The 72,089-nt window shown below is 45.1% G+C and overlaps 2 protein-coding genes across 3 annotated transcripts; one reads left to right on the top strand and one right to left on the bottom strand.

Moving 5' to 3' along the window:
• Nucleotides 1-28,111: 28,111 nt before the first annotated feature.
• FANCE (FA complementation group E) lies at nt 28,112-51,404 on the top strand. Of its 2 annotated transcripts, XM_069971457.1 has the most exons (12): nt 28,113-28,425; nt 32,987-33,188; nt 34,084-34,564; nt 36,051-36,101; nt 37,434-37,496; nt 37,666-37,809; nt 39,767-39,890; nt 43,841-43,916; nt 45,189-45,255; nt 45,733-45,858; nt 47,984-48,138; nt 50,731-51,404. In XM_069971457.1, the coding sequence occupies exons 1-11, from the start codon at nt 28,161-28,163 to the stop codon at nt 48,092-48,094; spliced, it is 1,710 nt and encodes a 569-aa protein (XP_069827558.1). In that variant the 5' UTR covers nt 28,113-28,160; the 3' UTR covers nt 48,095-48,138; nt 50,731-51,404. The 2 variants fall into 2 exon arrangements, with proteins under 2 accessions (XP_069827559.1, XP_069827558.1); XM_069971458.1 differs by lacking the exons at nt 43,841-43,916; nt 47,984-48,138; nt 50,731-51,404 and having other exon boundaries at nt 28,112-28,425; nt 45,733-45,825.
• A 4,140-nt stretch (nt 51,405-55,544) lies between these two features.
• LOC138793120 (E3 ubiquitin-protein ligase makorin-1-like) lies at nt 55,545-62,751 on the bottom strand. The gene is made up of 8 exons (XM_069971456.1): nt 62,570-62,751; nt 60,549-60,668; nt 59,549-59,772; nt 58,652-58,761; nt 57,597-57,784; nt 57,350-57,460; nt 56,700-56,838; nt 55,545-55,973 (listed from the first exon to the last, which is right to left on the bottom strand). Exons 1-8 carry the CDS (start codon nt 62,614-62,616, stop codon nt 55,803-55,805), a joined length of 1,110 nt encoding a protein of 369 aa, XP_069827557.1. The 5' UTR covers nt 62,617-62,751; the 3' UTR covers nt 55,545-55,802.
• Between the last annotated feature and the right edge of the window lie 9,338 nt (nt 62,752-72,089).

Below are 72,089 nucleotides of genomic sequence, written 5' to 3'. Positions count from 1 at the left end.
CAGCTCAGTGCTCACTTCTCCCTCATTTCCCGATTGCTGTCTGTGCCATTACATGTTGGCTGATCATAGCCTTTTAACATGTTCTATTACACAATGATTATTGGCCTGAACGGAATCAGCTTTAACCCCTTAAGGACAGAGCCTGAAATGGCCTTAATGACAGAGACAAATTTTATGAATATGACCAGTGTCACTTTATTCATTAATAACTTCGGGATGCTTTTACCTATCCGGCTGATTCTGAGATTGTTTTCTCGTGACATATTGTACTTTACATTTCTGGTAAATTGGAGTCGATAATCATAACAAATCTTTATGAAAAAAACCCAAATAATGTGAAAAAATGTGAAAAACTGCATTTTTCCAACTTTGAAACTTTTTTGCGTATACAGAAAGTGGTTATACCACATAAATTATATATTAAATAGCATTAGCAACATGTCTACTTTATGTTGGCGGCATTTATTAAACGATCTTTAATTTTTTTTAGACAATAGAAAGCTTAAAACATTAGCAGCAAATTTCCAAATTTTCAGTAAAATTTCAAAATCAGATATTTTTAGGGACCTGTTCAGGTTCAAAGTGTATTTGAGGGGCCTGTATGTTAGAAAGCCCCACAAAGCACCCCATTTCAGAAACTGCACCCCCCACACTCTGCAAAAGCATATCCAGAAAGTGTTTTAACCCTTTAGGGGAGTCACAGAAATAAAAGCTAAGTGTGTAAGAAATTTGAAAATTTTAATTTTCTGTGCAGAGATTTTATTGTAATCCAATATTTTTCATAATTATAAACCTATTACCAGAGAAATGCACCCTAATAATTATTGCCCCGTTTCTGCAGTTTACAGAAATACCCCATATGTGGCCCTATTGCGCTATTTGACGCAACCACAAGCCTCAGATACAAAGGAGCGCCTAGTGAATTTCAACGCCTCCGTTATATTTGGTCATTTCTGACTGTACCACTTCAGGTTGGCAGAGGCTCTGGGGTGCCAAAACCTAAAAAACACCCCTAAAGGGACACCATTTAGAAAACTAGACCCCTCAAGGAATGTAACAAGGGGTGCGGTGAGCATTTGGACCCCACAGGTGCTTCACAGATTTTCCGAACAATATGGCGTGAAAAAAGAAAAATTTATTTTTTACACTAAACCGTTGTTCTAGCCTTCAATTTTTCATTTTCTTAAAGGGATAAGAGGAAAAAAAAGACACAAAATGTGTAGCGCAGTTTCTCCCGAGTACGGAAATACCCCACATGTGGCGATAAAGTGCCAAGGGGGCGCAGGACGAGCCTCCAAAGGGAAGGAGCGCCAATTGGCTTTTGGAAGCCGAATTTTACTGAAAAGGATTTCAAGGGCCATGTCGCATTTACAGAGCCCTCGTGCTGCCAAGACACTGGAAACCCCCCACAAGTGATTCCATTCTGGAAACTACACCCCTCAAGGAATCTAACAAGGGGTTCAGTGAGCATATGGACCCCACTGGTGACGGGCACAAATGTGGAACAATGTGACGTGAAAGGGAAAAATTTCATTTTTTCACTTTCATGGCACAAATGTGCCCGTCATCAAGGGGTTCATATCCTCACTGCACCCCTTGTTAGATTCCCTGAGGGGTGTAGTTTCCAGAATGGGGTCACTTGTGGGGGGTTTCCAGTGTTTTGGCAGCACGAGGGCTCTGTAAATGCGACATGGCGTTCATCATCCATTCTAGCCAAATCCAACCTCCAAAATCCAAATGGCGCTCCTTCCCTTCGGAGGCTTGCCCTGCGCCCACATGGCGCTTTATGTCCACATGTGGGGTATTTACGGACTCGGGGGAAATTGCTCTACACATATTGTGTGTTTTTTTCTCTTTTAACCCCTTGTGAAAATGATAAATTCAAGGCTAAACCAACATTATAGTGTAAAAAATGTAATATTTCATTTTCACGCCACATTGTTCCACATTTGTGTCCGTCACCAGTGGGGTCCATATGCTCACTACACCCCTTGTTACATTCCTTGAGGGGTGCAGTTTCCATAATGGGGTCACTTGTGGGGGGTTTCAACTGTCTTGGCAACACAGAGGCCTTTTGAATGCAACATGGCCCCTCAAAATCCATTCCATCCAAATCCAGCCTTCAAAAACGAAATGGCGCTCCTTCCCTTCGGAGGCTTGCCCTGCGCCCACATGGCGCTTTATGTCCACATGTGGGGTATTTACGGACTCGGGGGAAATTGCTCTACACATATTGTGTGTTTTTTTCTCTTTTAACCCCTTGTGAAAATGATAAATTCAAGGCTAAACCAACATTATAGTGTAAAAAATGTAATATTTCATTTTCACGCCACATTGTTCCACATTTGTGCCCGTCACCAGTGGGGTCCATATGCTCACTACACCCCTTGTTACATTCCTTGAGGGGTGTAGTTTCCATAATGGGGTCACTTGTGGGGGGGTTCAACTGTCTTGGCAACACAGAGGCCTTTTGAATGCAACATGGCCCCTTAAAATCCATTCCATCCAAATCCAGCCTTCAAAAACCAAATGGCGCTCCTTCCCTTCGGAGGCTTACCCTGCGCCCACATGGCGCTTTATGTCCACATGTGGGGTATTTCCGTACTCAGGGGAAATTGCTCTACACATTTAGTGTTTTTTTTTATCTTTTAGCCCCTTGTGAAAATGAAAAAATCATGACAAGATTAATGATTTAGAGTAAAAATTTTACAAAAATTACACTAAATGTTGGTCTAGCCTTGATTTTTTCCATTTCCACAAGGGGTTAAAAAAGAAAATTAACACAAAACGTGTAGGGTAGTTTCCCCTGAGTACGAAAATACCCCACATGTGGACATAATGTGCCATATGGGCACAGGGCAAGCCACCAAAGGGACAGAGCGCCATTTAGAGGCTGGAATGGAGGATGGAGGCCATGTCGCAATTACAAAGCTCCTGTGCTGCCAGGTCAGTAGAAACCCCCGACAAGTGACCCCATTCTGGAAACTACACCCCATAAGGAATCTAACAAGGGGTGCAGTGAGCATATGGACCCCACTGGTGACAGGCACTTACGTAAAACATGTGCCGAGAAAATAAAAAATACAATTTTTTTCATTTTCACGTCCCAAATGTGGCCGTCACCAGGGGGCCATATCCCCGCTGCCCCCCTTGTTAGATTCCTTATGGGGTGTAGTTTCCAGAATGGGGTCACTTGTGGGGGGTTTCTACTGTCCTGGCAGCACAGAGGCTTTGTAATTGCATCATGGCATCCTCTAATGGGAATGGCGGCCATACCTATTTAGCTGGGGAAAAGGGACAATTCTAATTTATTTGGGGGTATTAGGCCAATTATTAGTTTATAAGGTTGGAAATGACAGGTGTCCATCAAACTCAACCTGTGTTGATCCAGAGGAAGGCAAAAACCCTCGTAAGGCAGACGACAGTAGCCTCATCACAGGGGAAAAATTCCTCCCCGACTCCATAATGGCGATCAGAATAATCCCCGGACCAACGTGACCCCTGAAATAGGAATAAGGGACAGAATTTAGATAATGTAGAACTCCAGTGACGTGTGGTACGCCTTGGAGCGATCCAGTATGCAGAGGCCGGGGTGATCAGGACAGGTGTCACACTGGAAAATGGCGTCCTTCCTGATCCCCCTGTTACCCCACACTCTGCACTTCTTCTGGGGTCTCCCGTTCTCCTGTGTGGGGGACGTCACCTGGAAAATGTTGTCCTGGTGCGATACGGGGTCCTTCATATCCAGAAGCGCTGGGTCCGCTCCATGGCTGCTAAATATTAGGGCCCTATTACTACTTCTGATATTTACGGATCATGCCGCAAGCTACAGTAGCTCGGGCTGCGAGGGACCAGAAGAGGGGGTGCTGGTATAAAAGTTATCCCCGTACAGGTGGTGACCTTTATCCAGCAGTGGGAAGATCAGTTCCCGGACGATCTTTCCACTTGTTCCGAGGATGGGGGGGGGGGGGGGGGGGGGGGGAGGGGGGCATCTGGGGGCATCTGGGGCTGGATTCGGGTGTCCCTTCATACACTCTAAGGGTATGTGCACACTGCGGAATCGCGACAGATAACCCTTCGTGCATTCCACAGTTGGCACCTGCCGGCGGAGTGATGCAGGCGCGCGTCTCCGTCCGTGTCATAGACTCCATTCTATGCACGGGCGGATTCCGCTCTCCGTCCAACGTGTTCATTCTTTGGACGGACGACGGAATCCGCCCATGCATAACATGGAGTCTTTGACACGGGTGGAGACGCGCGCCCGCATCAGTCCGCCGGCGGGTGCCAGCTGCGGAATGCACAAAGGGTTATCCTTCGCCATTCCGCAGTGTGCACGTACCCCAAATCTGTAAGTGTACCCTGAGGTACTCTCACAGAGTTAGTAGAATTTCACTCCATACCGCCATCTCTTATTGGGACGGTACTGGCGGAAAAGACGTGTCTGGGGGGCAGCGTACGCTACGCTACTCCCAGACACGTCACTGGATGATGAGGATGAATGGAGGAAAGAAGGATCCCCCCATTCATCCTCACTGGCTGTTTCGGTGTCGGAGGCAACAATAGCGTATGCGTCCGATACCGAAAACACCCTGGGGGCCATCTTTATATGGGGACTAGTATATGGGGTATGTAGTGGTGTAGTGTCAAACTTTATTCAATGTAATGTAGTGTTTTTTACGTGTTTTTTTTACAGTAAGTATAAAAAAAAACCTACGCCAACAAAGGCGTTGCTGATAAATGCCGCACTTATGCGCGACACTTATAAGCAGACCGTGGCAGTAGAATACAGAAAAAAAAACACCCTACGCCAAAAAGGAGGAGTTGCTGATTAGCAGCGCACTTTCGTGCGATGCTGATCAACACTCAGCGGCGATAGGGTGCGGAAAATAGAAAAAAAATAATTTGGAAAAAAAAAAAAAAAACTTTTTCTATATTCTGAATATCCCTGTAGCTGCTGATAAGTGTATTACACATATCAGCCGCTAGGGGGCAGCAGAGCGCAAAATCCGGAAATTGACGAGGCTGGAGCCGAAAATAGCCGAGAGAAGACGACGGGGACCGCCGGAAAGACCCGAAGACCGAACGGAATGACGGAGGACGCCGCGAACCCGGAAGACGCCGATCAGGAGCCCGGGACAGGTGAGTAATGTACAAATACCTGCTCAGGACCCCTCCGCTACCTAGCTGAGGGGTCCAGGGCAGGTATTTATTATTTTGTGGGACTCTGATCGCCGTGCCACCGGCCCGATCGCCGTGAACGGCCGGCCGGCCGTTCACGGCGATCGGGCCGGTGGCACGGCGATCAACATTACTTTTTACAGTAATGGCGGTCGGCGCCGTCCTCGGACAGCACCAACCGCCATTTTTTTCCGGGTCATCGGGTCACCGATGACCCGGAAAGGTTCCGATCGCCACTATTGGCTGATCTGAATTGATTAGCCAATAGCGGCGATCGTAAGCACGGGGGGTGTTAACCACCCCCCGTGCCGTGAAGCTATGATGGCCTGCTATGATTTATAGCAGGCCATCTTCCCCGACCGCTGTGTGTGAACACGCAGCGATCGGGGAAACATCGGGCGTAAATTTACGCCCTGATGCGCTAAGTACCAGGGCGCGAGGGCGTAAGTTTACGCCCGATGTCGTTAAGGGGTTAAAGGGCTATTCCATTAAAACATAACTTTTGATATGTTGCTGCCAATGGTGAGACTAACAATTCCTTTCATACTTGTTATTATCTATTTAGTCTCCTTCCCCCAGCTCTGAGCTGCTGCTTTCTGCTTGAAGAGGATGTACTATCAGGTACATCCTCTCTTTAATCTGACCCAGGGATAGAATGGCGCCATCACGGGGAAGCTGGTGCCGCGGTCCGTTTTTTTCCCCGTGTACGGCGCTGTTCTATCCACGGGTCCCGGGCCGCAGCTGAAGCACAGGAGGTGGGCCGGCCCGCCCCCAGTGGGGGGAAATTCCCTCCCCTCTATGACGCCAATTAATGGAGCCGCATCATACAGGGCCGGGGGATTCCTCCCACTGGGGGCGGGGAAATATCCCATTTAAGTCTTTAAATAAAATCAACTAAACATCTAGGAAGCAAACAATGGCTAAAAAATGGACCGATGGCTTTTGGGGCCATTTTTGGGGCTCAATAAATGGCTGAAAAACTATGTGGGAATTGTATATTTCACAGGGCTTCTTTACCTCAAATACTCCAAGAAGACGACCTAATATTCCTTTAACACCAGCCTAATGGAGGAGAAAAGAAGTTAGAAGGCCAAAGAATAAATAACTTCACATGACAATTATAAATACTTTTTTGTTAGTAGGTGTAAAAAGTCATAAACATATTTTACATGCTTAATTTTAATAGTGAATATGTGTACAGGACACACATTTCCACTGGGATTAACCCAGTTTAATAAGTGGATTAAAGGGGGTTATCCAGCGCTACAAAAACATGGCCACTTTCTTCCAGAGACAGTACTCTTGCCTTCAGTTTGGGTGCAGGTTTTATAACTCAGTTCCACTGAAGTGAATGGAGCTTAATTGCAAATTCCACCTGACCTATAGACAACAGTGGTGCTGTCCCTGGAAGAAAGTGGCCATGTTTCTGTAGAGCTGATAACCTCTTTAAAGGTAAGCTTGCACACACTGGAGTTTCACTGCTTTAACGCAATGGACGTGCAGTCATGTGATTGAGGCAGTCATATGACTGATAGAAATATTGAGCGGTGACACACTGTACTGCCTGGACTTCATGTATTTAGTCTCTTTTTCCACCAGCACAAAACTAAAAAGTTTCAGGAGACTGGATCTGGATACAGTAAGTATAGCTGTTATATATCTGTCTTCAGGAGACTGGACCTGGATACAGTAAGTATAGCTGTTATATAGCTGCCTTCAGGAGACTGGACCTGGATACAGTAAGTATAGCTGTTATATATCTGTCTTCAGGAGACTGGATCTGGATACAGTAAGTATAGCTGTTATATAGCTGCCTTCAGGAGACTGGACTTGGATACAGTAAGTATAGCTGTTATATAGCTGCCTTCAGGAGACTGGACCTGGATACAGTAAGTATAGCTGTTATATAGCTGCCTTCAGGAGACTGGACTTGGATACAGTAAGTATAGCTGTTATATAGCTGCCTTCAGGAGACTGGACCTGGATACAGTAAGTATAGCTGTTATATAGCTGCCTTCAGGAGACTGGACCTGGATACAGTAAGTATAGCTGTTATATAGCTGCCTTCAGGAGACTGGACCTGGATACAGTAAGTATAGCTGTTATATAGCATGTCTTCAGGAGACTGGACCTGGATACAGTAAGTATAGCTGTTATATAGCTGCCTTCAGGAGACTGGACCTGGATACAGTAAGTATAGCTGTTATATAGCATGTCTTCAGGAGACTGGACCTGGATACAGTAAGTATAGCTGTTATATAGCAGCCTTAAGGAGACTGGACCTGGATACAGTAAGTATAGCTGTTATATAGCAGCCTTTGCAGGGCTCCAGATGGCGACCAAAATGGTCGCCAATGCGACTGACATCTTGCAAATGGCGGCCAGATTTATTAATCTGGGCGCCATTTGCGACTGGCCCCGGCGGCGGCGCGCTGTCTCTTTAAGGACAATGACTGCCTTCCGCACGCTGCATCGAAGCGTGTCCCCGCACACTGGGGACCCGCTTCTCCAGTGACGTCATCCAGCACGGCCGCAGAGGCGCCACACTCCTCCAGCGCCTCTCTCTCGCCTCTCCTCACCCGGCGGTTCTTCAAGATCACCCCAGCGGCACCAAGCTTAGATTGTGGGTGAGTACAACCGGAGGGACGGCAGGGGTGGCGGCCGGCCAGTAATGTGTGTGGGGGGACCGCGGCCTGGGCGGGGGATTGGTAGTGTGTCTGTTGTGATGGCGGCCAGGTGCGGTAGTCAGTGCGTGTGGGGTGCGAGGGGGGGGGGGTATGTATAGACTGCACAGTACCACTTCCCTCAGTGTCTGTATATATAGACTGCACAGTACCACTTCCCTCAGTCTGTATATATAGACTGCACAGTACCACTTCCCTCAGTGTCTGTATATATAGACTGCACAGTACCACTTCCCTCAGTGTGTATGTATAGACTGCACAGTACCACTTCCCTCAGTGTGTATGTATAGACTGCACAGTACCACTTCCCTCAGTGTCTGTATGTATAGACTGCACAGTACCACTTCCCTCAGTGTCTGTATGTATATACACTGCACAGTACCACTTCCCTCAGTGTCTGTATGTATATACACTGCACAGTACCACTTCCCTCAGTGTCTGTATGTATATACACTGCACAGTACCACTTCCCTCAGTGTCTGTATGTATATACACTGCACAGTACCACTTCCCTCAGTGTCTGTATGTATATACACTGCACAGTACCACTTCCCTCAGTGTCTGTATGTATATACACTGCACAGTACCACTTCCCTCAGTGTCTGTATGTATATACACTGCACAGTACCACTTCCCTCAGTGTGTCTGTATGTATATACACTGCACAGTACCACTTCCCTCAGTGTGTCTGTATGTATATACACTGCACAGTACCACTTCCCTCAGTGTGTGTGTGTATGTATACACTGCACAGTACCACTTCCCATATACATTGCCACAGGGGCTATATGTCATCGGCTGCCGGGGGCCATATATATATATATATATATATATATATATATATATATATATATAGTAGATCATTGCCGGTAAGATGGCAGCTGGCTGAGGGAACACACCGGCAGCAGGGGGGTATATGGTTGTCAAGTTGCAAGTTTCCATGTTGAACGTTTTCAAACTAAGAAAAGAAAGGATCTAAAGGAGGAGGAGGCTGCCGTGGCCTCTGAACACTGTAAGTCCCATTTAACATAACATTCATTTTACATGTTTTAAAATGTTGGCGACCAAATATTCTATTTGGTGCCTACATTTTTCAGGTTAGGAGCCAATGGCTCCTAGGTAAATTTTTTAGTCTGGAGCCCTGCTTTGGGAGACTGGAACTGGATACAGTAAGTATAGCTGTTATATGGCAGCCTTTAGGGGACTGGACCTGGATACAGTAAGTATAGCTGTTATATAGCAGCCTTCAGGAGACTGAACCTGGATTTCTGGTAAGTATAGGCTTGCAATTAAGCTCCTTTAACTTCAAAGGAACGGAGTTGCAAAACCTGCACTCAAACTGGTATTGTCTTTGAAAGAAAGTGGCCATCTTTTTTAAAAAAAAAAACAAAAAAAAAAAACAAAGCAGTTAATACCTCTTCACAAACTTCTCTAGTGGCAGCTGCACTGGGTTCTTCATCTGGTTCCAATCCGCCACCAGGGACAATCCAGCGGTCTGGATAGCGGCTGCTACTTACTAACAGCACCTGAAATAAAAAGGTTTGAAATATATTTTTTACATTTATACATATTTTATTTTATTTGTTTCACATTGTAGAATTACACCTCTTAATTTATACTTGTTTCCATCAGCTGTCTCAGAAGGGAGGATGGAGAAGGGAGAGAGAGAAAAGCTCACATACAGATTTTTGTGTCTTCAGCAGAAAGCAGCAGCTCAGAACTGGGGGAAGGAGACTGAATAGATAATAACAAGTATGGAAGGAATTATTAGTCTCATCATGAGTGGAAACATATAAAATGTTATGTTTGAGTGGAAAACCCCTTTAACCCTTTGAGGACCAGGCCCAAAATGACCCAGTGGACCGCGCAAATTTTGATCTTAGTGTTTCCGTTTTTCCCTCCTTCCCTTCTAAGAGCTCTAGCACTTTCATTTTTTTATCTACAAGGCCATGTAATGGCTTATTTGTTACAGGAATAGTTGTACTGTGTAATGGCGTCATTCATTTTACCATAACATGTATGATGGAATTCCAAATATATTATTTATGAAGATATAAATTGGTGAAATCGCAAAAAAGAATGCAATATGGTAACGTTTGGGGGGTTCCTGTGTCTACGTAATGCACTATATGGTAACAGCGACATGATACAATTATTCTATAGGTCAGTCTGAACACAACCATATGCAGGTTACACAGATTCTCTAATGTTATATATTTTTTTTAAATGAAATCCTTTTTTTTGGCAATTAATTATAAATAAAATGGGCCTATTGTGACGCTTATAACGTTTTTATTTTTTCACCTACGGGGCTGTATGGGGTGTCATTTTTTCCGCCATGATCTCTAGTTTTTATTAATACCATATTTGTGAAGATCGGACGTTTTGATCACTTTTTATAAATTTTTTTTAATATATAATGTAACATAAAATCGGTAATCCGCGCACTTTTTTCCCTCTTTTCGTGTACGCCGTTTACCGTTCGCAATGACGCTTGTTATATTTTCATAGATCGGACAATTACGCACGCTACGGTATATTATATGTTTATTTGTTTATTTATTTTTATATGTTTTATTTATATAATGGGAAAGGGGGGTGATTTCAACTTTTATTGGGGGAGGGGTTTTGGGGTAGTGTGTTAGTGTTTATAACTTTTTTTTTTACACATTTGAAGTCCCTTTGGGGGACTTGTACATAGATTAGTTTGATTTCTACACTGATGAATGCTATGCCATAGGCATAGCATTGATCAGTGTTATCGGCGATCTGCTCATTGAGCCTGCCTGTGCAGGCTTAGTGTAGCAGATCGCCGATCGGACCGCACGGAGGCAGGTGAGAGACCTCCGGCGGCCCGTTTTACAGATCGGGACCCCCGCAGTCACACTGCGGGGGTCCCGATCGGTAAGTGACAGGGGACTCCCTCTGTCACTTACACTTAAACGCCGCGGCGTTTAAGGAGTTAATGACACGCGGCAGCGCGATCGCTGCAGCGTGTCATTACCGGTGAGGTCCCGGCTGCTGATTGCAGCCGGCCCCCACCTGCTATGAAGCGCGCTCCGCTCCGGAGCACGCTTCATAGCGGGAGAAACACCCAGGGCGTACAGTTACGCCCTAGGTCGTCTGGGGACAGACTTCCATGGCGTAACTATACGCCCTGGGTCGTCTAGGGGTTAAAGTGTCACTGTCGTGAATTTTTTTTTTGCAGAAATCAATAGTCCAGGCGATTTTAAGAAACTTTGTAATTAGGTTTATTAGCCAAAAAATGCATTTTTATCATGAAAAAGCAGTTTGAAGCTCTCCCCCCTGTCTTCATTGTTCTCCTATGGAGAGAGCTAAAGAAAAGACCAAAACAGGACAACAAAGAGTTAATCTACAAATCCCTCACCCGTTATCTGTTCTGACCATCACCAGTGACCTGTCTGAGCTCAGATTACAGCTGTCACCCAGCTCCGTGCCTGTAATCCTCTGTAATCTGCTTTCTGCTGCCGGCTAACTCCCTCCTTCCTCCTCCCCCCTCCCCTCTCCCTAGAGCAGACAGGGTACGACTCCTGCAACAAGTCACAATTTCCAGATTTTTTGCAGTGGATGAAAAAGAGGAAGGAGGGGGGGACCTGGGAAAAGGCTTTTTACATGCAGATAATGGCAGATTTGGCTAATAAACCCAATTACAAAGTTTCTTAAAATCGCCTGGACTATTGATTTCTGCAAAAAAAAAAAATACGACAGTGACTCTTTAAAATCAATCTTTTAAATATCTTTTATATATATATATTAGCAGGTTCACATACAATAACAACTGTACATACTGTTTAGGTGAATATGAATGAAGGTAAGTAGTCACTAAAGACCATGATATAACACATTACAATAATATGCATATGTACAAACACTACACACAAAAACTTAGGGATATTTGGCTTGCAGGTGAAATTTATGGAAAACGTAAAAAAAAATTAATGGTACAGCGATATTATATAATGAAAGTAGAAGCATATAATGGTGATTTCCTAATCTCAATGAGCTGAGCTGCTGTGTAGATGCTTGTAACCCCATAGAAGAGCGGGGTGTCGTGCCTCAGCAGACAATTCATTGACTAGTGACCAGCATGAGACGTCGTTGTCAGGTGATGATAATTTGGATAATTATAATTTAGCCCTTCACGTCAGCAATCTGTATATATACGTTCCTATTGCACATGCCCCGTGCAGTAGGAATGTACATATACGTTCCTGACTTGAGGGGGCTTTGTGATGAGAGCGGGATCGCTGCAGGGACAGCGATCCCGCTCTCATCTGTGTACAGCCCCGGGGGTAATGAGAGTCAGCTGCGATCCCGCAGCTGACCCCCATTAACCCCTTAGTGACCGCTGAAACGGCGATCACTAATGGGCCGTTGCCGCCGCTATATTTCATGAAATAAGTAAAATCAGACCGAAGACCAGCCCCCCTAGTGCCCCGGTATCTAACACCCCCTCCCGCGGCGGCCATCGGATCCAAGATGGCCGCCGCCATCACTGTGAACAGAGTATATCTGTTCACAGTGATCAGAAGTAAAAAATGAATGAAACACCCATGCTCTCCGCCACCGAAGGTAGCGGAGAGCATGGGGCAGTCATCGGGACCCCCCCTGTGGGGTCCCGGTACAAGTGATCAGCGGTATATACTATATACCGCTGATCGCTTGTGCCATGTGCTCCAGGCACTTTTTATCCCCTGTCACCATGAATGATTGGTGACAGGGGATAAAAAGTTATGTCCCCCGACCCCCAAGTCGCCCCCCACCCCCCCAGTCACCCCCCCAGTCACCCCCCCTACCCCTTATACGTTACCTGATCCTGGAGCTCCTTCCTCTTCGGCGTCCTGGCTGGTTATGAAGTGCGCATGTGCTCCACAACCAGCCAGCTCTGAAAATTTAAAGTGACAGAGACCAATTTGGTCTCTGTCACTGAACTATGATTACTGTGATAGAAAATATCACAGTAATCATAGTAATACAGTGAAAACGAATGTATAAAGTACAAAAAGTGACAAACATACAAAAAAATAAAACACACTTTTTATTATAGTAATAATTGCAGTTTACTCCCAAATTACCCCTAACCCCCCCAGATTACCCGTAACCACCGCACGTTGCCCGTAACCACCCCAGGTTGTCCATAATCACGTCAGATTGCACGTAACCCCCAGATTACCCGTAACCACCGCACGTTGCCCGTAACCACCGCACGTTGCCCGTGACCCCCTCCAGATTGTCCGTAATCACCCCAGATTGCCTGTAACCACCCCAAATTACATGTACCCACCCCAGATTACCTATAAGCACTTCAGTCTATCCATAACAATTCTAGATTGTCTGTAACCCCCCCCCCCCAGGTTGCTCCTAACCACCACAGGTTGCCCGTAATCATGCCAGATTACATGTAACCCCCCCAGATTGCACGCAACCACCGCACGTCGCCTCTGACCACCGTACGTCGCCTCTGACCACCGCACCTTGCCTCTGACCACCGAACGTCGCCTATGACCACCGCACCTTGCCTATGACCACCGCACGTCGCCACTGACCACTGCACCTTGCCTCTAACCACCCCAAATTGCCAGTCACCCCCTCCAGATTGCCCGTAACCACGCCAGATTACAGGTACCCACCTCAGATTACCTATTAGCACTTCAGTTTATCCGTAACCACCCCAGATTGTCCGTAACCACCCCAGATTGTCCGTAACCACAGCAGGTTGTCTGTAACCACCCCAGATTGTCCGTAACCACCCCAGATTGTCCGTAACCACCCCACGTTGCCTCTAACCACAGCAGGTTGCCTGTAACCACACCAGATTGTCTGTAACCACAGCAGGTTGTCTGTATCCACCCCACGTTGCCTCTAACCACCCCAGGTTGCCGTAACCACAGCAGGTTGCCCGTAACCACAGCAGGTTACCCGTAACCACAGCAGGTTACCCGTAACCACCTCAGACTGCCCGTAACCACCTCTAGATTACCCGTAACCACCCCAGACTGTCCGTAACCACCCCAGACTGTCCGTAACCACTCCAGTAATAACTATTACTAGCTGCGGTTTTGCTCCAGCAAATTGGCGCTCCTTCCCTTCTGAGCCCTGCTGTGTGCCCATACAGTGGTTTATGCCCACATATGGGGTACCGTTGTACTCAGGAGAACCTGCGTTACAGATTTTGGGGTACTTTTTTTCTCCTGTTCCTTGTGAAATTTAGAAATTTCAAACTAAACCAACATATTAATGGAAAAATTCAAGTTTTTCATTTTTACTGTCTAATTTTGAATACTTTCCTCTAATACCTGTGGGGCCAAAATGCTCATCCTACCCCAAGATGAATTCTTTGAGTGGTGTACTTTCCGAAATGGGGTGACCTTTGGGGGGATTCTATTCTGTAGACATTACAGGGGCACTGCAAATGCACCTGGTGCTCAGAAACTTCTTCAGAAAAATCTACACTGAAAATGCTAATTGGCGCTCCTTCCCTTCTCAGCCCGGCTGTGTGCCCATACAGTGGTTTATGCCCACATATGGGGTACTGTTCTACTCAGGAGAACCTGCTTTACAGATTTTGGGGTGAATTTTCTCTCCTGTTCCTCGTGAAATTGAGAAATTTCAAACTAAAGGAACATATTATTGGAAAAATTCAAGTTTTTCATTTTTACTGTCTACTTTTGAATACTTTCCTCTAATACCTGTGGGGTCAAAATGTTCACCACACCCCAAGATGAATTCTTTGAGGGGTGCACTTTCCAAAATGGGGTGACTTATGGCGAGATTTTACTCTGCGGACACTACAGGGGCTCTGCAAACACACCTGGTGCTCAGAAACTTCTTCAGCAAAATCTGCATTGAAAAAGCTAATTGGCGCTCCTTCCCTTCTGAGCCCGGCTGTGTGCCCATACAGTGGTTTATGCCCACATATGAGGTACCTTTTTACTCAGGAGAACCTGCATTACAAATTTTGGGGTACTTTTTTTCTCTTGTTCCTCGTGAAATTGAGAAATTTCAAACTAAAGAAACATATTATTGGAAAAATTCGAGTTTTTCATTTTTACTGTCTAATTTTGAATACTTTCCTCTAACACCTGTGGGGTCAAAATGCTCATCCTACCCCAAGATGAATTGTTTGAGGGGTGTACTTTCCAAAATGGGGTGACTTATGGGGGTTTTTCTCTCTGCTGACACTACAGGGGCTCTTTAAATGCACCTGGCGCTCGGAAACTTCTTCAGCAAAATCTGCAATGGAAAAGCTAATTGGCGCTCCCTTCCTTCTGAGCCCCGCTGTGTGCCCATACAGTGGTTTATGCCCACATATGGGGTACCGTAGTACTCAAGAGAACCTGCGTTACAAAATTTGGGGTGCTTTTTCTCTCAAGTTCCTTTTGAAAATGAGAAACTTTAATCTAAACGTATATATTATTGGAAAATTTTTATTTTTCATTTTTTTACGGCATAATGGTGAATACTTTCCTCCAGCCCCTGTAGGGTTAAAATGCTCATTATACCCCTAGATAAATTCTTTAAGGTGTCTAGTTTCCAAAATGGGGTCACTTATGGGAGTTTCCAGTATACAAATCTCCTATATCAACTTAAAAAAAGAATTGGTCCCTAAAAAAATCAGTTTTGGAAACTTTCACGAAAATGTGGTAATTTGCTGATAAATTTCTAAGCCCCGTAACACCCTAAAAAAGTAAAATATGTTTATGAAATGAAGCCAGAATAAAGAGGACATATCGGTAATGTGACTTAGTGACTTATGTGATACGACTTTCTTTTTTTAGAAGCAGAGAATTTCAAAGTTTATAAAATGCTAATTTTTTCAATTTTTCATGATATTTTGATGTTTTTCACAAAAAGTAGTGACCAAATTTTGCCACTAATATAAAGTGCCATATGTGACGAAAAAACAATCTCAGAATCGCTAGCATACGTTAAAGCATCACTGAGCTATAAGAGCATAAAGTGAGACAGGTCAGATTTTGAAAAATGAGCCTGATCTTTTAGGTGCAAATAGGCTTGGTCTTGAAGGGGTTAATAATAGTGCTGTACTCCGCTCTCTCCGGGGGCTCCATAGAGAATGAATGGAGCTATAGGTCTCCAATTAAAATAACAGAGATGAAGGACAATCTGGAGTTCGTCGGGGGGACACGGAGGTAGGACCCACTGCGATCCTTTAGGCCCCTATTACATGGAGCGATAATCTCATCCATCTGATCCCAGCAAATGAAGTACTATCTACAGTGTATGGGGCCTTTCGACTGTTTCCTGACAGGTGATATTGGAAGAGAAAAGAATCACACGTGTTGGTTTTTAAGTCCTTCACGTCCACAATCTGTTTATATACGTTCCTGCAGTGAAGGGGCTTTAAATGTGTGCGGGACTGCTCCAATGAGAACGGTCCCTCACACATCAGTGTGGCAAGCTCCAGAGTTAATGACTGACAGCTTTTTGTCATTAACACCCTTAAAGGGAACCTGTCACCCCCCGTGCGGGGGTGACAGGTTCCCGACCCCCCGTTAGAGACCCCTATACTTACCTCATCGCGCCGGGTCCCGCTTCTGAAGATGGTCGGGTCCCGGAGATCTCAGCCGCCGCAGCCCGGCGCGCGCGCTGAGAGATGAGTCCAACGCTCATAGAGAATGACGGACCGCTGGACTCTCCTATCATTCTCTATGGGTGTTGGACTCATCTCTCAGCGCGTGCACCGGGCTGCGGCGGCTGAAATCTCCAGGACCCGACCATCTTCAGAAGCGGGACCCGGCGCGATGAGGTAAGTATAGGGGTCTCTAACGGGGGTCGGGAGCCTGTCACCCCGGCACGGGGGGTGACAGGTTCCCTTTAACCACAGCAAGCATAGCGATTGCGGCATTTAAGGTAGTCAGTGACAGGACAAGCTCCTGTCACTGACTGATCGGGACCCCTGCAGCATGTACTGACAGGAGGGGGTAAGCCACTTACCTCCGTCCTGTTAGATTGTTGATCTGTGCATAGAGTCTGCTCATAGACTATGTACAGAGCTCAAATAAAATTGATGAATGCTATGGTATAGCATAGATCAGTATATGCACTCAGAGCATTGCATATGTAAGTCCCTGGAGTTATATATGCAATATAAAATGTGTAAAAAAAAAAAAGTTTTAAAGCATATTTTGAAAAAAATCCCTCATAAAAATGCCCCAATAAACATTTATATCCCCCTTTCCCACTATACAAATAAAAATATTTTTAAAATATAAAAAATAAACATATTACATATTGTAGCATGCGGAATCGTCCGATTTATTAATATATAACAATATTATTCCCGGTGAACAGCGTAAATGAAAAGCTGATTTTTTTTAATTATATATTACAAAAGTTCTCAAATCGTCGTTGATCGTTAGCAAAAAATTTGCAGATCGTTCCGTGTGAACAGTCGTTTGCCGATTTAACCAATGTGTGAGACAGGCTTTAAGCGATCACAAAACGAATTTCCGTACGATATATCGTACCGTCTAAACGCTGATCGTTATGAAAAAAAAAAACTTTACTGCGACATTGTTAATCGTACGATCGGGCGAATTATCGTTCCGTGTAAACGTAGCATTATATGGGGCAATTATCTGCCAAATCATACAAAATTGGGCAGACAAAGACAACGATCAGCCGTGGAGCCAGTCATCAGCTGATCATCTTACACGTCCAGTGCCTGTCTATTTCCCAATAACCACAGCTGCCATTGAAGCTGATACACAGATCTCTGTCCTGTCAGTTCAGAGATGGGTGTAAAAGTTTGACAGGTGGCTCCAGTCAGTAGGAAACAGGCAGGAGGAAACCAGGAACCATGGAGAGGTAAGTATACATCTTAATTATTTTCTGTATAAAGCAAGGGCTGCATGGACATTGTTAAAGTGACTCTGTACCCACAATCTGCCCCCCCCCCCCCCCCCAAAACCACTTGTACCGTCAGATAGCTACTTTTAATCCAAGATCTGTCCTGGGGTCCGTTCGGCAGGTGATGCAGTTATTGTCCTAAAAACAACCTTTAAATGTGCAGCCCTGTGTCCAACGGCCGTGGCCTAGATTGTGTATGCATTAGGCTGGCACAACCTCTCTGTCCCCCCTCCCTGCCCTCTTCATCATTAGGAATGCTCCAGGCAGATTGTCTCCTATTCATCACCTGTGTGAGCACGGAACATGGGCTGGATCGTTAAGGCACCTGTGTAGTGTTCACTACAGAGGAATAGGAAAGAGGGTGGGGAGGAGGGACGAAGAGGTGGTGCAAGGTTAAGGCACAAATACTCTAGGCCACGGGCGTTGGGCACAGGGCTTCAAATTTAAAAGTTGTTTTTTGGACAATATCTGCATCTCCTGCCGAATGGACCACAGGACAGATCTTGGATTAAAAGCAGCTATCTGAAGGTACAAGCGGTTTGGGGGGGACAGATTGTGGGTACAGAGTCGCTTTAAATATATATGTGTGTGTGTGTGTGTATATACAGCCCTTGCTGCATCATAATCGAGCCGTATAATAAGCCCTGTAAGCAAGCGCCAATCTAGCAGATCAGTGCTCGCTTACGTGACGATTTGGGCCATCTATTACAGCCCTTATGTCCTCATTTTGGGTGTGGTTTTGCCTGTTAGGGCCCTATTACACAGGACTATTATCTGCCTTGGGCAGACATTGCGCCGTGGTATAAAGACAACGATCAGCTGAGGAGCTGCTGGCGTCTGGCTAAATATCATCGGACACCGACAGCGCATCGCTCCATCTAATAGGTTGGCAGCTGATGAAAGTATACAGAAAACAATGAAACTATTCCTTGCCTCTCCATGCTTCCCTGATGTCCTCTTGCCTGTTCCCCACAGTCACTTCCTAACCCATCTGTGCAGTGACAGGCCGCTTAGCTAATCACTGGCCGCGACGCTGTTCCGTCTTGGCCAGTGATTGGCTGAGCACCCTGTCACTGCGGAGGCGGCTTCAGAAGTGCCAGAGGCAGCTGCATTTAGAAGGGAACAAGCAGGACGACACCGGGGGAGCATGGAGAGGTAAGTAATAATTTTATTATTTTATATACACAGCAGGGCCTGCACTGCTGTAATGGGCTCAGTAAGTGAGTGTAGATCTAGCAGATCAGTCCTCGCTTAGGGTATGTTCACACTGAGGAATAGGCAAGTATTCAGCGAGGAATTAGGCTATGTGCACACTGAGGAAAAGGCGAGGAATTCAGCTTGAAATTCAGCTCAAAATTCAGCTTGAAATTCCTCCCGTAAAAAATGTGCAGAGCAAAGTCCCATTGTGTTCAATGGGTTTTCTGCTCTGTTGTTCACACTGCAGAATTTCCGAGCAGAATTTTCTGCTGTAGATCTGCTAGAGGAATCCTATAGTAGTCAATGGGGGGCTTAAATTCTGCTTGAATTCTGCCTGAAAACTTTCAGCTACAATTCCTCGAGAATTGCTCAGTGTGCAAGGGCCCTTCAAGAGGAAAGTTTTCTGCTTGAAATTCCTCGCCTATTCAGCTCTGGCAGAAAAGGAGCAGAATTTGAGCAGAATTTGAGCGGTATTCGAGCGGAATACAAGCGATATTCGGCTATGTGCACACTGAGGAAAAGGCGAGGAATTCAGCTTGAAATTCAGCTTGAAATTCCTCCTGTAAAATATGTACAGAGCAAAGTCCCATTGTGTTCAATGGGTTTTCTGCTCTGTTGTTCACACTGCAGAATTTCCGAGCAGAATTTTCTGGAGATCTACTAGAGGAATCCTATAGAAGTCAATGGGGGGCTTAAATTCTGCTTGAATTCTGCTTCAATTCCTCGAGAATTGCTCAGTGTGCACATACCCTCGAAGTGGAATGCAAGCTGAATTTGAGCCCCCACTGAGTTCTATAGGATTCCTCTAGCAGCATCCGCCCAAAGAAGTGACATGTCAATTCTTCAGGCGGAAAGCTGATCTGCAGCAGAAAATTATGCTCGGAAATTCTGCAGTGTCAACAACAGAGCGGAAATTCCATTGGGCACAATGGGACATTGCAATATTCATATTTTACGGGAGAATTTCAAGCTGAAATAAAAGCGTATTCCTCTTTAATTCCTTGCCTATTCCTCAGTGAGCACATACCCTTAGGCCCCATTCACACTGAGCAAACACGGCGGAATTCCGCCGTGCTCAGTGTCCTGCTGTGAGTCAATGAGAGTGTGCGCTCCTCCGCTGCCACCGCTCTCCGCTCAAAGAAGTGACATGTCACTTCTTTCAGCAGAGTCAGCAGAAGAGCGTGCACTCCCCCATTTACTCACAGTGGGACACTGAGCACAGCAGGATTCCGCGGCGGAGAGCTAAGGGTATGTGCACACTGAGGAATAAGCAAGGAATTGTAGAGGAATGCGTTTTTCATTTCCACTTGAAATTCCTCCCGTAAAAAAATTAACAAAGCAATGTCCCATTGTGTTCAATGGAATTTCCGCTCTGTTGCTCACACAGCAGAATTTTCTGCCACGGATTGACATGTCAATTCTTTGGGCAGATTCTGCTAGTGGAATTCTATAGAAGTCAATGGGGCTTGCATTCTGCTCCTAGGGTGGGTTCACACTGAGGAATCCATGTGGAGAAGTTCCCATGGATCAGTCACTTGCTCCAGCTCTTGCACATCTCTGCTTGTGCCACAGACTCCATTCTATGCACAGGCAGATTCTGCCGTCCGCGTAAAGAATTGACAAGTCAATCCTTTCAGTGGAATTCGCCGACCATAGAATGGAGTCTGTGGGACAGGCGGAAATGGGAGCAGGCGAGCGTCAGAATCTGCGGGAACTTCTCCACCTGGATTCCTTAGGGCCCTTGCACACTGAGCAATTCTCGAGGAATTGTAGCTGAAAGTTTTCAGGCAGAATTCAAGCAGAATTTAAGCCCCCCATTGACTACTATAGGATTCCTCTAGCAGATCTACAGCAGAAAATTCTGCTCGGAAATTCTGCAGTGTGAACAACAGAGCAGAAAACCCATTGAACACAATGGGACTTTGCTCTGCACATTTTTTACGGGAGGAATTTCAAGCTGAATTTTGAGCTGAATTTCAAGCTGAATTCCTCGCCTTTTCCTCAGTGTGCACATTAGGGTATGTGCACACGGAGCAATTCTCGAGGAATTGTAGCTGAAAAATTTCTGCTTGAAATTCCTCGCCTATTCTGCTCTGGCGGAATTTGAGCGGAATTCGAGCGGAATTTGAGCGGAATTCGAGCGGAATCCGCGCGGAAATCAAGCGGAATGCAAGCGGAATTACCAGCAGAATTCAAACCCCATTGACTTCTATAAGATTCCTCTAGCGGAATCCGCCCAAAGAATTGACATGTACATTCTTCGGGCGGAATGCGGATTCTGCGCGGAATCCGCGCGGAATTCCGGACGGAAATTTACTCTGTGTGCACGGCCAGTCGGAAATCCCATTGTTCTCTATGGAAAGAGCAATGTTGAATTTACACGGGCGGAATTCCACGCGGATTCCGCCCGCTTTTTATGGCGGAATTCGGGCGGAATTCCGCGAGAATTGCTCCGTGTGCACGGGCCCTTAGTGTGAACCCACTCATTCTGCCACTGATGAATTGGTGAGGAATTTTAAGCAGAAAACTTTCCTCTTCATACCCTTACATAGAGAATCAGACCATGTAGAAAGTTCCATTGAAGTGAACTGAACTAAACTAATACCACACAACCTTTTGCAAGAAAGTAGCTGTGTTTTTTTTTCCAGTCCAGGATAACTTTTATTAGGGTGCCTTCACACACACAGGATCCGTGGCAAATTTCACGATGCTAATTTGCAGTGAAATCTGCTGCAGATCCAATGCCCGTTCATCCCAATGAGAATTCATACTCTCGCTTGACATCCCGCTGCGAGTATGTAAGTTAACCCCCCGCCAGCCCGAGCATACATCACCTCCTCCCAGCTCTGGCTTGCTTCGGGGGTTCCCAGCGTCTGCTCGTCCTGCTCAGCCAATCAGTGCGCTGCCCCACTGCAGCCATTGATTGACTGAGCGGGACGTCCAGCAGAGAACCCCCAAAGCAAGCCAAGAGTGGGGAGCAGGTGATGTATGCTCGGGCTGGCGGGGGGTTAACTTACATACTCGCAGCGGGATGTCAATTCCGTTGCGAGTATGTATTCTCGTGAGGATGAACGGGCACCGGATCCGCAGCGGATTTCACTGCGAATTTGCATCGTGAAATTTGCCGGTGTGTGTGAAGGCACCCTAATAAAGATGATGTATTCCTGGCAGTCCTTTGCTTCGCTCATCTCTACCCTTTACCTACAGTAATGATATATAAGACTAGGAATAAACTACATAAAAATAATAGTTAATTTAATAAAATATCACAAAATGTGCAGAATTAATCCAAGGAAAGAAAATTAACAGGAAACTGAAAAAATCTGAATGTGGATATGAAATATTTTTATTAGAACGTAAAACAAAATTATAGCAGATGTGGATAATAAACTTACAATAGTGAAATTAATTATGTCAAATGGCAAATATCTTTTCTGAAATAAAAAAGGGCAAGTAAGACTAGAGGAACCAGGGGGTCTTCGCCTCATGACATTCTATTTTAAGGGTTATTCCACTCAAACAAAACTTTTCATATGTTGCTGCCCATGATTAGATAACAAGTATGGAAGGCATTGTTAGTCTTTTCATCCTTCCCTCAGTTCTGAGCTGCTGCTTTCTGCTGAAAGCATAAATCTGTGTATGGGCTTTTCTCTCTGTCTCCCCCTCCTCCCTTCTGAGACAGCTGATGTAAACAAGTATAAATTAAGAGGCATCATTTTACAATATGAAACAAATAAAATCAACTATGTATAAATGTACAGGCTGAATCTGCATCATTGTAGCTTGAATTACATGAATTGGTCACACTGCCTGCAGCACATCCTGACTGACACCCTAAGGCTGCTGAAGATCCTCACTGCTTGTTCCACTTTGTCTCCACTCCTGCTCCACTCCTCTGTGCTCCCCCTCCCTTCTGAGACAGAGGTCACATGATCTGCTTTTTCTGTTGCCAGGCAAGCTGTAACATCTCATCTGTAACTAGCTCACAGTTATCAGTGATCATTTGTGCAGTGGCGGGCAGGTAGCGGGCAATTAGCTCTGATGTGCAATGCATGCTGGGAGATGTAGTTTCTGGATGGGTTCCATGATGTAAAACTGGGATCATTTCTAAAAATGTGAATCTGGGGCCAGGAGCAGCGCAGACAAGTGGCTCGTGTCCTCCTAGTGTGTAAGCTCTTGTGAGTAGGTCACTCACTCTTATTTATTTTTATTTAAAGAAGTATTCTGCACAAACATAACTTTTGATATGTTGCCGCCAATGGTAAGACTAACATTTCATTCCATTCATGTTATCTACTCAGTCTCCTTTCCCCAGTTCTGAGCTGCTGCTTTACATCAGCTGTCTCAGAAGGGAGGGGGAACAAGGGGGTGACAGAGAGAAAGGCTCTGTGTTTTTAGCAGAAAGAATCAGCTCAGAACTGGGGGAAGGAAACTGAACAGATAATAACTACCCGATCGTTCGACATTTGATTAGCGGTGGCTGCTGAAGTTGGATAAAGCCCTAAGGCTATGTGGAAAACATGGATATAGTCATTGGCTGTATCCATGTTTTCCAGACAACCTTAGAGCTTTATCCAACTTCAGCAGCCCCCGCTAATCAAATGCCGAATGATCGGGTTCGGATGGACTCGAACATGCTCCAGGTTCGCTCATCTCTAAAAATAAGTATGGAATAAGTTGTTAGTCTCACAGTGGGCAGCTATATATTAAAAATTATGTTTGAGTGAAATATCCCTTTAAATTATTTAATTATCTAATGTGTAAATGTAACCCCAGTATCGTGTAAGGCTGTGTTCACACAGCAATTCTGCAGTCTGTTTAACATGTCTATTTTATGGGGGGGGGGGGGGACCAGATGTGTGCATCTGTTCAGATCTGTTATTCCATTGACTCCTATTATTAAAACGGATCGAAACAGTTTTTACTTTTTGCATACGCAAAAATGTAGTTGACCTCATGTTTCTGTATAGTAAAAGTAACCATTTAAAGCGACTCTGTACCCACAACCCCCCCCCCCCCAGCAACAAAGTACCACATTTAAATATTCAGAATTTTCTAAATAAAGCAGAAACAGCAACAAAAGGTAAAATGTGAATCAGCAAGTGACTACAAGTACCAGAGGAAAATAGTAGAAAAGACTCAGCACAGATGATAATTTATTGTGGTGCAAAAGGCATCAGGTACAAGGAGGACGTGTTTCGGCCAAGCATGGCCTTCATCAGCTTAGAGCAGTCACGTCAGACTCTGGCCCGCGGTGCCTTTATTTTTGGCCCACCAGGCAATTCACAGATTGAACTGCATCTGGACCAGCGACAATGCATTAGATTATAATATGGGTGGTCCGGACAGCCGCTCAGACCGCCCATATTATAATCTTGTCGGCCACAGGCAGTTTTTAGCCTGCGAAGTATGTGAGCGGTTTCCCGACACCGGCAGCGCAGTGATGTCATCGCACATCTGGGCACCTCCCGCGACCTCTGGGCCGCAGAAAAGGGGCGAGTCCAAGCTAATGTGGTAAGTATGGGGGTCTGTATCCAGGGGTAGGGTGGGTTTGTGGGGCTGTCCATGGCTGACAGGTTCCCTTTAACAACTGTTCTAGGGGCTGGCTACTATATAAGAAACTATGGGGGAGGGCTGGCTACTATATAGACTACAGGGGATGGTGGCTACTATATGATACTATTGTGAAGGGATAGCTATTATATGAGACTACAGGGGAGGGCTGGCTACTATATAAGAGACTATGGGGGAGGGCTGGCTACTATATAAGAGACTATTGGGGAGGGCTGGCTTCTATATAAGAGACTACAGGGGAGGGCTGGCTACTATATAAGAGACTATTGGGGAGGACTGGCTACTATATAAGAGACTACAGGGGAGGGCTGGCTACTATATAAGAGATTATGGGGGAGGGCTGGCTACTATATAAGAGACTATGGGGGAGGGCTGGCTACTATATAGACTACAGGGGATGGTGGCTACTATATGATACTATTGTGAAGGGATAGCTATTATATGAGACTACAGGGGAGGGCTGGCTACTATATAAGAGACTATGGGGGAGGGCTGGCTACTATATAAGAGACTATTGGGGAGGGCTGGCTTCTATATAAGAGACTACAGGGGAGGGCTGGCTACTATATAAGAGACTATTGGGGAGGACTGGCTACTATATAAGAGACTACAGGGGAGGGCTGGCTACTATATAAGAGATTATGGGGGAGGGCTGGCTACTATATAAGAGACTATGGGGGAGGGCTGGCTACTATATAGACTACAGGGGATGGTGGCTACTATATGATACTATTGTGAAGGGATAGCTATTATATGAGACTACAGGGGAGGGCTGGCTACTATATAAGAGACTATGGGGGAGGGCTGGCTACTATATAAGAGACTATTGGGGAGGGCTGGCTTCTATATAAGAGACTACAGGGGAGGGCTGGCTACTATATAAGAGACTATTGGGGAGGGCTGGCTTCTATATAAGAGACTATTGGGGAGGGCTGGCTACTATATAAGAGACTACAGGGGAGGGCTGGCTACTATATAAGAGACTATGGGGGAGGGCTGGCTACTATATAAGAGACTATGGGGGAGGGCTGGCTACTATATAAGAGACTATGGGGGAGGGCTGGCTACTACATAAGAGACTATTGGGGAGGGCTGGCTACTATATAAGAGACTATGGGGGAGGGCTGGCTACTATATGTGGGGCAGTTGGGCAGTTTTGGTTGGGTTGACTACTACATGGGGCAATATTGGGGGGTTGGTGTCTAATCATGTCATAGCAATTTATCATGTCATTTATCATAGTGCCGGGAGACACACACCACTGACAGTGCCAGGAACACCGCATGCGCTTTTCAATAATTATCATGGTTGGCCCGCAACTGTCCAATTTTTTTAATTTTGGCCCACTGTGTTTTTGAGTTTGACACCCCTGGCTTAGAGTGATGGAGGCCATGATTGGCCAAAACGCATCGTCCTTGTACCTGATGCCTTTTGCACCACAATAAATTAGCAAGTATCATCTGGTGAGTGCAGAGTCTTTTCTACTATTTTGCTCTGGAGACCGACTGCCCGGAGCACCACCACTACATATAGTCACACATATATAGCCAGAAGGCTGCTGGGAAGATGCGGGGTGATGTCACAGCCCTCTATATACATGTGTACAGGCCTAGCCCCAGCACCGACCACCCACACAGACTATACAAGGCTCTGCACGCTCTATTGTTTATGGGGATCAACGGACTTTATAAGAGTCCACCGGCTCTATATAAGGCATCTTATAGGGGTCCAGCGGCTCTATATAAGGCTCCATATAGGGGTCCTCCGGCTCTATATAAGGCTCCTTATAGGGGCCCACCGGCTCTATATAAGGCTCCTTATAGGGGCCCACCGGCTCTATATAAGGCTCCTTATAGGGGCCCACCGGCTCTATATAAGGCTCCTTATAGGGGTCCACCGGCTCTATATAAGGCTCCTTATAGGGGTCCACCGGCTCTATATAAGGCTCCTTATAGGGGTCCACCGGCTCTATATAAGGCTCCTTATAGGGGTCCACCGGCTCCATATAGGGGTCCACCGGCTCTATATAAGGCTCCTTATAGGGGTCCACCGGCTCTATATAAGGCTCCTTATAGGGGTCCTCCCGTCTCTATATAAGGCTCCATATAGGGGTCCTCCGGCTCTATATAAGGCTCCATATAGGGGTCCACCGGCTCTATATAAGGCTCCTTATAGGGGTCCACCGGCTCTATATAAGGCTCCTTATAGGGGTCCACCGGCTCTATATAAGGCTCCTTATAGGGGTCCACCGGCTCTATATAAGGCTCCTTATAGGGGTCCACCGTCTCTATATAGGGCTCCTTATAGGGGTCCACCGGCTCTATATAAGGCTCCTTATAGGGGTCCACCGTCTCTATATAGGGCTCCTTATAGGGGTCCACCGGCTCTATATAAGGCTCCTTATAGGGGTCCACCGTCTCTATATAGGGCTCCTTATAGGGGTCCACCGTCTCTATATAGGGCTCCTTATAGGGGTCCACCGTCTCTATATAGGGCTCCTTATAGGGGTCCACCGTCTCTATATAGGGCTCCTTATAGGGGTCCACCGGCTCTATATAGGGCTCCTTATAGGGGTCCACCGGCTCTATATAAGGCTCCATATAGGGGTCCTCCGTCTCTATATAGGGCTCCTTATAGGGGTCCACCGTCTCTATATAGGGCTCCTCATAGGGGTCCACCGGCTCTATATAGGGCTCCTCATAGGGGTCCACCGGCTCTATATAGGGCTCCTTATAGGGGTCCACCGTCTCTATATAAGGCTCCTTATAGGGGTCCACCGTCTCTATATAGGGCTCCTTATAGGGGCCCACCGGCTCTATATAAGGCTCCTTATAGGGGTCCACCGTCTCTATATAGGGCTCCTTATAGGGGTCCACCGGCTCTATATAAGGCTCCTTATAAGGGTCCACCGGCTCTATATAAGGCTCCTTATAGGGGTCCACCGGCTCTATATAGGGCTCCTTATAGGGGTCCACCGTCTCTATATAGGGCTCCTTATAGGGGTCCACCGTCTCTATATAGGGGGTCCACCGGCTCTATATAAGGCTCCTTATAGGGGTCCACCGGCTCTATATAGGGCTCCTTATAGGGGTCCACCGGCTCTATATAGGGCTCCTTATAGGGGTCCACCGGCTCTATATAAGGCTCCTTATAGGGGTCCACCGGCTCTATATAAGGCTCCTTATAGGGGTCCACCGGCTCTATATAAGGCTCCTTATAGGGGTCCACCGGCTCTATATAAGGCTCCTTATAGGGGTCCACCGGCTCTATATAAGGCTCCTTATAGGGGTCCACCGGCTCTATATAAGGCTCCTTATAGGGGTCCACCGGCTCTATATAAGGCTCCTTATAGGGGTCCACCGGCTCTATATAGGGCTCCTTATAGGGGTCCACCGGCTCTATATAGGGCTCCTTATAGGGGTCCACCGGCTCTATATAGGGCTCCTTATAGGGGTCCACCGGCTCTATATAGGGGTCCGCAGACAGGGAGGAGGCCAATGCCGCATCCTCCCCCCGGATATAACGGACTAGTAATGTCTGACGCCCCCCGGTCCCGCCACCCTCTGGACCGTGCAGAGGAGGAGGCGGCGGCGGCGGACCACACGTCCCCCCGGAGCCGCCTCTCCTCCCCGCTGAATGAGCCATTGTGTACACGGAGCGTTTCTCCCGCCCTCCCCCACACACGGGCACGCAGCACAGTATACACACTTCATCCTCGGCTCCGCTCCGGAAGCACACGCACGCCGCCCGCTTCTTATACCCGTCCCGGTCATACGTCCGGGTCTGGCTGTTCTTCAGCTTCATCATCCTACTCCTCCTCCGTCACTTCCGTCCTCGGCTCCCGCCGCCGCCACTCTCGCTTGTCCCGGAGGGGTCTACGTAAAGAGCGTAGACTGTGCCCGTGAGTACGGCCGCGCGCGGAGGGGACACTACGACATGGCTGCTCCGCGCAACCATCACTAGTGGATCAGATGAGCACAAAGGAGACGGGAGGAGGCGAGGCTCAGCAGCAGCCATTTTGGGGAAGACAAACCCCTCAGCTGCTCCAAACCAACAGCCTAGATGGCCAGTGCTGTCCTGCAGCTTCCCCCTCCCATCTAATATATGTGGTGTCCTGCAGCTTCCCCCTCCCATCTAATATATGTGGTGTCCTGCAGCTTCCCCCTCTCATCTTCTATGTGCTGTCCTGCAGCTTCCCCCTCCCATCTAATATATGTGGTGTCCTGCAGCTTCTCTTCCATCTTCTATGTGCTGTCCTGCAGCTTCCCCCTCCCATCTAATATATGTGCTGTCCTGCAGCTTCCCCCTCTCATCTTCTATGTGCTGTCCTGCAGCTTCCCCCTCCCATCTAATATATGTGCTGTCCTGCAGCTTCTCTTCCATCTTCTATGTGCTGTCCTGCAGCTTCCCCCTCCCATCTAATATATATGCTGTCCTGCAGCTTCTCTCTCATCTATGTACTGTCCTGCAGCTTCCTCCTCTCATCTAATATATGTGCTGTCCTGCAGCTTCTCTTCCATCTTCTATGTGCTGTCCTGCAGCTTCCCCCTCCCATCTAATATATGTGCTGTCCTGCAGCTTCCCTCTCTCATCTTCTATGTGCTGTCCTGCAGCTTCCCCCTCCCATCTAATATATGTGCTGTCCTGCAGCTTCTCTTCCATCTTCTATGTGCTGTCCTGCAGCTTCCCCCTCCCATCTAATATATGTGCTGTCCTGCAGCTTCCCCCTCTCATCTTCTATGTGCTGTCCTGCAGCTTCCCCCTCCCATCTAATATATGTGCTGTCCTGCAGCTTCTCTTCCATCTTCTATGTGCTGTCCTGCAGCTTCCCCCTCCCATCTAATATATATGCTGTCCTGCAGCTTCTCTCTCATCTATGTACTGTCCTGCAGCTTCCTCCTCTCATCTAATATATGTGCTGTCCTGCAGCTTCCCCTCCCAACTAATATATGTGGTGTCCTGCAGCTTCCCCCTCTCATCTTCCATGTGCTGTCCTGCAGCTTCTCCCTCTCATCTTCCATGTGCTGTCCTGCAGCTTCTCTTCCATCTTCTATGTGCTGTCCTGCAGCTTCTCTTCCATCTTCTATGTGCTGTCTTGCAGCTTCCCCCTCCCATCTAATATATGTGCTGTCCTGCAGCTTCCCCCTCCCATCTAATATATGTGCTGTCCTGCAGCTTCCCCCTCCCATCTAATATATATGCTGTCCTGCAGCTTCTCTCTCATCTATGTACTGTCCTGCAGCGTCCTCCTCTCATCTAATATATGTGCTGTCCTGCAGCGTCCTCCTCTCATCTAATATATGTGCTGTCCTGCAGCTTCCTCCTCTGATCTAATATATGTGCTGTCCTGCAGCTTCCCTCTCTCATCTTCCATGTGCTGTCCTGCAGCTTCCCCCTCTCATCTTCTATGTGGTGTCCTGCAGCTTACCCCTCTCATCTTCCATGTACTGTCCTGCAGCTTCCCTCTCTCATCTTCTATGTGCTGTCCTGCAGCTTCCCTCTCTCATCTTCTATATGGTGTCCTGAAGCTTCCCCCTCTCATCTAATATATGTACTGTCCTGCAGCTTCCCCCTCTTATCTTCTATGTGGTGTCCTGCAGCTTCCCCCTCTCATCTAATATATGTACTGACCTGCAGCTTCCCCCTCTCATCTTCTATGTGGTGTCCTGCAGCTTCCCCCTCTCATCTTCTATGTGGTGTCCTGCAGCTTCCCCCTCTCATCTTCTATATGTGCTGTCCTGCAGCTTCCCCCTCTCATCTTCTATGTGCTGTCCTGCAGCTTCCCCCTCTCATCTTCTATGTGCTGTCCAGCAGCTTCCCACTCTCATCTTCTATGTGGTGTCCTGCAGCTTCCCCCTCTCATCTTTCATGTACTGTCCTGCAGCTTCCCTGTCATCTTCTATGTGGTGTCCTGCAGGTCCCCTCTCATCTTCTATGTGGTGTCCTGCAGCTTCTCTCTCATCTTCTATATGTGCTGTCCTGCAGCTTCCCCCTCTCATCTTCTATGTGCTGTCCTGCAGCTTCTCTCTCATCTTCTATATGTGCTGTCCTGCAGCTTCCTGCTCTCATCTTCTATGTACTGTCCTGCAGCATCTCTCTCACCTTCTATATGTGCTGTCCTGCAGCTTCTCTCTCATCTTCTATATGTGCTGTCCTGCAGCTTCTCTCTCATCTTCTATATGTGCTGTCCTGCAGCTTCCCCCTCTCATCTTCTATATGTGCTGTCCTGCAGCTTCCCCCTCTCATCTTCTATATGTGCTGTCCTGTAGCTTCCCCCTCTCATCTTCTATGTGCTGTCCTGCAGCTTCCCCTTCTCATCTTCCATGTGCTGTCCTGCAGCTTCCCCCTCTCATCTTCTATGTGGTGTCCTGCAGCTTACCCCTCTCATCTTCCATGTACTGTCCTGCAGCTTCCCTCTCTCATCTTCTATGTGCTGTCCTGCAGCTTCCCTCTCTCATCTTCTATATGGTGTCCTGAAGCTTACCCCTCTCATCTTCCATGTACTGTCCTGCAGCTTCCCTCTCTCATCTTCTATGTGCTGTCCTGCAGCTTCCCTCTCTCATCTTCTATATGGTGTCCTGAAGCTTCCCCCTCTCATCTAATATATGTACTGTCCTGCAGCTTCCCCCTCTTATCTTCTATGTGGTGTCCTGCAGCTTCCCCCTCTCATCTAATATATGTACTGACCTGCAGCTTCCCCCTCTCATCTTCTATGTGGTGTCCTGCAGCTTCCCCCTCTCATCTTCTATGTGGTGTCCTGCAGCTTCCCCCTCTCATCTTCTATATGTGCTGTCCTGCAGCTTCCCCCTCTCATCTTCTATGTGCTGTCCTGCAGCTTCCCCCTCTCATCTTCTATGTGCTGTCCAGCAGCTTCCCACTCTCATCTTCTATGTGGTGTCCTGCAGCTTCCCCCTCTCATCTTTCATGTACTGTCCTGCAGCTTCCCTGTCATCTTCTATGTGGTGTCCTGCAGGTCCCCTCTCATCTTCTATGTGGTGTCCTGCAGCTTCTCTCTCATCTTCTATATGTGCTGTCCTGCAGCTTCCCCCTCTCATCTTCTATGTGCTGTCCTGCAGTTTCTCTCTCATCTTCTATATGTGCTGTCCTGCAGCTTCCTGCTCTCATCTTCTATGTACTGTCCTGCAGCATCTCTCTCACCTTCTATATGTGCTGTCCTGCAGCTTCTCTCTCATCTTCTATATGTGCTGTCCTGCAGCTTCTCTCTCATCTTCTATATGTGCTGTCCTGCAGCTTCCCCCTCTCATCTTCTATATGTGCTGTCCTGCAGCTTCCCCCTCTCATCTTCTATATGTGCTGTCCTGTAGCTTCCCCCTCTCATCTTCTATGTGCTGTCCTGCAGCTTCCCCTTCTCATCTTCTGAGTACTGTCCTGCAGCTTCCCTCTCATCTTTTATGTGGTGTACTGCAGCTTCCCCCTCTCATCTTCTAGGTGGTGTCCTGCAGCTTCCCTCTTATCTTCCATATGTGATGACCTGCAGCTCCCCTCTCATCTTCTATATGTGATGACCTGCAGCTTCCCTATCATCTTCTCAGGGGTGTCAAACTCTCAGGGATGCCAATATACCTAATTCGCATACAGAGTATAAGTGCAGTATCGCTTCACTACTATATCTTCTGTGTCTTCTTCAGTAACTTTGTATGCACAAAATCAGTCTTTTATTCCGCTGCAAAGGGTACGCTATCTAGGCATCGGGTCACGGCTCACGCTTTGGGACGGCTGTTCCGGCAGTATGCGATGTAGAAGCCTCATTGCCCCAAACCCCCACCCCCGCTGAGCGCTTGTGTGAATATAGCCCATAGGCAAGAAGTGAAATGTAGGGGCTAATTTTTTGAGACAAACACTTCACACACTAGTATTAAAGGAGAACTCTGGGGGGGTGAAAAATACATTCGGGCAGGGGGTGGGGGAACCTAACAAAGCCAACGTACTTACCAGACCTTGTGCCTGCGCTGTGCCACATCACCCGGCTTCAGGGTGTGTCACAACCTAGCTGACATGTCACTGAAGGGTGGGATGTAGCCTGCTCAGCCTCCTCAGCCAATCATAACTACTGTTTCCACGAAAATAAGACATCCTCTGAAAATAAAACCTAGTAGAGGTGAATTGCTAAATATAAGCCCCCCCCCCTAAAAAAAAAACGTAAGACCTAGCAAGGTTTTTATATGGAAGCATGTCTGCCGAACAGAACACCAGGGCGTGCAGCTGTGATTCTTTTTAGCCTGACGCCGTTAAAGTTGAGTTGCACACAGTCTGCCGCCATACCCTGCCGTTGTCCCTGCTGTGCTGTACGAGTGTGCTGATTTCCCCTTGGTGGCTGTAAGCCGCCATACTTTACAATGTCATGTGACATGTGAATTCTTCTTCATGGTAGTGCATATGGTGCATCACGCCTTTTTCACTGTTGAATTCTAAATATTCTCGTTTTCCACCTTGTATGATAGAAACCATCATGGCGAATTCTCTCTGCGACGATGACAGAGCTGGACGGCTTTTCCTACAGGCCCTGGGAACTGGTTCTCATGGATTCTTGGCAGCCTACAGGGTTCTTGAGATATTTCCGGGACCATTTCCATGGAACAGTTTATTGGAGAATCTGTGCATGAAGGTGCCCTCCCAAGATGGATCAACTGGGAAATTGATCTTGTGAGAGTTATACTTTTACATTGTGTATGGGATTTGACGAGCAGCCTGTATGGGGCCTTAGAAATCTGCGTTAGCTCTGAGCTGGTTTATACAATGCAGGAATGGGGCTTCTGGGAGTTTCATCCTCCACTTGAGTCAGAGGAGGGCAGCATAACTGCAGAAGTTTTTAAACTTAGTCCTGCTACACCGTCCAAGTGATAGGTACGCAATTTTTTTTTCTTACAAATCAGCTAAAAATTATACAGATTTGCAATTTATTTCTATTTAAAAATCCCCATTCTTCCAGTACTTATCAGCTGCTGTACGCCCTGCAGGAAGTGGTGTATTCTCTCCAGTCTGATACAGTGCTCTCTGCTGCCACCTCTGTACATGTCAGGAACTGTCCAGAGCAGCAGCAAATCTCCATGGAAAACCTCTCCAGCTCTGGACAGTTCCTGACAAGGACAGAGGTGGCAGCAGAGAGCACTGTGTCAGACTGGAAAGAATACACCACTTCCTGCAGGACATACAGCAGCTGATACGTACTGGAAGAATAGAGATTTTTTAAATAGAAGTCAGTTAGAAATCTATATAACTTTCTGATACCAAAAAGAAAAAAAAATTCCACCAGCGTACCCCTTTAAGGAAGTAAAATATAGGGAAATATATATATATATATATATATATATATATATATATATATATATATATATAGGAACAGCCAGGTGATACCAGAGAGACAGCTAATGTGCATACCCGTTATCCCAGGGAGCACTGTCTGGCCTGAACACCCCTAATCCGGACACCTTCTAATGGTACAGAGATGCTGTTACTATTATATATATATATATTATCAGCATTAGTAATGATTGCATTTCTCATAAATCCGTTTTCCGTTTTTTGGGGTTTTTTTCAGAAAGCCGAAACTTTTGCAGCTACCAATACAATTACAGAGAAATCTCCTCAGCATCCTGATTTTTGTGTTCCACCTGTTACCCCCAGCGTGTGTTCAGCTTCTGGCAGAGACGCTCAGGACAGAGTCTTACGTCTCAGATGAATGGCTGCTCTACTACACTCAACAATTCCTCAAAAACGGCGATCACGAAAGCTGTGAACAAAGAGCCCAAGTGACGGAAAGACTGCAGATTATATGCACAGGCCTCAATAAGACAGGAGGTAAACTCTCTACACTATGCAGATATAAAGCCCGCAGTGACTCCCCACAGACTGACTGCCCAATGCAATGTGAGAGTGAACCCCCATTAGAAGAGGAAAGAGGGTCCACTCTAAATGTGCACACCGAAGAACTCAGCAGAACCTCACAGTCATGTATCTCTATGGAAGCCGAGGAAGGAGCAGCCCCCAAGGAGACAGAGGAAGTTCCCGCAGTCATCAAGGTAAAATAATATGTTCTCTTACAGGTTCCTGAACGCTAGGGGTTGTCCAGTGAAAATCTTTTTCTTTCAAATCAACTGGTGTCAGAAAGTTATACAGATTTGTAAATTACTTCTATGTAAAAATCTCATGTCTTCCCATAATTTTTCACTGCTGTATGTCCTGCAGGAAGTGGTGTATTTTCTCCAGTCTGACACATTGCTCTCTGCTGCCACCTCTGTCCATGACAGGAACTGTCCAGAGCAGCAGCAAATCCCCATAGAAAACCTCTCCTGCTCTGGACAGTTCCTGCCATGGACAGAGGTGGCAGCAGAGAGCACTGTGCCAGACTGGAAAGAAAACATTTCCTCCAGGACATACAGCAGCTCATAAGCAGTGGCTTAGCTACCATAGAGGCAGGGTAGGCGGTTGCTATGGGGCCCGTGCAGGAGGGGGGCCGGGGGGGAGAAGATAAGAGCCTCCTGTGTCCTTCTGCTTAACCCCTTATGTACTGCAGTGTGTAAGTGACCCAATGTTTACTTACATGCTGCAACACAAAAAAGGGTTAACAGGCAGAAGACAAAAAAACTTTGCTTCCCTGCACTGATAACCCCTGACCTCTGTTCTCACTGCCTGCTATGCAGAGGTCAGGAGTTATCAGTGCACCAGCAGTAGAGTAAAAGATTTGCTTGTCTTCTGAACATTGGATCACTTACACACTGGAATACATAAGAGGTTAAGTAGAATGTAGTCTGTTTCTGCACCTATGTATTTATCCATTAGGGCTCCTAATGGCCCCATATAGTTAAATACAGTGGACTGACAGCAAGCAGCCATTGGCTCTCTGCTCTGCCTGACAGTTTTGTGGCTGCAGGCAGGATGCAGTGCTTTGTGTTGTGCGTAGGGAAGGGGGGCCCTTGAATCCTAGCTACGCCCCTGCTGATAAGTATTGGGAGACTTGATATTTTTTAATAGAAGTAAATTACTAATCTATATAATTTTCTGAAACCAGTTGATTTAAAAAAAAAAAAAAAAAAAAAGATTTCCACTGGATAACCCATTTAACTCTGATTTTCAGTGAGTTGAAAAAAATGGTAAGGCTGCTATGTAAGTGTCTATATTAGCGCAGTATGTATCTTGTCAAACTTGCTCCAGGGAAGAACAGGTTTTCTATGGGGATTTGCTCCTTCTCTGGACAGTTGCTGACATAGACAGAGGTGGCAGCAGAGAGCACTGTGTCAGACTGGAAAGAATACACCACTTCCTGCAGCACATACAGCAGCTGATAAGTACTGAAAGACTTGAGATTTTTAAATAGAAGTAAATTACAAATCTGTATGACTTTCTGACACTAGTTAATTTAAAAACTTTTTTTTTTTTTTCCTGGAGTCCCCTTTTAAAAGACTTAAATAGGTGTTTGTGGTTAGGGTTAGAAGGAATTTGCTTGTTTCTCTTATAAACGTGTTTTGGATTAATTCCACATGAAAGTACTTTTGCCTTCTTTTCCAGGGTCATATGCTCAACCTAAAGCAGATGATTTATCTGGAAATGGACTCTGAGGTAAGAATAATACTTTAGGCCTCAGGGATAAAAAGTGAAAGGAGCTTTTGTCTATAGAAAAAGTAAATGCTGCAATCTAATTGCTAAATACACCGCGGAAAAGTGAGCTGAGTGTTTACAGCAATAGAAACATAGAAGATTGTCAGCAGAAAGAGCCTCTCTGCTCCATCTTGTCTGCCCTTATATTATTGCCCTTCCCTTCTTAGGATAGATATAAGTATATTATATAAATATTAACCATTATATTAATATAAATAAATATTAACCATTATATAAATGCAGCCCAGCATACCATTATATAAATGCAGCCCAGCATACCATTATATAAATGCAGCCCAGCATACCATTATATAAATGCAGCCCAGCATACCATTATATAAATGCAGCCCAGCATACCATTATATAAATGCAGCCCAGCATACCATTATATATATGCAGCCCAGCATACCATTATATAAATGCAGCCCAGCATACCATTATATATATGCAGCCCAGCATACCATTATATAAATGCAGCCCAGCATACCATTATATATATGCAGCCCAGCATACCATTATATAAATGCAGCCCAGCATACCATTATATAAATGCAGCCCAGCATACCATTATATAAATGCAGCCCAGCACACCATTATATAAATGCAGCCCAGCACACCATTATATATGCAGCCCAGCATACCATTATATAAATGCAGCCCAGCATACCATTATATAAATGCAGCCCAGCATACCATTATATAAATGCAGCCCAGCACACCATTATATAAATGCAGCCCAGCACACCATTATATATGCAGCCCAGCATACCATTATATATGCAGCCCAGCATACCATTATATAAATACAGCCCAGCATACCATTATATAAATGCAGCCCAGCATACCATTATATAAATGCAGCCCAGCATACCATTATATATGCAGCCCAGCATACCATTATATAAATACAGCCCAGCATACCATTATATATGCAGCCCAGCATACCTACCGCCTGGTTGGACTGGTGACTCCTCTAAAGGCTGTCAGAAATCACTGCCCTTAAATCCTTCTCTTCTGAAGTCTTTGCCAACACAGATCTGACGATATAATACTCTGATAAAGGATTCCTCCTCCCCAAGTGTATTATCTTTCTATTGGAAACATTGAGCTGCAGTAATTGGAAACATTAATCTGGAGTTTCCATTGTTTGGAGCACATATCTAGTAATACTATATCATTTTCCATGTGACTGAGTGAGCACTCCTGTTAGTGTGCACTAGGCTCGCTTTTTCTATGACCCTCTTCTCATTTTGTACTTGGTAACAGTTGTTTTGTCTTGTTTTTTCTTTTTAGACATTGGACACAGAATATGTATTAGGGCTGAAAACTGTCTGTGACTTGTGTAACCCTTTGCAGGTGTGTATTGGTCTTTTTGCAAAATGGATGTAAGGAACAGAAATATCTGTTTTTAAAATGTGAGGGAGAGAGGGGGTGAGGTGGTGGGGAGCATTTGGGAAGGAAGGTTTTAATGTGTGGGAAAAAAACACTCAGTGTTTTTTTTTTGTGTTTTTTTTTTTTTTTAAAGCTCCGAATAGTTTTTTCCTCAGTTGGTATCAAACAAATCTCCCCAAAGTGCCTATTTCGCCTGTGCTCTCATTTGGACTCCATTTCACCTGATCTTAGTTATGCCCATGCAGAATCCTTGGCCAGTATTCTCTTCCTTGAACAGGTAAGCATGCATGTTTATTTTATATGGGGTATTGATGGGCACAGTAAATTGTAGAGGTGCAACCTAGTATATCAGTAGTACATAGAATCCTCCGAACCAGCGGCATAGAAATCAAGAAAATGGTTCATGTCAAAAATACAAACCTTGTAGTAATTGTGGCCGTGTTTCTAAACTCCAATATTAAAAATCCATATGTCACCACCATTCGATAGTAACACACAAAAAGAAAGAAAGGAAAACAGTCAGTTCACCAGACGGTTGGTATACACAAAGTTTAATACTTGGGCACGGCAGGAAAGCCACAGACAGCATCCACAATTTAAGGAGAAGTCCGGTGAAAATTTTAAAAAGTATTGTATTGCCCCCCAAAAGTTATACAAATCACCAATATACACTTATTACAGGAAATGCTTATAAAGTGCTTTTTTCCCTGCACTCACTACTGCATCAAGGCTTTAAGATAAGATGGTGATGTCACTTCCTGGATAACATGGTGATGTCACAACCCGACTCCCAGAGCTGTGCGGGCTGTGGCTGCTGGAGAAGATGATGGCAGGGGGACACTGAGGGACACAGGGCACTGGAGGGACACTGAGCATCCCCCTGCCATCATCCTCTCCAGCAGCCACAGCTCACACAGCTCTGGGAGTCGGGTCGTGACATCACCATTTTATCCAGGAAGTGAAGCCTTGATGCAGTAGTAAGTGCAGGGAAAAAAACATTTTATTAGCATTTTCCGTAATAAGTGTATATTGGTGATTCGTATAACCTTTCAGGGGCAATACAATACTTTAATTAAAAATAAAAAAAACTCCAGACTTTTCCTTTAACTCTTTGTGTACCTGACTAAACAATAAGGCCCCCAGGGGGTAGTGAGGATGTATGCCACTTAACACCATGGGGCCACATTGATCTCACACTGCACCCATCTCAGTGTGCACCCATCCTTGCTGGGATGGGTGTATACTAATCACAGACACCTTCATTCTTCACCAGAGCCTGGCACACTGAGTTAGAAATGTGTCAGGCTCTTTAAATGTCACATCAGCGGCTGAAGCAGTGCCTCTGCTCAGCCGCTGATTGAAAGAAGACTGGGGGAAGACCGGAGGGTAGGTTAACCCTCCCCACCCCACGCCCCCATAACAAAGCACAGTCTGGCCCACAGGGGGCTCATTTTACCCCCTGGGGACCAGACTGTGACGTTTGTCTTTCAGAAAAGCACCATTAAAAAGCAACATATGCATAGCCGATGTTGTTTCTTAGTGGAGCAGAAAACTTCTGTTAAAGTCTATGGGAGAAAAACGCTGAAGTTTGCAGGAAAAACACCACACTCCCAGCCTGCTTCATTGTGAAAATACTGCCTCAGAGCTGCAAAAACACCAAGAAGGAGAGAAAAACACCCCAAAAATTGTGTAAGGCACATCATTCAGCTTAGACTTTCAGCTAACATCTGGCTGCTGGTGTTTTTATTGCCGTTATTACTGAGTCTGTGTGAAGCCAGCGTAAAAGGGGAATCCCCATCTCAACAAGTATTTGTAGAACTCGTCAAGTTAAATATTTTTGCACATACATTCACTTAGACTGGCACAGATTTGCGGGCCTCCTGGCATCATGTATCATTATGATGCCGGGAGGGCCGCAAGTGTTTAAATGAATTATGGTTAATCAGTGTTAGAAAAACATGTCCACTCTCTTCCAGAGACAGCACCTCTCTTGTCTCCAGTTTAGGTGCAGGTTTTGCAACTCTGTTCCATTGAAGTGAATGGAGCTTAAAGGCAAACCACACCTGACCTGGAGATAAGAGCAGTGCTGTCTCTGGAAGAAAGTGGCCATGTTTTTCTAACGCTGGACAACCCCTTTAAACATGTGTCCTCACAGTTTGTGATACTTGCCCCATCTCCTCTTGCTCCACCCCCCTCGGATTAAATGTTATTTTATTTTGCTGTTGTTTTTATAGGCGCTCCTACTTACCGCACCAGCATCTCGTACCCTGACTGCTGCACTTACTGTGTTTTGCAAGAAGTATGCTTGGCCGGCATGTAACACTCTAATTAGCCCGCTACTGGCTAAAGCGGAGACAGGTAACCGCAACACTATTGAGTGTACGCTTCTGCACTCCAGCATGTTAGGTCAGGTCCGCGTGTTTTTTCTGTGCACCTACTCTGCATGTGTTCTGGGCCATTCATAAGAGAAGCTCATGCAATGCATTGTTTGTACTTAAAGTCCTGACACTATTTTTTTTCGGTGCACAATCCAAAAATGCCGGAATAAGTAACATGTCACTTATTCTGATCACATCCCTAGCGAAAACTGTGTCAGAAACGCAGGACATGGATAGACTGATAACATAGGGCTAATCTGCATCCATGACCATGATAAAATAACAAAACACCATCGAATACATGACAGAAATACAAATCCTTAAAGTGATATTTTCACCCCCCTTTACCCTATGTACGTTTCTCCGCACCATCCATACGCTTAGATGCTGTACATTCAGTATTTACCTGTATACAACTTGTCTGTCTGCTTCTTTCTACTTTAAAATTGGTGATCGGTAGTGTCCACTAGGCGGAGCTACATGGCAGTTGGGCTCCATCTCCCGGGTGGGTAGAGTGCCTAACTGCCATGAAGCCCCGCCTTGGTGACACTGTCCACCGATAAAATGAAGCAACTTTAGAGCACAAAGAAGACACAGACAAGTTGTATACATGTATATATCACATGTGCAGCATCTAAGCTTGTGGATGGTGCTGAGACCCTCTCATAGAATAAAGCAATATAAGCAGAATAAAGCAATTTTAACCCTTAGACGACCCAGGGCGTATAGTTACGCCATGGAAGTCTGTCCCCAGACGACCTAGGGCGTAACTGTACGCCCTGGGTGTTTCTCCCGCTATGAAGCGTGCTCCGGAGCGGAGCGCGCTTCATAGCAGGTGGGGGCCGGCTGCAATCAGCAGCCGGGACCTCACCGGTAATGACACGCTGCAGCGATCGCGCTGCCGCGTGTCATTAACTCCTTAAACGCCTTAAAACGCGGCGTTTAAGTGACAGGGGGAGTCCCCTGTCACTTACCGATCGGGACCCCCGCAGTGTGACTGCGGGGGTCCCGATCGGTAAAACGGACTGCCGGAGGTCTCTTACCTGCCTCCCTGCGGTCCGATCGGTGATCTGCTGCACTAAGCCTGCACAGGCAGGCTCAATGAGCAGAGCGCCAATAACACTGATCAATGCTATGCCTATGGCATAGCAATGATCAGTGTAAAAATCAAAGTATTGTATGTACAAGTCCCCCAAAGGGACTTCAAATGTGTAAAAAAAAAAAAAAAAGTTAAAAACACTAACACACAACCCCAAAACCCCCTCCCCCAATAAAAGTTGAAATCACCCCCCTTTCCCATTATATAAATAAAACATATAAAAATAAATAAACAAATAAACATATAATATACCGTAGCGTGCGCAATTGTCCGATCTATTAAAATATAACAAGCGTCATTGCGAACGGTAAACGGCGTACACGAAAAGAGGGAAAAAAGTGCGCGGATTACCGATTTTATGTTACATTATATATAAAAAATTAATAAAAAGTGATCAAAACGTCCGATCTTTACAAATATGGTATTAATAAAAACTAGAGATCATGGCGGAAAAAATGACACCCCATACAGCCCCGTAGGTGAAAAAATAAAACCGTTATAAGAGTCACAATAGGCCCATTTTATTTATAATTAATTGCCAAAAAAAAGGATTTAATTTAAAAAAAATATATAACATTAGAGAATCTGTGTAACCTGCATATGGTTGTGTTCGGACTGACCTATAGAATAATAGTGTCATGTCGCTGTTACCATATAGTGCATTACGTAGACACAGGAACCCCCCAAACGTTACCATATTGCATTCTTTTTTGCGATTTCACCAATTTATATCTTCATAAATAATATATTTGGAATTCCATCATACATGTTATGGTAAAATGAATGACGCCATTACAAAGTACAACTATTCCTGTAACAAATAAGCACTTACATGGCTTGTAGATAGAAAACTGAAAGTGCTAGAGCTCTTAGAAGGGGAGGAGGGAAAAACGGAAACACTAAGATCAAAATTTGCGCGGTCCACTGGGTCATTTTGGGCCTGGTCCTCAAAGGGTTAAACACATTTAGTAAAATAAAATTAAAGTTACATAAATTGCCTATTCATTCTCTATGGAGCCGCCAGAAATATCTGAGTACAGCACTCGGCTTTTTCTGGCGGCTCCATAGAGAATGAATGGAGCTGCGAGCCATGCATCCTGTGGATAGGGGACAAGTATGCTTAAAGGGAATGTGTCATCAGAAAATAACTCATTGTTTAAATAATTTTTTAATGTTAAACATATTTTTTAAGAATATTTGCTGGGGGTTTTCCTAATTTTCTATATTTCTATTAATATTATAAAATAATCCTGGATCTTGCAGTTTTCTTTCTCACCACTGGGGCTTAAACTAAGCTGAGACTTCCTTTTGTGTCTGTGGTGATAAGAGGAGGCTGCTGTAAAGTGATCTGTACAGAATTGCATGTGACACCAGTAAGTCATGTGACACCAGTAGGTAGAAGAGACAATAGCAGCTCCCAGTCGAATGACCTCTCCGCAGGTCACAGAGCGCGCTCAGTAATTTTTCACATTCATCTCAAGGGGAAAGAGTCTGTCTATTGTCGTCTATGTCCATGAAGCTTGCTGTAAAGCATGGCACTAATTGCTGTAAAAACAGCTCAGGCAAGATGGCTGCCCCCATAACTATGTACAAAAAGTTGAATAAAAAAAAAATTACAGTCAGAAAATAGAAACAGATTAGAATAAAACAACATGTTTTACTAGCTGACTAATGAGTAAAAGAGAAGTTAGGTGATACGTGCCCTTTAAATTGAAATAAACCTTTAAGTGGCTAAGACAATCATCAAGGATTCCTTCTAAAATGGACATGTCGGCACATCCATTTGCAGGAAGGCGGTTAAAAAAACAAAAACATTTAGTAAAAGTCAGAATAAAAAACATTTGTTATTGAATAATCCAAACTATAAAGTTTACTAAGCTGCTGAGCAGATCTGACAGGAACTAAAGATGTTCGGCACTTTATATTGCATTACATTATATATTGAATAATTTTTTTTTTAACTTAAAAAATAATAATATATAAGTATACAGTGGTGCCTTGGATTACGAGCATAATTCGTTCCGGGACCGTGCTTGTAATCCAAATCCACTCTTAAACCAAAGCAAATTTTCCCATAAGAAATCAGAGAAATGCAGACAATTGGTTCCACACCCCCAAAATAATGATTTATTATTCTGAATAACATGTAAAACAAATGAAACAAACATTCAGAAACAGCAGAATATGTGATATTATAAGTTACTGTACAGTAATGGAGATGATGGGAAACACAAGGGCGGACAGAGACTGCAGGGAGCATGAAGGAATGAGCAGGGCAGATGTGGCCACAGTATAGCAGCACTCTCTGTCCGGGGAGAGAGGGGTTACAGCTGTGGAGAGATTACCTCCACAGTCCTGTCCCCTGATGCAAGCCACAGCCTGAAGTGGATCTGCTATGATTTGGAAGGTGAGGGGGACTTCCTGGGTCAGAATACAGGGCTGTAGACCCTGCTATACAGAACATGCCCCTCCTCCACTCCCGCTCCCACTTAGTACAGGGAGCTCTTAAACCAAAGCAATGCTCTTAAACCAAGTCACAATTTTGAAAAACTGTGAGCTCTTAAACCAAAACGCTCTTAAACCAAGTTACTCTTAAACCAAGGTACCACTGTACAAGTAATAAGTATAAAAATAAACAAACAAAACAGCCCACAAACACATGTTAAATAATTAAGATTATTTTAATTCAATCTACAGTAATTCAGTGTAATCTGTGTCAGTCATAAAAAAAAAAAAAAAAAAAAATCCTTTAATTATTTCTGGGTGTTATGTTTGTGTGATACCTTAGAACACTTGCTGACTCTTGAATCCCCTTTCTGATCTGCGGATAGGGTCTGTATATGCGGATTTTCTATGCCGAATGGTTTCTGAATGTCTGGAGTTACAAGAACTACATCTGTGTTTTGAGTAAGTAGAATCTTATTTCATAGTAAGGGTATGTTTCCAAGGAATTTTAAGCTGAATGTGTGCTTAATTTTATGCATATTCCGCTTGAAATTCCGCCTGTTAAATATGTACAGAGCAATGTCCCATTGTGTTCAATGGGATTTCCGCTCTGTTGTTCACACAGAAGAATTTACGCGAGGAATGTTCCACTGCGGATCTGCTTTCCGCCCAAAGAATTGACATGTCGGGTTCCGCTACCGAAAGCCCATAAACTCACCGGGGCTTTGAATTTCCACTAGAATTCCACCAGAGTTGACGGCCGTTGTTTATACAATGTGTGAACATGGCCATAAAGTGTACAGTAGGGTGTAAAAGCGCAAGTGCAAAAGAAGAATAGATTTAAAATTAGACAGAGGCTGAAAAACAAAGTAAAAGGGTAAACCCCAGCAACCTGATGTATGTTTTGCGTCTGGCTTCGTCTGGGTTTCCAATCGTTCTCGGCATACCTTTTTTTTAAAGAAATCAACAGAAGCAGTTTTGTGATATACTTTAATATTCTATATTAAAGTATTTAATATTTAATATAAATTTTTTAATTTTATTTAATATTTTTATTTAATTTTCTGTTTAAATCAGCGCTATACTTATGTATAGCTGTGGTCCATTACGATCTCTTGATAAAAAAAAAGAGACCCAACACAGGAAGTCCTTTGTGCGCTCACTCCAGGAAAGATACCTCTTCATTGTGCAGGTTGTATATTAACTGAGGGAAATTTAACTTTAGTTTATTATATTCTCAGCTCCGCAGCTTACCAGGAGACAATGCTCTCTGTTAATGTATCAGTTCAGTCAGTATATTGCCATTGTGTGGTTACAGAGGTTTTGGTGCTGTGTGACAGGAGAGCTGACCATACAATGCAAGCACATACTGAATGTGGCCGTGCAGCTACTCTACATGCAAATTGAAGGGAGACACCTAGTGGCCATATGTATAACGTACAGAAAAATAGAAATCATATTGCAAAACTGCTTACTCAACCACTTAGAGGCATGACTTGGATTCGGTCCCAATTTTATGAAATCTGTGCAGCTTGTACACTCCAATGCTTTTGCCTGCATTAGCAAGATATTAGTTATATAACTGTATGGCTATATTTTGGTGCATGTGCCAAAGTTAAAATGACTCCTCACTTTTGAATGGGTGTATAATATAATATTTAAGTGATAATGGAATAGGGAAGGGGGCTGATGACTTTCTATTACCTATAACCTCTGCTACGCTCTCTGTTGCAGCCCTATCTTCAAGGTGCCATGCTCTGAAGTGTCTGTCAGTGTTCTGCACATGCTGGTTGATAGAAAGGTAAGAGGTTATATGATGAAATAACTAGAGCACTTTCCCAATCTATATCATATTATAAGCAGATGTACCCAGCATTATTGCTTCCATGGTTATAGATATTAATTTGACACATTCATTGTCTCTTCAGAGCTGCAGTGTTTTTGTGCTTTTGCTTGAAATTTATATTTAAAGAGAAACTAAAAGTATCTATTCTGCTGATATGTCCCCATTGTCCCTGCACAGGGCGCTGAGGATGAAGGTAAGTTTATCCAACAGCCCCAGCTAATCAAATACCGAACGTTCTGGTTCGGATCGACTCCAGCATGCTTGAGGTTCGCTCATCTCTAGTGGTTATGGAAGTTATAAGTTTCGTTCTTGTCTTAGAGAAAGATGAAAGCTGTAAGAATAGTCAGAACTAATGATATGAATCTATGCTTTCACACTATAAGGGACATGTGGAACAGAAGACATCACTTTTTTTTTTTTTTCTTATTTCAGGAGAAATTAAATCAATCTGAGTTTGATCTCCTGCTTAAGCACCTGGGTCACGCTGCAGAGACCTTCCCCAAGTCCATGGCCTTCTCTAAGTTATTACTGGTTCTTTTGACAAGTAAAAGGAATTTGGTGAGACTTTCTTCCATTTAGTTGTTATTATTATAGGACGAGCAAAACAACTGGACAATTGTGCATTGAAATTATGGTCCAAATGAGGGAATGGATTGCTTATCCCGTCAAAGGGCTTGTCCAACGTTTGCCATTTTTCCATATATTGCTGCTGGTGCATATAAAATAATAAACATGTTATCCTTACCTGCCCGTGCTCCCCCGGTGTGAGGTCGCTGACTGCAGAGCCTCCACTTCTGAGATGAACTTGGCTCAGGAGTGACAGCCTGCTCAGCCAATCACTGCCCACACAGGGCAGTCTCTTCTCAGCATTATGGCTTCATTAAAGTGTAACTGTCATGTAACACATTTCTGCAAAAATTTATATTACAGGTGTTTTATTAGGCAAAAAAGCCTCTTTTTGTACCCAAAAAGCTGTTTTACAGCCTCCCACCCCCTCACTTATTATCTGTGCATTATCAGGCAAAGCAGTCTTCATTACAGAGAAGCAAAGTGAAGACTGGTTTGCTAAATCCATTATAACCTATGGGGGAGGAGGATGAGTGAGCAGGAAGAGCAGACAAGTAGCCCTGCAGTTTGGAGACTCTGGTCACATAAAATGCTGAATTCACAGGTCAGAAACCTCAGTGCTGCTCTGGGAACTTGGTAAGAGAGGATTGCAGGATGATGTGTTTTGCAGGGCTGGCTTTTCTTCTCTCCATGCTCACTTATCCCCCTCTGGCCCTCCCCCTTTCATAAGCCATAATGGACATAGAAATCCTGCTTCTTCTGATGTGTGTGTGTGTGGGGGGGGGGGGTAGGAAAACCGCTTTGAGTACAGAAGGAAACTCTTTTGCTTAATAAAACCTATTACAGAGTTTCTTAAAATCACTTGTACTATTGATATTTAAATGACAGTTACACTTTAAGGGTGCGTTCACACCTACAGGATCTGCAGCAGATCTGCAGCAGATTTGGTGCTGTGTTCAGTTATTTAAATGAAATCTGCTGCAGAAAATCAGCTGCAGATCCTGTAGGTGTGAACGCACCATAAAGCTATAAAGCTACATAGCGGTACCAGTGGTTTGGGGGCTGAGCTCAGTAGAGATTCGCTTTAAGGCAACTATATGTATCCTGGTAATTTACCTGACACAAAAAGGATCAGAACGCTAAAAAAATTATGTGTTTTGATCCAATTTTTGATGCTTTTTTTTTTTTTATAATGGAAGTCAATGGAAAGACAGATGCAAAAACACAGGGTGAACACAGCCTTACTAAAAAGGCCTTGAGAAAGCACAATATTGTGTGAAAGGGCTGTAGGCCAGGATATTTTCTCCTCTCATTGCCAGGCTTTTTATATAGAATTTTGGAAATAAAAGCCTGAATCTGATGCGCTGCTTCAGTGTTGCTTCATTAAATAGTCTGTGTACAAGTGTAGAGAGAGACCAGGACACCTGATGTCCCACACATGCGCATTAACACTAAAGTTGGCCATACTTGCAATGTCACTGTGCATTTGCGTGACTTGGGAGGCCATTAGGCTGGGTTCACACTGCGTTTTTGCAATCTGTTTTTTTCATCCGTTTTTTGCAAAAAACGGATGCATTTGTTTGCATCCGTTTTGATCCGTTTTTCCATTGACTTCCATTGTAAAAAAAACGGATCAAAACGGATCCGTTTTTTTTAAGGACACAAAAATAGTGTCAGCTACGTTTTTTGTGTCCGTCAAAAAAAACGGATCCGTTTTTGATCCGTTTTTTTTACAATGGAAGTCAATGGAAAAACGGATCAAAACGGATGCACACAAATGCATCCGTTTTTTTATATCCGTTTTTTGCAAAAAAAACTGATTGCAAAAACGCAGTGTGAACCCAGCCTTACAGCTACGTCACTGCTGAGGCACACTACACAAGAAGGTCTCCTGCATCTGCCGGTGGCCATAGTGGTACACTGAGGGGGCTTGGGAAGGCCCCCAGTGCACCCTAAAGGCTAAATACTGTTACCATTTGTTTTGGCCCAAATACAACGCAACCGATTGAAAAACGTATTAGTCACTGGCTTTACATGTACTATCACTGCATGTCTGTAGGCTAGTATAGGCTAACCTAGTGTTAGTTTCCTTTTACATGTATTGGTCTGTTTTCAGGTACATCCATCCCATATTGGACTCCTGACTAATGCACTCAACTCCAACCAAACGTTTATGAAAAAATCCTTGCAAAATGCTCTGAAGAAAGTTCAAGAAAGTTTTACGTGAAACATTTGTTGCACCATTTTATGCGGTGGAGGCAGCATACTCAGGTAGTGAGTCTTAATTCACTAAAGTGGGAGGGGGAATCACTTTATAGAATATTCTGTTCGTGTTTTTAGATGGGGGGGAGGGTGTTGGCGTGGAATTATTAACTGCACGATAAACCACACATCTGAATATAGCTTCGTCTGAATAAAAAAATTAAGGACGGATCTAATTTTTATTTTTGAATTCTTTTGTTTTCTCCTCCTCGTGCTTAAAAGGCCATAGCATTGCTGCTTTTTTTTTACTTATTATTAACTTATTTTATGACACCAATTGCATTTAATTATTCCATAAAATATGCGGTCAAACCGGAAAAAAATTTGCACAGTAAAATTTGGGGGTGGTTTTTGTCTTTGGTGCTTTGGTGTTCACCGTGCGAAATCAGGATGTAATAATATTTAAGGCAACTCCACATGCGGCGATGGCAAATATGTTATTTTTTTGTAAAAATTTTTTATTTATAAAATGGGACAAGGGGGTGATTTAAACTTTTATTATGTAATGGAATTTTTTATTAAGGAGACTTTGTCAGCAGTTTATGTTGTCCTATATAAGGGTATGTCCACACTACAGAATCCCTGCGGGAATCACCTGCCACAGATTCCGCCGCTCGACCTCACTCCATAGGCTTCATTTTATGGTTTGGCAGATTACGCGGTCAGCGGTGTGTGGACGTGAGCAGCGGCGACCTATGAAATCTGTGGCGGGTGATCCGCCAGGATTCCGTAGTGTGAACACCGTAAGGGTAGCCTAAACTAGTGACAGAAAAATGATGTATCACTTACATTGTTCTGTGCAGCTGATTCCGAGATATCCTCCTGAAGAACATGGATAATAAGTAGTCCTCTCCATTATGTGCATGAGCCCAGTAGTCCTTGACATTCTTCACCAGAAAGCTCCGCCCACCACCTTCTTATTGGCTGTTATCTACCCATGCTGTGTTTAGGCAGTCACCTGTTATTCAGCAGCTGGAGGGGGGGGGGGGGAGTGCAGCAAGAATCCTATTCTCCTGCATATTAGGAGAACGGCTTAACAGAATGATGTAAGTAATACACTGATCTGTTCAGCATTTCTGTCACTAGTTTATGCTGTCCTCATTTAAGGCAGCATAAACCTAGTGACATGCAAAAGGACGCTTGTTGACCTCAGGGAGATCAACCAAAACACTGCAGAAACACCATCACATGTCTCGACGTCAGTGAACTAGCCAGACCTTCCTCCGGGAAGGAACAACCAGGCCAAGGAATGTCTCCAATTAAGGAAACCATCTAAGCAAGGTATCCATCTACAGACAGCTGTTTCGGGGTTTTTGCCCCTCAGTGTGGAGTCGGTTTCTGGTTAGTGGGAGCAATGACTAGTAAGTGCATGCAAAAGGACGCTGGTTGACCTCAGGGAGATCAACCAAAACACTGCAGAGACACCATCACATGTCTCAACGTCAGTGTATTCTAGAACATTGCCCCCTCTAGAATACACTGACGTTGAGACATGTGATGGTGTCTCTGCGGTGTTTTGGTTGATCTCCCTGAGGTCAACCAGCGTCCTTTTGCATGCACTTACTACTCATTGCTCCCACTAGCCAGAAACCTACTCCACACTGATGAGGGGCAAAACCCCTGAAACAGCTGTCTGTGGATGGATACCTTGCTTAGGTTGTTTCCTTAATTGGAGACATTCCTTGGCTTGGTTGTTCCTTCCCAGAGGAAGGTCTGGCTAGTTCACTGACGTCGAGACACGTGATGGTGTCTCTGCAGTGTTCTTTTGCATAAACCTATTTATTTATTTTTTTTGCAGAAATCAATAGTCCAGGCGATTTTAAGAAACTTTGTAATTGGGTTTATTAGCCAAATATGCATTTATGCAATATGCTTATCTGCATTTAAAAAGCCTTTTCCATTGTCCCTCCCTCCTCTTTTCCATCCACTGCAAAAAATCTGTAAATTGTGACTTGTTGCATCAGACGTACCCAGTCTGTTCTAGGGAGAGGGGAGGGGGGAGGAGGAAGGAGGAGCAGAAAGCTGAGAACAAAGGGATTACAGGCAAGATCTGGGTGACAGCTGTAATCAGAGCTCAGAGAGGTCAGTGGTGACTGTCAGAGGAGATAATGGGTGAGGTATTTGTAGATTAACTCTTTGTTATCCTGTTTTGGTCTTTTATTTAGCTCTCTCCATAGGAGAACAATGAAGATAGGGGGAGAGCTTCAAACTGCTTTTTCATGATAAAAATGCATTTTTCAGCTAATACACCCAATTGCTAGGGAATGCTGAAGGCAGCCTCTAGCGATCAGCGAGTCAGAACCAGCATCAGATCATTGCCGAGGCATGGGCTAGTAGGCATGACAGATTGGCTTCCCACAATTGCATCACGAGAACCCAAACTGCCACTGGACCATCGGGGATGGTTATTTAATGGTGTTTGAATGGCAAGGTGTACAGAGAGTGTATCAGCACATTATGGGTCCTTACAGAGTTAAACACTTTATATAAAAAGTAGAAGCAAAGAACATATGTAAAGGAAATATACCACTTGTATGTTTTACTGATTAAAACCAGATAGTGAAACTTTTTTTTTCCCCAATTTTTTTATCTTCTTTTTAGTTTGATAAGACTTTCTGCACATGATTATGGAGCAGCCATCTGGACAGAATTGATGGTACCAACATTCAGCAGCCACATGGACCATAGGAAACTATCATCTGGAGATGGTAACTGACTTCTATAGGACAGTGTTCTAGGCGTGCTTGTGCAAGGAGGAGATTGAGGCGCGTGTGTCTTCTACCTCCAGCTAATAATAGAGGTGTTACTTTTTGCTGTTTCTGAAGCTTCTCCTGTGTGGTCCGTCAGATGTCCAGGACATGAATCATTACGATCTAAGCTGCAGTATTTTTGGGTCTGCTAATGTTTTTGTTATAAATCTCATCATATTGATGATATGACTTGTGCACTTCATATTGATGTGTTTTCTATGGATGGAATACTGTATGTGCTCAAAAATAAAAATATGCATCCAAATAGAAGTGTCTGATTTGTGCAAAACGCGACATGCAGGTATGTCTCCAGCAGATCTGTAAATGATTACAGGTGAGACCTGGTTAGACATTGGATCTTGCCATAAGAGGGCATAAAGGGGCCTCCTCAATACCCTATTATAAGCGCTGAGGCTGCTTTTGCTAGGGGACAAGTAATAGATCGCAGAGGGTCCAACCTCCATGCCCACCCTGAGATCTCCAGATCAGCCTCCAGCTCCTTTGCAGGGGGACAAGTAAGTTTTACTCAAATAACCCCTTTAAGTCTTTCCTGGTGTGTATTATGCCTGACACCCTCCAAACACTTGGTGTCTGATACCCCACAGCTGCAGAAGATGGTTGCCTGTATCCATGTTTTCCCAGACTCCCTAGAGCAACATCCAACCTTTTGCAACCACAGTAAATCAAATGCCAAACATTTTGACACGTTCAAGCAACACTACTGACTAAAGGCCCTATTCCACGGAACAATTAAACTCGCTCCAACGACCGCTCGTTAACGATAATCGCTCATTTACACCAATTCCACAAAGCAAGCGACAATTATACATTATATTGTCATTCAAAATAGTTTTTCAGCATGTCGAAAAAAAAAATCATGGTCTTTGAAAGATAATTTGCTAATTGGTTGGTAAAATTAGAAATCGTTCGTAAAAAGGTTTTTAAAAGAAAAAGTAGGTGTGTCGTATAGTCATGATCATCCCGGAGAACATTTTAAACGACTATGTAACGACCGCAAAATAATCGTTACACTACATATCGTTCACATTCCCACGTGTTATTGTTCGCTTAAAAAAAAATGTTTAGTGATCATTATTGACGGGTCATTGGAGCGAGTTTATGATCAATAATTGTTCCGTGGAATAAGGCCTTAAGTATTAACCTGCTGACAACAGAGGGTAAGCATGTGTGTCCTGGTGCCATTATTATTAGCGTATGGCAGCTCCTAGCAGCTAGAGGACATCGTAATAGCTGGCACTGAACATTTACCCTTGCCCACCATTGACATGTCAGTCAAAACTGCAGCTTACAAATAGCACAGCCAAGCGTCATTGGTGATGGAGTGGCCTGGATCAGCTCCCTACAATGAGGTCACAGGGAGCCCCTATTGTCAGCACGGCCCAAGGACCCTGTTAGGCTAACTAAGCATGCCTACAGCAAAATGAAGCTATAGAGTGCAGAACATAAGTACACTTTCCTCCAGAAACAGCACCACTCTTAGTTTGGGCGTTTTAGTGATCACTTCCACCGAGTGGAGGAACTGCAACACCACACACGATGGGGACAGGGTTTTTTTTGCAAAAGAGTACCAGTTTTCTTTTATTATTAAGAGGGGTTATCTAGCGCTACAGAAACATGGCCACTTTCTTCCAGAGACAGCACCAGGTGTAGTTTGCCTTTTAGCTCCATTCAATTCAATGGAATCAAGTTGCAAAACCTAAACACAAGAGCCGTTCTGTCTCTGGAAGAAAGTGGCCATGTTTATATAACCTTTTACCTCTAAGGCCTTATTCACATGCCCCGTAATTTAAGAAACGGATGAAAATCAATGCCAAAAAAAAAACAACACAGACATGTCCTAGTGCTGACTTTTTTTTTTTTTACAGATCATCTCGTTGAAATCAATTGTTTCCAGATTAACATTTTTTGCATCTGTATTTCCATAAAAAAAATACAGATAACTCATAGGTCACAAGGTTGTGTTTCTAAGCAATCACAGGCTGACAAGCAATCATGTGCCTTACTTTAGGGGGTTGGGCAAACTGGTGCTATATTTTTTTTTTTTTTTTTTTTTTTTTAACCTAGTCAACTTTATTAACTTGTTTAAAGCAGTCAGTAGTAAAAACGGATTTACGGATGTACTACAGATGTCCAATCCGTAATTTTTAGCGGGTTGTTTCAGGACTAGAAAATATTACTGAACATATGAATAAGGCCTCATGCTGAATAACCCTTTTAGGGTACTTTCACACCTACGAGAACCGATGCAGATCCAGTACCATTCACCCCTAAGATAGCACATACTCACCGCTGTGAATATGTGCCTTAACCCCCCACCGAGCGCATACGTTACCTGCTCGGCTGCAGTGACGCTCCCAGCTCCAGTCCCGCTCAGCTGCTCTGAGCAGGACCAGAGGAGGCAGCCTCGCCGCCAGGCAGGTAACGTATGCTCTCGGCAGCGGGCTGCAGCAGAAGATATGGGGGGAGATGCGGCAGCATGGCTGCAGACAGCGGGGGGGGCGGGCGGGGGTGTCAAAGCACATATTCACAGTGGGATGTCAATCCCACTGCGAGTATGTGCTATCATAGGGGTGAATGATACTGGATCCGCAGCAGATCTCGCTGCAAAGCCGCAGAAGTGAGACCCGCTACAGATCCCGTAGGTGTGAAGGCACCCTTAAAGGAATTATCCAGCACTACAAAAACATGGCCACTTTTGTCCCACTCTTGTCTCCAGATTAGGTGGGGTTTAGACAAAAGTAGGGCAAAATTGGCCATTTTTGTACACTGGGTAACCCCTTTAAAAAAAAAAAAAAACAGTGCCTAATACAGGGGTAGGGAACCTTGGCTCTCCAGCTGTTGCAAAGTACAACTGCCATCATGCTTTGTCCAGTTTTGCAACAGCTGGAGAGCCAAGGTTCTGTACTGCTGTCCTAAAACTCACTACTATATCTTATGCATCTTCCTCTAACTTTATATCCTAGAGAATAGTATTTAAATCCAGCCTGCTGTGTATGCCATAGGCAGAAACCAGGCTGTAACTTGTCATGGCTCTCTGCAGAAGTGAGTGACAGGCAAAGAGGCCCTTTAGAACAGCAGAGGCCCACTGATCCATTGTCCAGCATATTCAGCATATGTGGTACAGCAAAAGCCCATACTAAATCAAATAAAATTTATTAAAGTATTGTCCCCCAAAAGTTATACAAATCCCCAATATACACCAATTACGGGAAATGTTTATAAAGCTTTTTTTCCCCCCTGCACGTACTACTGCATCAAGGCTTCACTTCCTGGATAACATGGTGATGTCAAGACCTAACTCCCAGATCTGTGCGGGCTGTGGCTGCTGGAGAGGATGATGGCAGGGGGACACTGAGACACAGGACACTGGAGGGACACTGAGCATCCCTCTGCCATCATCCTCTCCCGCAGCCACAGCCCGCACAGCTCTGGGAGTCGGGGCGTGACATCACCATTTTATCCAGGAAGTAAAGACTAAGCATTTCCCAGAAGTGTATATTGGTGGTTTAAGGGTATATTCACACGAACGGACTTGCGAGATTCTCGCTGCAAGTCCGGCAGGTCCTGGCAGTTCCCACACTATATACGACCGCAGCAAGTATGTAATTCTACCGCCCTTAACCCCTTCTGCACCCCCGCTGTAAGCATACATTACCTCTCCTCGCTGCTGCACGGGTCCGGCGTCCTGCTCTCCCGTCCGGCCAATCAGTGGCTGTGGCTGGGCCACACACTGATTGGCCAGACGGGAGAGAAGGACGCAGCGAGTATATAGTGTGTGGGAACTGCCAGACTCGCAGCGAGAATCTCGCTGTGAGTCCGTTCGTGTGAATATACCCTAAAGGGGTTATCCAGCGCTTCAAAAACTTCCCCCCCTACTGTTGTCTCCAGTTCAGGTGCAGTTTAGCTCCTTTTACTTCAATGGAACAGAGTTTTAAAACCCCACCCAAACTGGAGACAACAGTAGAGGGAAAGTGGCCATGTTTTTGTAGCGCTGGATAACCCTTTTAACTTTTGGGGACAATACAGTGGTGCCTTGGATTAAGAGCATAATTCGTTCCGGGACTGCTTTTAATCCACCTCTTAAACCAAAGCAAAGTTTCCCATAAGAAATCATAGAAATGCAGACTATTGGTTCCCCACTCCAAAAATAATTCTGAATTCTGTAAAACTAATGAAAACATTCAGAAACAGCAGAATCTGTGATATTATAAGTTACTGTACAATAATGGAGAGTATGGGAAACAAGTGCTGACAGACTGCAGGGAGCATGAAGGAATGAGGACAGATGTGGGCACATACATGCAGCACTCTGTCCGGGGAGAAGGCTTACAGTCCTGTCCCCTGATACAAGCCCCAGCCTGGATCTGCTACGATTTGGAAGGTGAGTGAGACTTCCTGGGTCAGAGTACTCAAGGCACACGAGTTATAGAAACAGTGACTACATTGGGGTATATGAACCACTGGGGGTGGCTTTGGTTTCAATAAGTCATAATGAAAAATTCCTGATTGCCGCTTCTACTGTCATGTAGAATGATTTTTTTTATTGTTTTTTTTTAAAGACCTTATGACCCTATGGAACCATAGCAGGTTAGATTCAGGTTCCCCTTTAAACATGTACAACTACAAACTTGAAACACACACAAGTCAAAATACACAAACTCTTTATTCTAATAACCTTTTTAGTAACAATGTTAAAAAGCTATATTTTTTTTTTTATAACATGTTTGCCTCAAGGAATCAATGTTTTATTTTAAAGGCCTGCGGGAAGAGGCACTGCTGCGGTAAAACCCAGGGGTGTAAGCAAAAAAAACACGTTAGGAGCTATGCTTAAAGGAGAAAAGAAAACCCAAATCTAAAAAACCCCACACAATGCACACACCACAAGATGGCGTTTAAACATAGTCACTCAGAATCTCTGCATTCTCCTAATAAGATTTCAACTTCCTCAGGAAACCCCAGGGTAAGCTGAAAGCGATCTTCAATGAGCGCAAGGGTCAGAGCACAGTGCAGAAGGTCAATGTCTTCCTCTTCACTAAAGTCTTCTTCATAAATTCCTACCAGCTGTGAATAAGACTGAGACACATCAAGTCAGTTGAGAACAAAACACACACCTTTTATTTATAGAGCATGGGCTACACTGCATCCTTTTGAAGCACTATTGCCTGAGCCGTGTACAATCTTGTGACTGCAGCCAAGAGTCAGAGCTACAAGTTACAGTACAGCCCTAGCTTAGGGGCCTATTCCACGGAGTGATAATCGGCCCAATTTGGCCGATTAGCACTCTGGAATAGAGACAACGATGAGCAGGTCATCGGCTGATCACTTATTTAGGTTCCAACCTAAAATTGGGCACCAACCGCGCATTGCTGCTTGAAAGATGCGCGACCGATGATTTCAGAAGCACCATACTTAACCTAGCATGTTGCAGGTCTTCTCCTGCGCTCCTTTCTCCCAGTCCCATGCACAGCAGCAGCTTCGGTGTGGCCTGTCTTAGCTGACAGACTGCTCAGCCAATCACTGGCCGCGGCGGTCCTGGCCAGTGATTGTCAGATAAGACAGGCACCAAAGCTGCTGCATGTGGGATCGGGAGGAAGAAGGAGTGCAAGAGAAGCCCTACAACATGCTAGGTTTTTATGGGGGTTTCAACACAAGGGCATTGGTAATCATGTCCCTGCAGCCCTCGCTAAACTATTATCGGGCCGTGCAATAGGCACAGTTTACATTATCAGGCCCTCATCGGCCCGTGGAATAGGACCCTTAGAGGTACAGTAAGATAGCATGATACAAGGCTTTACTCACCAGAGCAGAGGCACTAGCCCTTCGCTGATCTTTTCTCTTTCGCCTTCGGTAACCATGTGGCAAATCATGAAGATAAATACATTCAGACTTAAAAGGGCAGTAGCCATTACTTCTAATGAAGAACCTGCAGCGGATCTTACTGCAAGGAAATGGGATGTTACAGTGAAATTATTCAAACAAACCACGTAACCAAGTCTGCTTGAAAGACATTGTAGGACCAATCCAAGAATCTTGTGTGAACAGACAGTCGAGACTGGAACAGAGGGCTGAGACCAATGAAGGCCCAAGGACATCAGGGAACGTGGTAAGGTAATAAATTTAAAATAAGTCAGTCAAGGGCTACACAGACATTGCTTACAATGTCTGTGCTGCCCGATTGTTGGCCTGTGTAATTGCTCAGCAAATAGCACTTGTTCACACTTTGATTGGACTGTGTAGTAGGACCCTAATGCACAGTTTACAGATTAGTCCATTTATAACCTGACAGGTTCCAGTTGTTTTTGGGCTCTGTCCACACTGAGAAGCATCTAAGAATGCGCAAAGTGTTTGTATATGGATAGGTTACCCATAATGTTACTGTAAGCCTATGCTTTCTCAACACATTAGCTGAATGCATTTCATGAGCTATATAATCTTTCATAAGTACTTACCTAGTCTTAGCTTTAAAATCCTGGATCAATTGTATTTTTTCATCAGAGTCTCCAATCCAGTATTTATGTGGGATAAAATAACTTGACTTTACACGGCATTGAGGGCAGCCCCTTTTGGCGTAAAAAAAAAAAAAAAAAAAAAAAAAAAAAAAAAAAAAAGTTAACTGAAGTTACTTTGTCCAGGCATAGTTTCAATTTTATTATGAGAAATGTGAGCAGCATTCATCTATGCATAGTGAACACTCACTTTATAACTTCATTCTGGAAGTCCCGAGTCTTCCTCCAGCGTTTGATACAGCCAACACAATATGCATGGCTACAGTTTGGCAAAATCCCAAATATTCTCTCTTCTGGTCGTTGTTTATCATAAACCTTATCCATGCAGATCCCACAAACCACATCTCTGCTGCGCTCATGCTGAAGGCTTGAGTCTTCCTACATTATACAAGCACATTATCAGAAATATAGCTTTTTTTTTTTTTTTTTTTTTTATAAAGCCAAGTTGATGATCTTTACACACTAGACCAAATGTTTGCAGTGATTCCTGCCTACGACACTGACTGATAGGGTGGTCAATGGTCAATGAGAAATGGGAATCTAGAGTTTGTGGGTAAACATCTATATTGAGCACAGAATGCCAAAAAAAAAAAAGTCACTTATTGGCACCTGTGGTAATCATTGCATTAATGTCACTGTAACCCAGAGTATTCACTTATATATACTTTCCTAAGAACACTGTACATAGGGTTGACACATCAGTAGGAGGGAGTTGTGTTCCAATCAGGTGTAAAGAAAATAATGCTGGGTTTACACAGAGCGATAATTCGCCAAATGTACAAACAACGATTTCTAAGTAACGATTTTTCTTTTATAACTATCAGCGTTTAGATGGAACGCTATATCGTACAGAAAATTTTGTTTTCCAACCGCTTATGCCTATCTCGCACATAGGTAAAATCAGTGAAGCACTGTTTACACGAAACAATCGGCGAATTAAGAACAAGTTAAAAGATCAAAATGAACGATTTTTCTCGTTGTTCGATGCATTTACATGTATGATCATCGTTCCAATTCGATCGTTATCATGCAAATTCACATGATAATCGTTCCGTGTAAACCCAGCATAAACCATCTCACTAAACACTTAGAATATTCACCTGGTACTGACCAGATTTAATCATTCACCACTTTGTGCAACTTTAAAAGACTCACAAATGATAAATAACTGCCTGAGATGTAATGGAGTATTTTTCTGCATATTTTAAGTGTACTTTATATGTCAAGGACCATTCCTGTACTAACCATTTTAGAATGCAGGATTTTCAAGGTTGTCTGGAGCTCCGAGTCCTCCTGCTCTTTTGTTTCCTTGGATTTATCCATAAGGACTGGACTAGAAACAGATCTCACAAGACCTATAAAAAAAAAAAAAAAAAAAAACACACAACACAGCATTAACGGTTGGTACAGATAGAAAAATAAAGTGACATGTTCATCAAGTTTGGCCAAAGGGAGGAATTCTTCTAGAGACAACACAACTCTTCTCCAGTTCAGGTGTGGTCAGCAACTAGGCTCCATTCACTTCAATGGAACAGAGTTGCAAATCCAACCAGACTGGAGACAAGAGGGGGGTGGTGCGGATGATGCAGCAGTGCTCCTAATGGCGCTCCATAGCAGACAAGCCCAACAGCATGGGATCGGTGCCAAGGAGGAAGGTAACACCCCTTCCTCCTCAGTGTCCCCAGCGCTTATAAGGGGCTATCAGCAGGTTAGATTGATCTAACCTGCTGATCATTCCCCTTTAACTGACAGAAGATGCTAAAAAAAAATTGCTATATTACAATCAGAATTTTAACCCAACCATCATAGTTTATTGTATAAATTCACCCATACATGAATCCTTTATTAGTACTTTTACATCTTTAATTTGCCTACAAGTTAGACCTGTAGATATAGCTATACATCTGTCATGGACAATTTGGACTACATCTGTAAGAGTCCATTCACACTACAGATTTAGCTTAGAACTTCAAGTTCAGTCTGCACCGCGGACTCCGCTTGAAATTCTGTGCCAATTCCATAGCATGAATGGACCCTTACACACTCCTGAGGAACACGCACCACTATTCAGTGAGGAGCGAGTCCCTAATACCCAATGAGAACACAGGCCAACAAGGTGTGAAGGAAAGTTTATTCACCAACCTGGATTTCGTGGGACAAATTCTGCTGCAAGCGCCCAGTCCTCTCTTGGCAATTGAGCAGAAGCCATTTGACTTGCAAAGGCAGCAGACTGCAAAGGAGTAACAGATGGTTCTGAGACTCTACGTCCAACTTGAGGGGTAGGCACATAAGGAACAATGCAAGGCTCAGAGACTCTACGGCTTGAAGGGGCATCCGAATGCTGACCTGGTGGTAGGTGTAGGAAACTGGAGAGAAAAGGTTTTACAGGTTAAGCCATGCAATATCTAAATACTAAAATCTATTCCAAGCAAATTGTAGGGTCAAAGTGACCATACACAAAGCCACTGGCTAAAGCAATGCCTTAACTCAGATTGGGGATGGCACATGGTCAGCTATGTTATGGACAGAACCACCACAGAGCAGGAGAGGAGTCTGATTTTAGATCCCTCTATACCAAGAAACCATATACAGTATCTGTGTTATCAGTTTTTCTGTTTTGAAGGCCGGCTCTAAAGACCCAATCAGCTGTTCAGCTGATTAACGTCAGTTTTACATGGCCGATTACCGGCCACGGGAGAATTTCTAGCAACATTCATTGCCCATAATCAGCCCAGGTAAAAGGTCCTTTAGGGCCGTATTACATGGCCCGATCACTTTAGTAAACGAGCACAGATCTGCTAGATTGGCGCTCCATTACTGAGCCTATTACACGACTTAATCGTTCAAAGGAATGCATGGACATTGTTATCGATGTCCATGCAGCTCTTGCCCTAAACTGTTATACATTAACTCCCCAGGCTCCCAGTCTTCTACCGCCCTCTGCTCACTTCCTGAGCTGCCGCTGTAGCTTCAGAGCCAATCTCAGCCAATCACTGGCCAGAAAGCGCTCTATTACACGTAGCGAAGTGCGCCCAGCTGCTGAAGATTTTAGGTCAGGACCAAAAGTATATTACATGGAACGATGATCTGCCTGATTGTTCTGCGTAATGGGGAGCTTACACTTGCAAATTGAGAACATTACCTGCATTTGTCTCCATAGCTACAGAACCCGTTCTGGAAGTGGCGGCAAACAGGAACAGACTTCTTATCATGGGAGAAGCGGCAATTTGTCCCCCATCTACAGGTGCCTCGGAGAAACGCTCTGAAGCCAGAACAAACCGTATGTGATCACCAAAAACAGTAACACAAAGCACATAACACCCAGATAGGTCAGTCACTTGCTTAGGTCGTAAGACAAATTTCTACAAAGATGGAATAAAATCTATAGACCGTTTTGTATAAAATGCTAAATCCTCAGTTGAATCAAACGTGTCTATACATTTTGTACGGACATTAGCGTTCTACTCATCTCTCCTTTAAAGTGTACCTGTCGATTACATTTTTTTTTTTTGCAGAAATCAATAGTGCAGGCGTTTAACTGTGTAATTGGGTTTATTAGCCGAAAAATACATTTTTCTCATGAAAAAGCAGTTTGAAGCTCTCCCCCGTCTTCCTGGTTTTCTTTGGAGAGGCGAAGAGGGAGATGAGGCACCAAATCAGGACAAAAAAAAAAAAAAAAAGTTAATTTACAGCTACATCACCAGCTATCTCCTCGAAGTCAGCGGTGACCTCTGAATACTGGCTTTCACACAGGTCCCACTGTGTAATCCTTTGTTCTCTGCTGGCGACTAATCTCCCTCCTCCCCCCTCCATAGATTACACAGGGCTCGACTGATGCAAGTCAAGATTTCCTGATAATGAGCAGTGGATGAGAAAAAGGAGGGGAAACCTGGGAAGTCTTTTTGAATGCAGATAATGGCATATTTGCCTAATAACCCCAAGTACAAAGTTTCATAGAGTCGGCTGTACTATTGATTTCTGAAAAAAAAAAAAATGACTGACACAACTTCCTTTATGTAGTTATACATTGTAATATATTGTGTTTTCACCTAGTCCTGCCATCCAGTAAGCAGATTAAGTTATACCCAGTGTGGATCACGATCTAGTAACACTGTCGGACACGTGAACAGAGCCAATCAAATTGAGTCCACAGTGAACCCTAGAGCCCTATTAAACCAGGTGATTGCCAGCCACATATATCCATATCACCCTGTGTAATAGGGTTTCAGGGGGTTATTTTATAAAGTATTTCTGGGGGTGGGGGAACACATTCAATATCTAAAATGGCCCACTCAGGTTCCCTATAAATACGGCTGGCACAACAAGGCCAGAAGTAGTCATGGATCCCAGATCATTGGTTAGAGGGGTTACCAAGGGGTAGAACAGTAATTACACCTGACAGCAGCTGTAAAGGTCCCTCTCCCTCCAAGGACACAAAAAAAAAACCCAAAAAACCACACCTGAGAATACAGCCGCCTCTCCAGACTGAATTGGTGACCCAAAGGATCTTCTACTAATTCGCAATGCAACAAAATTCCTGACTTTATATAACTAAGGAGAAGCTTCCCGTGTGTGTGTGTAATAATAAATGAGATTATATATATATATATATATATATATATATATATATATATATATATATATATATATATATATATATATATATATATATATATATATATATATATATATATATATTCCAGACATCTCACGCCTTTCTGCCAGGAGGTGGTAATGGCCCCAGTAGAGCAGGCTTGAGACCAGTGAGGGGGGGGGGGAAGAGACCTGATCTATGGGGATTTACTACTTCCTGCAGGACATCCAGCAGGTGATAAGTACTGGAAGACTACTGACTTTTTTTAAAGGGGTTATCTGGCAAAAAAAATAAGTTTTGAGTGAACTACCCCTTTAAGCAGCACAGTCTGTACAGGTAGCAGGAAGGGTCCCCCAGCATGCCCAATTACCTACCAGAGGGAGATACCACACAGTACACCGCTATGCCCCCCAGATCCAGTCACCGCTATGGTGGATAGCTCCCTAGTGATATAAGCCACAGGTGCAGGAGAGCAGACCCGAGCCCTCAGCTACCCGGGCCTCCCACCACAGAGGTAAACCACTAATGGGCAGGGATAGTGCACAATCAGCCATGTTCAGTCACCACACCTGCAGGGCGCTCTTGCAGCCGCTCCTCTGCCGCTCGCTGAAGCCATTTCTTCCGAGAACCAAACGCAGGTGACCCAAGTGCCGCCCCGTAGACTTTTATAAACGGCGGCTCGTAGGCTGCTCCTCCTCCAGGACCCCGCCCCTAGCGGTCAGCAGAGAGATGCTCCTCCTCCTCCAGGACCACGCCCCTAGCGGTCAGCTGAGGAATAGCGCGCGGTGCTGTGGTGATCACGTGATTGGCGGGCTGTAATGTCAGTGTGGGGCCTGATAACCTGGTTACCTCAGGACTCCTATACTTATATTATTGGCTTGTGATATGGGAGCTGCGGTATCTGTGCATGGCAGCCATGGGGTTCTATTGATTTATAGGCACACAGCAGGTATATGGTCAGACATATGTGGGGGCTATTTAACTCAATGGGGCCATGCCTGTCTGACTGACATGTTGCCAACATATCTAGCCTTAGAAGACACAAATGTAATGTGAACAGGCTCCAACCAGTCAGCAGGATAGGCCGCTGCAGAACCTCTTTGTAGCGGCTATGGAGACCTTGCTAAACATCTCCACGTGCCCTCACAGTGCACCCTGGGAAATGCTCTATAACTCCTGTCCTACATTCAAAGGAATCCGCTCACTAGGGCGTCTATAGCGGACAAGTGTCCTGCCATCTTGGCGGCATCTCTGTCCATCAACTTGCACAGGACAATGGATGACGGAGGAAGCGTTAAACGATTTAAGGGCAAAGGTCACTGCTGAGGTCACAGGAGAAATGCAACACAGGGTGTCCCTAAGCTGCAGTCCTGGCTGTGTGATTAACCCCTAAGGACAGGTTCACACGTACTGTATCCACAGCAGATTTCACAGTGAAATCCGCTGCGGATACCTTCCCATTCACTTCAATGGGATGACATCCTTGCAGCAGAATGACAGTATGTCAAAGTCAGCACCCCTTAACCCCCCGCGGCCCAGGTACATACTCTACCGGGTCCCCGCTCTGGCTTGCTTTGGGCTCCCGGTGCTCAGCCAATCAGGGCACTGCGGCAGGGCACCTCCCAGCGTGTTCTGGAATCGTGGCAGATTTCACACTCGCAGATGATTTTTTATTCCACTGCGAGTATGTAAACCCCATCCCCCTTACTCAACTGCTGCCTGGTGAGTATTTTACCTATCCGCGCTCCGGCCTGCTTCTGTGGATCCCGGCTCCCCGACGTCCCGCTCAGCCAATCGGTGGCTATGGCAGGGCAGTGCACTGATTGGCTGAACGGGACACCAGGGAGCCAGGAACCACAGAAGCAGGCCGGAGCACAAACAGGTTATGTATTCACCGGGCCGCGGGGGGTTAAGGGGGGTGAGGTTTACATACATGAAAAATCCGCTGCCAGTATGTACGCCCATACAAACTGTCAATAGCAGAAATCACAGTGCGGAATCCGCTGCGATTCTGGTACATGTGTTCCCACTCTTAGGTTATGTATGTTCCCACACAGTATTTTTGCTCAGCATTTTTCAACCAAATCCAGGAGTGGATTAAAAACACAGAAAGGCTATGTTCACACACTGCTGAAATCGAGTGGATGGCCGTCATATAATGACAAACAATTACCGTTATTTTAAAACAATGGGCGTTGTACCGTTAAATGACGGCCTTCCACTTAATTTTAGCGTGTGTGTGTAGCCACTCTATGTTTTCAATCAACTCCTGGTTTTGGTTGAAAATTACTGACCAAGATACAGTATGTGCACAGAGCCTAAGGGTATATTCACACGGACGGGCTCGCAGCGAGATTCTCGCTGCGAGCCCGGCAGGTCCTGGCAGTTCCCATACACTACATACTTGCTGCGGTCTAAACGACCGCAGCGAGTATGTAATTATACCGCCCTTAACCCCTTCTGCTCCCGCCCGGCTCCCCCGCTGTAAACATACTTTACCTGTCCTTACTGCACGGGTCCGGCGTCCTGCTCTCCTGTCCGGCCAATTAGTGTGTTGCCCAGCCGCAGCCACTGATTGGCCGGACGGGAGAGCAGGACGCCGGACCCGTGCAGCAAGGACAGGTAAAGTATGCTTACAGCGGGGGAGCCGGCCGGGAGCAGAAGGGGTTAAGAGGGGTTAAGGGCGGTATAATTACATACTCGCTGCGGTCGTTAAGACCGCAGCAAGTATGTAATGTATGGGAACTGCCAGGACCTGCCGGGCTCACAGCGAGAATCTCGCTGCGAGCCCGCCCGTGTGAATATACCCTTAAAGGGGAACTATCAGCAGGTAAGACAAATCTAACCTGCTCCCTATAGTGCCCATGGCGCTGAGGATGCAGACATGTCTCTCACCTTCCTCCTCGGCGCCGTTCCTGTGCAGTTGTTAATGTGATTGTGTCTCTGGTAGATTATCAGTGGAGCCAGGGGTAGGGCCTATTTGGTGCTTTGGGGGCAGAGCAGTGCTCCAAAGGGATATACTTTTTTTGTGTTTTGTATATAAAATGGGAGAGGTAATTAAAACTTATTGGGGAAGGGTTTTTTTTTTAGTTTTTTTTTTTAATCAACTTGTGTCAGAAAGTTATGCATATTTGAAAATAACTTCCAGTACTTATCAGCTGCTGTATGTCCTGTAGGAAGTGGTGTATTTTTTTTTTTTCATCTGACACAGTGCTTTCTGCTGCCACCTCAAATCACCTTTTAACTCATTGCTGCTCCTCCCCGGGTGCCTGGAAAAGCTGGATCCAGTCCCGGGAAACTTCTCTTAGTTTCCCAGGACTTGATGAAGCTTTTCCAGGCACCCAGAGAGATTTAAAGCATCCGGCTGATGAGCGGATTGCCGAGATAACAAATCGCTTCACTTATTCACTTCACTTCACTTATTCACTTCACGTACTGTAAATTTGCTCATCTCTAATATGGAGCACGGAGTATTCATTCATTTGTAAATTACAGATCTCTGGCACCAGGTAATTTATAGTGATGAGCGAATATTCGATCCCATTAGTCTATGGCAACAAGAATTTGATTATTGAAAAACATCTATTCGACTACTTGGAGGTAAAAAACGCAAGCTGGGGGATTTGAACGCTTATCGAATATTTTTCGAATATTCGGCGAACTATTTTATAATATCCATTCGATCGAACAGTATTCGCTCATCACTAGTAATATAAAAGATATTTTTTTTTTTTTTCTAAGCTACCCCTTTAAAGGCAAACTTAGGCTGTTATGTGACAAAAACTCTGCAATTTTGCACCTTGCCTGGTTTTTGCACTTACGCTGTTTAATATGCGAGATCAGGAATGTCAAAATTTAATAGTTTGGGTTAAAGGGGTACTCCAGCGGGGGGCATTTTTCCCCTGGGACCGGGCAGGTAAGTGGACATTGTTTCCCTCAGCATCGCGGCGCTCCGGTCCCCGGCCGCTTCCTGGTGTTTGACGCGGGCCTCTGTCATTGACTGGCTGAGGGGACCTGAGACGTATTGTCTCAGGCCCGCGTCAGATACCAGGAAGCGGACGGGAACCGGGCACTGGAGCGCCGCGATGCGGGACCCGCCGCTGGAACCAGAGAGGTGAGTGGACGTCGTTTCCCTCAGCCACCTCCTCCCCAGTCCCAGGGAAAAAATGCCATCCCCCCCCCGCTGGAGTACCCCTTTAAGACTCCTTCATCCTCAGTGCCCCCTGCACAAAAGGACATATCAGGACGCCCCCTAGTGGTTGGTGAGGCACAGCTGGAGAGGCAGTATTCACAAAAGTGACTATAAGCTGCACATCCCTTTCTCTGACTGCAACAATATCTGGTTTAGAAACGTTATTGACTAATTCAGGGCTTATTTTAATATTATACGGAGTTAAGGAGACAAATAAAGGGGAGACTGAGCAATAATTTTTATTGTTGCATGGACTTCCACCCCAGATGGTAAGGCCGCAGTATCCTCTTGGTCAGTCAGGTGGGGCCCAGGCAGTACTTTTGTTTGTAGGGTGAAGCTCCAGTAGAAAAGGTTCGGGAAGCACTGGCCTAACCTGTTGATAGTTTCCCTTAAAAACAAACAAACAAAACAAAAAAACACTATTTTTCCTATACACTTATTTCTACTTCCCCCAGGGGACTCCTATCAGCAATACCCTTATTGCTTGTACAGATCAATGCAGTACATAAGGCTGTGTAAAATGACCCAATATATTTAGTGATGTTCGTCTAGCCCTTGCACAATAAAGTTTATACTTACCCATGCTCCCCCAGTGTCCTAATGCCTTTTTACTGTGCTGCTTTTCGCATCCTCTTCAAGCCCTGTCTTTCAGTGACAAGCCGCTCGGCCAATTACTGACCGAGATGGGATAGCACTGTGGCCAGTGATTGGCTGAGTGCCCTGTCAGTACAGATACGGGGCCCGAAGTGTCAGATGCTGCTGCAGGGAGCAGAAAATGTGAGGTAAAGGCTGCAGGACACCGGTAAGCCTGGAGAGGTAAGTATAAACTTTATTATTTTCCTTACTCTGTCATCAGCCATCCATCAGTATTACAAGTAGCGATGCACAGTCAGCAGACACTGATTTTTTTTTTACATGTTAAAAGACAGAGATCAGCTGATGATCTTTTCTTTAGCTGATCGTTGCCTCTATTACATGGAGCAATAATCTGCCGAATCGGCCTGATTGGGCAGATTATCACTCTGTGTAATACAGCCTATAGGCACCGCATTGATCAATGTTATCTTGACTCGATTGCTACAGGCTGCTGAAGGCAACCATCAGCAATTTCAGAGCCAGCACAGCATGGAGACAGAGGAGAGGCCAGGGGTGGTGAGTATGAGGGATTAGCTTCCTGAAATTGCATTGTGGGTAGCCGATCTCCTCCGGCATAAAGTAAAAAATACAAAACAACGGCAAATGCTGTTTCTATACTCACCTTCACTCCTGGGTCAGTCTTCATTCCAATTTCACGCCAATCGTACATCCCCTGAGCTCCCGTCTGCATCTTCTTCTCTCCAGCACTTCCTACTTCTTCAGCAGCGTCAGATGACTGACAGTTTGCTCAGCCAATCAGAGCTGAGCAAGCTGTCAGTCATCTGCTGATGTCCCACAGTTGGGCCGCCGCTGTGAAGATGTCATCGGGCTCCACCAGTGGTCGACAGGGATCAGAAACATATGTGTTTTAATAAAGAAGTGGGGGGGGGGGGGCGGGGATGATAGGAAAGGGGGGCGGAAGGGTAATTTTAAGGGTGTTTTAACTATCAGGGAAAAATATCACAGGAGTTGCCCTTTAAGTCTATATCCTGCAAATACAGGGAAAGCCTAATGACTTACACCACATTACTTAGACTTAGTTGTATATAAATCACCAGTTTTGTCCCCATATATGTCACATAAGGAACCTATAGAGTAACAGGAGGGCTGCCTTCCTCCCCCAGAGCAGCTTTATATTTACTAGAGCGCTCTGGTGGACAGCGATGATAAATCTGCCATCTGTACACACTGCGCGTTTCACAGCGGTCAGCGATCGCACAGCAGCCGAGAAACGTCCAAACGTGCGCGCTGTTTACGGGGCGTGTCGCAAACGGTCACGTGGCCTGTACCATCCAATGACCGGCGTGGCGCGCAGTGCGAGTGGCACAGCCATGGACGATAACCGGGCTGCCGCTGGGCGCCGGGGCTCCGGGCTGCTGGTGAATGCGACCGCGGCTCAGGGAGGAAGGACGCGGGTGCTGTGTGAGGCGCTGGGGAAGCTGACCGCAGTGACGCGTGCGATATGTACCAATGTGCGCAACATCAACGACAACCTGGAGAGGTGAGAAGTGTGGCGTGTGTCCTGGATCACGTGTCCTGCGAGCTCTCTATTCCTTCCGGCATGCTGCGCTCCTGTGGTTGCTATGGTGACGTAGTTGACACTGACTGATGAGACGTCACTTATACAGGCTGAGTGCAGGGGAACATAGTGACAGCCGGGATTCCCCTTTAAATAGTGAAACATGTTGTGGACAGTGCTCTGTGTTGTAAATGCAGCAAATGGTGAATGAATAATGTGAACTATACAGAGTAAGGGGCAATTTTTTGGGTCATAATAAACATGTGCCTGTTACCTCTCCCTGTGCCTCGGCAGAGACGTGTTATAGGCCCCATGACTAATATTCTCCACCAGTTGCCGCGTGGTCGCAGTTAGGCTACATTCACACATCCGCAAACTTGTGGACCTCACGGACGGGGAAGGAATGCAATGGATTGTGCCGGGAGCGGGGAAACTCTTTGAATCGTCTCTGTCACTACAGTGCCATGGTGATTCAAAGAGTTTCCATGTGAATGCCAGCCTTACCCGACCCAGTTGATGGATTCCCTGTTCAGCCAGTGAGTGACTGCTGCGGTGTCCTGCTCTGATGACTGACTGGCCGAGCAGGCAATCCATCAGCCAAATATGCAAAACAGGAGTCCGTGGAGTCTGGGTTGCGAGTCTCAAAACACGGGATAGCCAGATATCTCTAGCCTGTTGCCACGGGGTGCCTCCATGATGGGGAGAGCACCACACCACCCTGATAAAAAGCCCCTTAAGTCCCACTCGGTTGCACGTATTGGAACATAAATAGGGAAATACCAGGGTGGCCCCTTCTTGTCAATGTCTAACTCAAGGTATGAGTGTAGCGATCATGACAAGGGCTTGTCAAGGCAGGCTTCTATCCACAGACAGCCGTTTCGGGGTATTTGCCCCTCGTCAGTGTGGAGTAGGATTCTGGCTAGTTGGGGCAATAGCAAATCGACCAACAAAACACAGTAATCACTGAAACCATCAGCCAAGTCATGACGTCGCTGGAGAAGAAGATCCAGGAGCCTGGCGGGAGTCTTAGAGCAATAAGGCATCACTGCGGAGATACAGAGAGAGGTCAGGGTCCTGTTCCACAGGCCGATCGGGGCCCGATCAATAATGTAAACAAGCGCACATCTGCTGGATTGGCGCTCGTTTACTGGGCCTATTCCCAGGCCCGTTAATCGTTTAGCGAGGGCTGCTGGGACATTGTTACCAATGTCTTTGCAGCCCTTGTTTAAACACCTAAACATGTTGCAGGGCTTCTCCTGCGCTCCTTCTTTCTCCCGATCCCGCATGCAGCAGCAGGAGCTTCGGTGCGGCCTGTCTGAGCTGACAGACTGCTCCGCCAATCACTGGCCGCGGCGGTCCTGGACAGTGATTGGCAGAGTGGTCTGTCAGCTCAGACAGGCTGCACCAAAGCTGCTGCTGCGTGCGGGACCGGGAGGAAGAAGGAGCGCAGGAGAAGACCTGCAACATGCTAGGTAATGTATGGTGCTTTTGAAATCATCAGGCAACGACCGCACATCGATATTCCATGCAGCGATGCGCGGTCGGTGCCCGATGATTTTAGGTTTGCACCTAAATAAACGATCAGCCGATGATATGAATCGGGCTGATTATCGCTCCGTGGAATAGGCCCCTAAGGAGCACTTGATTGTTATTAGAGATGAGCGAACTGGGTTCGGGTTCGAGTCGATCCGAACCCGAACGTTCGGTATTTGATTAGCTGGGGCTGCTGAACTTGGATAAAGCTCTAAGGTTGTCTGGAAAACATGGATACAGCCAATGACTATATCCATGTTTTCCACATAGCCTTAGGGCTTTATCCAACTTCAGCAGCCCAAGCTAATCAAATGCTGAAAGTTCGGGTTTGGATCGACTCAAGCATGCTCCAGGTTCGCTCATCTCTAGTTATTATAGAATGGAGGCTATGGCACAGGCGGAGATGTGAGCAAGCAGTGCACATACCCTAATGCCTGAGCTACCATGTGCTAAAGAGAGACAGAACTACCTGATGCTCAGTGACCCAGTGGCTGTTAGTTTGGAGCATATCTGGTAATAAGACACTGAAGGGAACAAGACATTTAACATTACTGTAATTTATACAAAGTAGAAGGAGGATGCACACCTAAAGGCCTAGTAAAGTCGCAGAAGAAAAGGCCAACAGCATCCAGAAATCCAGTTTTATTTAGTAGTAGAGATGAGTGAACCTAGTGCATGCTCGAGTCCATCCGAACCCGAACTTTTGGCATTTGATTAGCGGTGGCTGCTGAACTTGAATAAAGCCCTAAGGCTATATGGAAAACATGGATATAGTCATTGGCTGTATCCATGTTTTCCAGACAACCTTAGAGCTTTATCCAGGTTCAGCAGCCACTGCTAATCAAATACCGAGCGATCGGGTTCGGATGGACTCGAGCATACTCGAGGTTCGCTCATCTCTATTTAGTAGCCAAGTACATAACAGCAGCGTTTTGAACAAGCGGGGTCTTTTTCTAAAAATGAAAAAGACCCCGATAGGTCAAAGCATTGCTGTTATGTTTAGGGATGAGCAAATGTACAGTAGAAGTGAAGCCGAAATGAGCAGAAAGCTGGTAGGAACTAAGGGCTACTCTTCGTTCCTTCTGTAAATTCACTTCTCTCTAGTTATGTTCTTTGCTACTGAATAACCTGCTTGAAGATTTGCACTAGTTTTGGATGCTGTTGTTGTTTTTTATATGCTTTTCAGATATGAAAGAATCGTTTTGATTACACCAGATGTGAGCCCCTGCCGGGTCAAGCAAGCGGCAATGAGCAGCGACTGATGACCTCCATAGACCCAGGGGCTTATTCCCTCTATCTAATAATCCACTCATGTTTAGTGAATTCTGTGGTAAATTATCCTGTTTTTTACAGTATGGCTTTAATTTTCAGCATACTGGCAGATAAAGAAGACATAGAAGAGCTGGAGAAGATGTTGGTATGTTGCTATGCCTTTCTTATACATCAGTCACCATCCAAAGTATGTTTGTGTGGTTCTGTAAATGTAGTGCAGGACCATAAAGCCCTGTAAAATGTGTATGGCCCTTTCCACCTAACACCATTAAAGGAGAAGTCCGGCAATTTTTTTTTTTTTTTTTATTGAAGTATTGTATTGCCCCTGAAAAGTTATACAAATCACCAATATACACTTATTACAGGACATGCTTATAAAGTGCTTTTTCCTTGCATTTACTACTGCATCAAGGCCTCACTTCCTGGATAACATGGTGATGTCACTTCCTGGATAAAATGGTGATGTCACTTCCTGGATATCATGGTGATGTCACAACCCGACTCCCAGAGCTGTGTGGGCTGGAGAGGATGTTGGCAGAAGAGGGATGTCCCTCCAGTGCCCTGTGTCCCTCAGTGTCCCCCTGCCATCATCCTCTACAGCAGTATCACTGCTTGAGAAAGACTACACTTTGAGCTGAAACATTGCACTGGTGTGATTAAAAAGTGAATTCCCTTTGGGAGTGCAGTCTCCTTCGTTTATCTTGGGAGTATAAGGCCTCATTCACACGTACGTGGTACGTCCTGCAATTGTTTTATTTATGTGCCTCTGTAGTGCTCCGCAATCACAGATCACGGCCCGGAACACATGTACTGACATGTGAACGGGGCCATTGAGATTCATTGGGCCTTATACTGACAGCCAGGCAGACCTGGAGGCCATGATTTGGCCTCCGGTTACTGTGGGGGTGCAGATGGTTGACAGCCCCTCCCCTGCTTA

Source organism: Dendropsophus ebraccatus, chromosome 5, assembly GCF_027789765.1.
Source record: "Dendropsophus ebraccatus isolate aDenEbr1 chromosome 5, aDenEbr1.pat, whole genome shotgun sequence".
In the NCBI taxonomy this organism is placed as follows: Eukaryota; Metazoa; Chordata; class Amphibia; order Anura; family Hylidae; genus Dendropsophus; species Dendropsophus ebraccatus.
This window is presented reverse-complemented; position numbering and strand designations above follow the sequence as displayed.

Excerpts from the sequence above, each read along its gene's own strand:
- FANCE (XM_069971457.1), top strand. The coding sequence starts at position 28,161 with ATGAGCCATTGTGTACACGGAGCGTTTCTCCCGCCCTCCCCCACACAC. Across the intron at positions 36,102-37,433 it reads ATCTGGAAATGGACTCTGAG|ACATTGGACACAGAATATGT; the intron begins GTAAGAATAATA and ends TTTTCTTTTTAG. Across the intron at positions 45,859-47,983 it reads TGACAAGTAAAAGGAATTTG|GTACATCCATCCCATATTGG; the intron begins GTGAGACTTTCT and ends GTCTGTTTTCAG.
- LOC138793120 (XM_069971456.1), bottom strand. The coding sequence starts at position 62,616 with ATGGCTTCAGCGAGCGGCAGAGGAGCGGCTGCAAGAGCGCCCTGCAG. Across the intron at positions 58,762-59,548 it reads ATTTGTCCCACGAAATCCAG|GTCTTGTGAGATCTGTTTCT; the intron begins GTTGGTGAATAA and ends TTTTTTTTATAG. Across the intron at positions 56,839-57,349 it reads GATTTTAAAGCTAAGACTAG|TAAGATCCGCTGCAGGTTCT; the intron begins GTAAGTACTTAT and ends ATTTCCTTGCAG.